Raw genomic sequence first — 71,943 nt, 5'->3', positions numbered from 1 at the left:
TAAGGCCCCCAGTCTTAACTCTGCCCTGTGGTGGCATCATGCAATCGCCATAGGGCTATGAAGAAGGCATTTTAGTGTACAAAGTCTCAGATTAGATTATACCAATTTGTAAAGACACATGAGCTCTCTCCCTCAGGTTGTGACCTGCACAGGGTTGTTTCTTTGACTGATAATTCCCAGAAGTCAATAGATAAATACAGGTGAGTCTCATCTTACGCTGGGGTTACGTTCTGCTGTCAGCGCGTAAAGCCAAAATTGCGTATAATGAAAATTACATTGACTGTAATGGTGGGTGCAATCGCCTGCACTAAGGGACAGTATTTAAATTGTTATTTTTCTCTCTATTTTTGCCGACTGTGCAAAGGTGAGTTTGTGCACGTTAAATGTGCTTAAGATTAGACTCACCTGTAACAGTCTATCAGTTATGAAGTGGCCATTTTGGATGTCTGAGGCATGTCTGTTATTTTGCGCTAGAGGCCAGGTCCTTGGAGAGACGGAGTCTTGGTTTCATTTTAACTTGTCCATGCTCAGAAGCTTCCGGCGTTTGGTTCAAAGTATTTCCATGTTTCCCTGACCTGTTCTTAAAAGTGCTGCTATAGAAAGTGGGGAGAGGCAGGAACTCACGGCAGGATTAGTAGCTGAGTCCCATAGATATTTATAGCTCATGGGAAGGAGGACGGGGATTGGTGGGTGTCTGGGGATTTAATAATAAACACACAAATATCATCGTTCTTAATGAATTTTCATCTTCTAATTCCTGTAACCCACTAATTATCCCTGGCTGCCCATGGCAGTCTGGGGAGGGAGGACTAGTACACTCCTGGGGCCAGTGTGGAACCTAATGCATAAGCATAACACCTCTTCCCTCATCTGTGTCTGTCTTGTCTATTTAGACTGTAAATTCTTCAGGGCATGGGCCATCTACTGTTCTGGGTTTGTACTGTGCCTAGCACAACAGGGGGTCATGGTTCGTTGTCTCTTAGGCACTAGGGTCATTAATATGACTTATAATAATCATAACTCTCCTGCCACTTTGAGCGAAGGAAGCCGGCCTTGGGATGTTACATCTTAAAAATGAGCTGGGGTCAAAACCATGGAATATTCCTTGTGACAAGAATCTCACAAATTCTAAAGGACCTTCCTTGTTTTCTTTGCCTTTCCAGGATTTCCAATTTCCAAACCTGATGTGATCTCGCAGCTGGAATGAGGGGAACAGCCGTTGGTCTCAGACCTCTATGGCTCTGAAAAATAGTGCTCCCGAGAACTGTCTGCACAAGTGAGGAATTGGCTAAACCATCTCAAACTGTCCACAAATACAAGAAAGCTTTGGGATGCCCTATAAAGACTATCCAAGTTGTGAGCTCTCCAAGTTCAGGATTGTTCCCTGCAGATGTGCAATCATTAGGCAGATGTCATTCATGACTTCCCACCTGTCCTGACTGACGGTTGGCAGCAGGTCCCTCCCCAATCTCACTTTCCCCTGAGAGTTCTGGTGAGATGCACACCCAGAACTGATCCCTTCCTCTTTCTCTCCTCTGGGGAAGGGTCTGGGGAATATCAGCTCCTGATGGGTTTGATCTCTCCTGCACATATTTTGGTTCATCCTTTTTCCATTCCTCTCTCTGAGATTTCTTTTCTCTCTGGTGCAGGGAACGAGGAGACACCCCAGCAGGAAAATGCTGAACAAGTAGAACCACGTGGGATGTTATCAGGAAGTGCGAAAGGGAATGTTTCCAGGAGTTCTGCACTCCCAGAAAAAGCAAAAGCCTATGAAACTAAGCACAGGCCATAGGAAAACTTCAGTAGCCACTCAGACCTTATTACATGTGACAGCATGAACTTGAAAGAGACACGCTATACATGCCATGTGTGGGAAAAGCTTCAGTGAGAGCTCAGACCTTCTCACACATCAGAGAATCCACAGAGGAGAGACACCCTACATGTCCTCTGAGTGTGAGAACAGCTTCAATCGGAGCTGATACCTTATCAGACATAGGAGCATCCACGCAGGAGAGAGACCTTACATATGTTCTGAGTGCAGGAAAAGCTTCAGTCGGAGTTCAAGCCTTCTTAGATATCAGAGGACCCACACAGGAGAAAAACGCAACACATGCTCCGAGTGTGGGAAAGGCTTCAATTATAACTCAACCCTCATCACACATCAGAGAATCCACACAGGAGAGAGACACTACATGCGCTCTGAGTGCGGGAAAAGCTTCAATAAGAGCTCAAATCTTATCATACATAGGAGAATCCACACAGGTGAAAAACCTTATGGATGCTCTGAGTGTGGGAAATGCTCCATTCATTGTTCAGCCCTCATCTCACATCAGAGAATCCACACAGGAGAGACATCCTACATGTGCTCTGTGTGTGGGAACAGCTTCAATTGGAACTCAAACCTTATCAAATGTCAGAGAATCCACACAAGCCAGATGCCCTTCACATGCTCTGAGTGTGAAAAATACTTGAGTTATAGCTCAGCCCATACCACACATCAGAGAATTCACACAGGTGACAAACCCTACGGATGCTCTGAGTGTGGGAAATGCTCCACTCATCATTCAGCCCTCATCTCACATCAGCGCTCTACCCTGATTCTTCTGAATGCTTCCCCAGAGGGGCGTGTTCTTCTTTCACTCATGACTGCTGTTCTGTTCCAGCTAGAGTGGCTCTCAACACTCAATTGAAGTGGACAAAAAAAGCAGGCTAGTAGCAGAGTCTGTGTGAGGGAAGATCTCAGCGTTTTAAGGGCCTAAGTGGCTCCTACAATGTCAGTTGATTGCCTCAAGTGTTCTTCTCAAGTGGGTTCGGAAAAGCAGCAGGAAATAGGAAGCTCCCTGAGAAGCTGGTGTGAATCAGACCAGGCTCCTGGGGGTGCCTGAGATGTACATAAGAGGCTCCTACTTCTCTCTCTCCCTGCAACTCCTGCTGCTTTCTGTTATTCCCTCTCACCTTTTCTCCTGCCAGCCTCTTATGTCTCTTGTGCCCTCCTTCCTCCAGCACAGCACTCCACCCTCTCTGTGCATCTCAAGCAGAGAGAATACATATGCACCAGCACCAGACGCAATTTTCTACACTCAGTCCTAGTGGCGCCCCTGCACAGTCTGGCACCTGAGGCGGCCACCTCTGTTCACCTCATAGTGAGGCCAGCCCTGTCCTGTGGACACAGAGAACCTAACTCCCATTGAGGTCAGCCAGGGAGGCTGGATGTGCACATTGCAGGAAATAGACTGTCAGGGCAGCATAATCCACTGAAAAACCGCATCCTGCTAATTGCAGACCAGGCTCTCACTGTGTGGCTCTTTGTCCTGCCTCTGTTGCCTGGAGCCTGAGCAGAGCTTTCTGAGACAGCTGCTGCTGCTGCTTTTGCCAGCCATCGAAGCGTATTTCCCACCGTCGCTCTTCTGGCTGCAGATGCTCGACTGCAGCAGCTCTGCGGAGATCCCAGCGTCGCGCTTTAATGTCCATTCTCCCCGTGCTTGCATGACACTTCATGGACCATTGAGAAGCCTCAGGAAAAACATACCAGTTGTGGACACAGGCACCAGCAACCGATTCATCAAGTGAAAGTCCCCTTCGCAATCCAGGGAGCCTTAGCCTGGGCTGTCTGGAGCACACGGTTTGGCCCATGGTGACTGCAGATACTGCCCCTGCTGCACAGCTGCATGGTGATGCCTGGGACCCCTCTAGCCCATCAGCACTCGGCTCTCCCAGATTCTGCTGGGCAGCTGAGATCTGTGGGAACAGAAACCCTTTGTTAGAGACGGAAAATCTCCTCACAGGAACTCTCTGTCGATGACTGCCAGATGCTTTCCCTGGGAAACCCAAATGTGCAGCCCTTCGGGTTCCCACAGCGGAGATCTCTGCTCATTCACTGGTCACCCGTGGCTGAAGTCTCTGATGGGTAAATGTTGAGGGGGCTCTGCAGACAGTCCCTTTCTCCAGCGCCCATAATGAGAGGAGGTTTGGCCTTGGGATGTGCGGCCAGGGTCTGAGAGTCAGGGCTCCTGGGTTCTGTGACACTGGAAGGGGGTGCACTCTAGTGGGTAGAGCTGGATTGGTTGACACTGAGGCAGCGTAGCTTGTGCTGAAGGACCCTGGTTTAATCCCGCCCAATTCCTGTGGGGTCTACATGCGGCCATGACTTTACTTACCTATCAGTGAAGGTTGTTGAGTCTATTCCTGGACATGTCTTACATCAGCTGCTGGCCATCCCTGAGATGTATGTCCTTCATCCACACAAGGACATGCACATCAAGGTCAATCCAGCAACTCCCATCTGGTCTTCACCTCCTAATAGATGGCAAATCTGAGCCTGACCACAGAAAGCCAGTGTGGTATTCTTCAGGGGAATCTGCTGGAGCTCCTGCTTCACCTTACTTCCCCACACTATAAGGGTTTTCTAAAGATACCACTATTCTCGGATTAACAAAGCAGCCAAGTGGTGGTCACGGTGGGTGGATTTACAGAGCAGACTAGTTTGAAGGGAAGAACAGATGTCTTCCCTGCTCTACGGAGATTCCCATAGGAAAAAGTATCTGATGGTGAGGGTGGGGGCAATGGAAGCCTTGTTTCGGACCCATCATGCATATTCCCAAAAGAGAGTGCGCTGGACGGTGGCAAGTTGTACAGCAGGATACCTACCCATCGAGTACTGCACTCTGCATCAGTACACTTACCAGGAGTGCTTATGCACACAACCGACACAAGGAGCCAAGTGTGCATGCACACAAGCATGTAGTAATTGCAGCAGCTGTGTGCCAATAGGACTTGAGTCAACATACATTTGAGCTGTAGGCATGACCTTAAGCTTACCAGAACCCCAGTTAGCAGATGCTGTAGGTTCTTTGATTGTTTTTAAATAGGATTTCTCTCTCATGTTTTTTATCTGAAGAATAATGTATGCTTGCTTCTAAAGACCCGTGTAGTCACATATGTGTGGCAACTTTTCTGGTATCAGCCTCTCAAGAGGAAGCAAGTAAGTCTGTTTAAGCAGACTGTCTTGGCTAGGGAATACACAATGAAGGCAGGAAACTGTACAACCTGGAAATACCCCAGTCAGAAGGGTAAGAGACACGCATCTCCACCTGAGAGAGGAACAGCTGGGCAACTGGAAGCCTGAAGGCAGGCACTCTTGCTGAGATGCAGGTGCAGTCACCCTGAACTGTGACAGAAAAGTGAAGAGAGAACTCCTGTACTGAGCAGTCTAGGAAGATGGGAGAGTCATCTTTGCTTACTTTTAATTTACAGTTTGGGTGATGGAGTGAGAAAGACCAAAGTGAGGAGATTTTATCGATTTTACCAATGGTTTTTACTGGGAGTACTTTTAATAATTTAATTATAGATGAGAATGAGTCAAATTTTAAGTATTTGAATGAATTTGAGGACCCATATATTGGAGATTCGGCCTTTTAAAATTGTGCACTACAAAATGATTTTAATTATGTTAGGTCGAGTAGGGATGAAGTTGTAAAAAGTAAGGATAATGTGGATATTAGTAAAAGAAATGTCGGGGTGTATTATTTAGAATACCCCGTGGATAAATTTAATTGTCCCATTTGTCCTCAAATTTTGGCGTCCTTTGGAAAATGGGCCACACATATTAATGTGGCTCATCAAAGTAAGGCCATTAGGGTAATATGTAGCAAATGTGGAAAATCTTCTCAGTTCCACAATATAGCTTGCCACTACCCCAAGTGCGTGCCCAGGGAGGTAGATACCCCGAGGAAAAGCCATGCCTGTTCCATCTGTGGGCTTGCTTTCCATACTCAATCGGGCCTTAGCCAGCACTGTAGACATCAACACCCTAATGAGCAGAATGAACAAAGAAAAGAGAGGTTAGGTGTTAAAAAGAAGGTAAAAGAGGGAGTAACTCCTATAAAGGTGTGGACAGAAGCAGAGATTAAACAATTGGTAGAACTGGAGAGGAAATATGAAGGGAAAAGGAATATTAATAAATGCATTGAGCTTGAATTGAAAACTAAAACTAATAAAATTTCAGATAAATGATGGGAATTGGCTAAGAAGCGGTTAGTTGTAGATAGGGAGTTAAGTGAGGAGTTAGAGGTAGGAGGTTTGTTGGAAGGTATTTTAGAATTTCCTCCACCAAGGGAAAGAATTTTACCCTTGAAAGAGCATCCAGAGTTGGATCAGATAGGTCGGATTTGTAAACAAGGAAAGCAAAATAGAGAAGGGAAGGAGATAAGGAGTAGTTTGGATGAGATTGAAGCATTGTTAAAGGAGGATTCGACCAAAGGTCTTGGTTGGGCTAAATTGGAGAGAGTTTGTTTTGCTTTGGTAGAGAGAGAAGGTAAGATTGAGGAAGGACAGGTTGAGTTGAGAAGTAATGTGGGAAGAAAGGTTGAAAAGGGGAGGAAGCAACAATCGAATGCTCTTAGGAGATATGCTACTAAGAAGGCAAGATATAAATTTTATCAATTGTTGTTTGAGAAAGATAGGAAACGATTGGCTAGAATTGTATTAGGGGAGCCAGATAAGGTTATTTGTGGAATTCCCATGGAGGATATTGGGAGGTATTATAGGGATATGTTGAGTGAAGTGGGGCATGGGAGTATGGTAGGATGGCCTTCATCTGCGGAGATTGTGGATAATGATTTATTATTGAGTCCGATCTCCGTAGATGAAGTGAGGAGTGTATTAAAGGAATTTAAAAAGGATAGTGCCCCCAGCCCAGATAAGGTTAGGGTTAGTGATCTCTGGGATATTTTTAATTTAAACTCTCTTATATTCACTAAAATTTTTAATATGTGGTTGGTAGAGGGACAGATCCCTAGTGTGTTTAAAGAGAACAGAACTATATTAATTCCAAAAAACAAAAGATGAGGAAGAATTAAAGAAGGTAACCTCATGGAGACCTTTGACTATTGGTTCTGTGTGGGTGAGAACCTATTCGAAAATCTTAGCTAAACGATTATCGAGTGTAGTGAAAATATGTCCTAGGCAGAAAGGGTTTGTAGCGGCCTCAGGGTATGAGGAAAATATTTCGATTCTTAGCAATTTAATAAAAGGAGCAAAACGAAATGGAGATGAGATGGCGATTGTTTTTGTTGATTTGGCTCAGGCTTTCGATTCGGTAGGGCATGGCCATAAAGTGGCTGGATTGAAAAGGTTCGGAATCCATCAGCATTTTATTGAAATCATTAGGGATCTCTATGAGGATTGTTTTACATGGGTGTGGGCGGGTGATAATTGTACAGAGTCTATTTTAATTAAAAGGGGAGTTAAACAAGGGGATCCTCTGTCCCCTATTTTATTTAATATAGCCTTGGATCCGCTTTTAACAAAATTAGAGAGGGATGTGGATTTTATGTCCAAGGCAATATGGTCACATCATTGGCTTTTGCGGATGATATGGCTGTATTAAGTAGTTCTTATGTTGGGATGCAGAGGAATTTGGGGATTTTAGAGAAATTTTGTAATAGTACTAACCTTCGGATTAATGTGAATATTTTCCACATTAATCCGAAGGTTAGTACTATTACAAAATTTCCACATTTTAACTAAATATAAAACCTATGTGCTTAATCCTAAGGAGAATTGGACGTTAGGGCAGGAGAAGATAGAGTATGTTCAACCAGGGCAGTTTGAAAAAATATCTGGGTGCTAGGATTGATCCATGGATTGGAGTAGGAGGATCAGGGTTGAAAGAGAAGTTGGAAGAATGGAGTGATAGATTGATGGAGGCCCCATTGAAACCTGGTCAGAAATTAACGCTTTTACAAACATATATTTTACCAAAATTATTTTATAACGTGCTTTAAATGGAGCCCTCTTTTAATCTATTAGAAGATTTAGATCTTTTAATTAGAAAGAAAGTTAAGGAGATTTTACATTTGCCGCAGTGTACAACAGATGGTTTGTTTTATTCTAGAAGTAGAGATGGAGGATTAGCTTTGACTAGGTTTAGCATACAGGTTCCTAATATGTTGCTCCGTAAATGGAGGCGGCATGTTGTATCAAAGGATAGTTGGATTAATTTATCGTATTTGTATACAGGGGAAAATTTGATTGATAAGATAATGGAACTTGGTGCTGTTACCTCTCCATCCTAGGAAATGGAGAGAGGAAGAATTTTTACGGTGGTCAAAGATGAGATGTCAGGGGATAGGAATTAAGTATTTTAAGGATGATAGGATTAGTAATTCAATTTTTAGAAGGTCTGATAAGATTAAGCCTGCAGTATACATTGCGGCCTTGCAACTTCAGGCCAATGTTTATCCGATTAGAGAAACCTTGTCAAGAGGTAGAATTGGATTTAATGCATTATGTAGATGGTGTGGAAAAGTTAAGGAAACTGTTCCACATATTAGTGGTCAATGTTATAAAACTAAGGAGATGAGGATAAAAAGACATAATTGGGTAGTGTCAGCTTTATTGGATAAGGTTGGCAAATTAGGTTGGAAGGTGATGGTTGAACCGCACCTGAGGAATAATAAGGGAGAGTTGCGAAAGCCGCATATTGTTTTTGCTAAAGGAGATATCTCTGTGGTGGTCGATGTTACAGTGAGGTGGGAGGATAACGTAGGGAGTTTGGAGCAGGCCCACAAGGAAAAGGTGACTTATTATCTCAAATTGGAGGATAAGATTAAGAACCTAACGGGAGGTAAAAATGTCTACTTTTTGGGGTTTGTGATTGGGGCACATGGCAAGTGGAGTGAGAGAAATGATGATTTAATGAAAATTTTAGGTGTGGACAGAGGGAAAAATTTTAAAGAAAGTATTTGTAGATTGGTTTTATATTCTACTGTAGATATGATGGCTTTATTCAGTGACCGGTAAAGATCCCGGAGTGACCATTCCGTGTATCTTGCCTAATTTTAATATTAGTTATTTGTTTCCATGGTTTTAGCGCTATTTGTGCTTTAACTATCTGTCCTAATTTTAATATTTAAATAAATAAATGCGTATTTTATGGTTGATTTTAGGTCTATTTTTAAATTGTTAATTGCTATATAGCTAATTTTAATTTTTACCAGATATGGATGCGGACTGGCCGCAGAGTAACCAGGAAAGGGCAGGTAGTCACGCCTGTACATGAATAGCCAAATGGCAGAAGTGTCCTGTAGGAAGGAGGAAGTACAAGGGATTTTATCCAATATGTCTGAGAAATACATGGGCAGTAAAATGCTACCCTTCCATTTAAAAAGCAGGGCCAGATGCCTGCTCAGGGAAGTTTTATGGGTAACCCCAGCAGCTGCCAGTCAAACAAGGCTCAACTGCAACTTGAGTGAAGTTTTGGAGTGAGATTTAAGTTCTCTGCACATTGCCCAACAGAACTGTGGCAAACAGGGGCTGCATCAGTTTAAGAGAAGGAAATAACTGGAGAAACCCAAATCCCGAACTTAGGATCTTCCAGCATTATAACAGTTAAATAGTTACTGCATCACATAGGCAAGTGGATACTATTTAGGTGGCATCACTGCGGCTGGGGTTAAATGGAGAAATTGCATTCATGTAGGGGAAGCAGAAGTGGGTGGCAACTTGGGCAGCAGTGATCATAAGATGGTTGAGTTCAGAATCCTGAGGAAAAGGAAGGAAGGAAAGCAGCAGAATACGGACCATGGACTTCAGAAAAGCAGATTTTGACTCCCTCAGGGAACCTATGGGCAGGATCACCTAGAGGGCTAATATGAGAGGCAAAGGAGTCCAGGAGAGCTGGCTGTATTTTAAAGAAGCCTTATTGAGGTTGCAGGAACAAACCATCCTGATGTGCAGAAAGAATAGCAAATATGGCAGGTGACCAGCTTGGCTTAACAGAGAAAACTTCAGTAAGCTTAACACAAAACGGAAGCTTACATGAAGTGGAAACCTGGACAGATGACTTGAGAGTAGTATAAAAATATTGCTCGAGCATGCAGGGATGTAATCAGAAAGGGCAAAGCCCAATTGGAGTTGCAGCTAGCAAGGGATGTGAAGGGTAACAAGAAGGGTTTCTACAGGTATGTTAACAACAAGAAGGTCGGGGAAAGTGCGGGCCCCTTACTGAATGGGGGAGGCAACCTAGTGACTGATGATGTAGAAAAAGCTGAAGTACTCAATACTTTTTTTGCCTCTGTCTTCACAGACAAGGTCAGGTCCTAGACTGCTGCATTGGGCAGCACAGTATGCGGAGGAGGTGAGCAGCCCTCAGTGTTGAAAAAACAGGTTAAGGAGTATTTAGAAAAACTGGACATGCCACAGTATTCTTGCCAGCAAGTTAAAGAAGTATGTATTGGATGAATGGACTATAAGGTGGATAGAAAGCTGGCTAGATCGGGCTCAATCGGTAGCTAGCCATGTCTAGTTGGCAGCTGGCAGCAAGCAGAGGGCCCTGGGGCCGTTTTTGTTCAACATCTTTAATAGTGATCTGGATGATGGGATGGATTGCACCCTCTGCAAGTTCGCAGATAACACTAAGATGGGAGGAGAGGTAGATACGCTGGAGGGTAGGGATAGAGTCCTGAGTGACTTAGACAAATTAAAGGATTGGGCTAAAAGAAATCTGAGGAGGTTCAACAAGGACAAGTGCAAAGTGCTGCACTTAGCACAGAATCATCCCATGCACTTCTACAAGTTGGGGAGTGACAGCAGCAGTTCTGCAGAAAAGGACCTGGGGATTACAGTGGATGAGAAGCTGGATACAAGTCAGCAGTGGGCCCTTGTTGCCAAGAAGGCTAACAGCATATTGGGCTGCATTAGTAGGATCATTGCCAGCAGATCGAGGGAAATGATTGTTTCCTTCTATTTGGCACTGGTGAGGCACATACGGAGTACTGCATCCAGTTTTGGGCTTCCCACTACAGAAAGGATGTGGACAAACTGGGGAGGGTCCAGTGGAAGGCAAAGAAAATGATTAGGGAGCTGGGGACATGATTTATGAGGAGAGGCTGAGGGAACAGGGCTTATTTAGTGTGCAAAAGAGAAGAATGAGGGGGGCTGCTATCAAATCCTTCAGTTACCTGAAGGGAGGATTCCAAAGAGTATGGAGCTTGGCTGTTCTCAGTGGTGGCAGATGACAGAACAAGGAGCAATGGGGTCTCAAGTTGCAGTGGGGGAGGTCTACGTTGGATATTAAGAGAAACTATTTCACTAGGAGGGTGGTGAAGCACTGGAATGGGTTACTTAGGGAGGTGATGAAATCTCCATTATTAGAGGTTTTTAAGGCCTGGCTTAACAAAGTCCTGGCTGGGATGATTTAGTTGAGGTTGATTCTGCTTTGAGCAGGGGATTGGACTAGATGACCTCCTGATGTCTCTTCCAACCCTAATCTTCTATACTCCCATGGAGGGAAGTACACCCACCTAACTGAACCACCCTTTAGATTGGCGTGGTGCCTCTTCAAGCTTCTTATGATCAGATCTGAGGATACTGCATTGTCCCATCTTCTCTGTCCTGTGTGCACCGCGCTGGAGTACCAGGAGTGCAAATGTTCCTGGCCCTTCTGCAGGGAGATTCAAGAGAAGGCCGTTGCTTACCTATGCAAGGATGAAGTACATTCCAGCTTCCCATAGCTACAATTTTTTAAAATACCAAAAAGAAGACATGATGTCTGCACATTTTTTAAAACTATATATTAAAAGTGAACCACTGTTACTTAAAAGAAAAGAATCCATAGAATGCAATGAACTTGATCTACCACTTCTTGATCTCAGAGTATTCCTGGCTTATGTGTATACAGGCGAGTCTCATCTTACACAGGGGTTCCATTCCGCGGTTAGTGCGGAAAGTGAAAACCGCGTACAGTCAAAATTACATTGAGTTGAATGGTGGCCAGAATCACCCGCACTACAGGTACAATATTAAAATGGTTATTTTTCCTCTTTTTTGTTTTTGCCGACCATGGAAAGCTGAAATTGTGCATGTTTAATGTGCATGAGATGTGACAGACCTGTAGTCCCTTTTTGAAAGTAACAAAACTGCTCAGATGATTAGTAGTATCAGAGGGGTGAGCCATGTTAGTCTGGATCTGTAAAAGCAACAAGGGGTCCTGCTGCACATCTGTTAGTCTACAAGGTACCACAGGACTCTTTGTTGCTTTTGCAGATGATTAATGTCCACCAGAGGCATTTGCAGATTGGCAAAGAACATAAAGCCCATTCTCAAATTAAAAGATTGCTGCTTCTGAGCAACCAGGCAAAATATTCAGGATTTATAAATGTGCATTAAGTTATTTAACATTTTGTAATGATCATAGAGACGTTTTGCGTAGCAGGTAAAAAGTGAAAACATTAAAAAAAAATGTAAGTAGCACAGACATTTTAAAGCATTTTGAATCCAACAGAATGTACAAAATCATATAAAGACACTGTCTGTAAACGTTCATCGCTAAAGTAATTGACATTAACACGACTGATTGTGTACTGAAAGAAAAACAGCTGTTTCCTTCTTGTGTAAGATGAGGCTACTGCAAGCTGTAATGACCATACCCAGAACTGAACTATTTCATCACTCACTTGTGCTGTTGGTGAGAGCCCATGATGGTGTGATGGACCTTTTTATCAGCATGATTTGGCTAGGACTGAACTACTTATGAATGGCAATATCTTCTTCACATATTGTGGAGATAAGTTGTAGCCAGAGAGCTCTTGGTTCTTCTGTTCCTAAAGAAGGCTAAGATATGTTGTGTGGGACGCTTGTGTGTTAGGTTAATTAAAGATGTTTACACCTACCATAGAGCTCCCTATTTTTGTGTGCATCTTATTTTCTGCCTCTACCACCACACTACAGACATTATCCTAGTGGAAAATAAAATGAGATACTTGGTTACCAAATTAATTGAAGTTGGCCAGATGTGGAAATCTGATTTTCAACTATCCAGAGAGCTCAGATGTGACAGGGCTGAAGTTCCAAAAATAATGCACTAGTTGTATTCTTCCACTAAGGCAGTTACTACAGTACTAATGAATGAGAAAATACCTATGACTAGACCTGACTGGAAGAATTTCAACAAAACGCTTTTGTTGGAATTTGCTGGTTTATCAAAAGCAAAATGTTTCACGGAACCATGTCAATTTCAGCAAAATTCCACCAGAAACCAGACAGGTTTCTGACGGAACCCCGGCAGGCAGGCAGGTTTTTGATGGAAACCTACCTGGTTTCCTGTCAGCTCACCAAGTGGGTGAGCGGATTGGGAGCTGGGAGCATGGGAGCCCTAGGGTCTCTGGCTTTGAGGAAGTTCATCATGGAGACTGCCCTGAACCTGGGACTCCCAGTAGAGCTGGAGACGAGAATGGTGATTCAGTTTCACAGAGAATTTAGAAATTTGTGGTTTTCTTTTTGAATTGGAATAAAGCCAGACTTTAAAATCTTAAAATCCTACATGAAATGGTATTATCATTCTCCACCCAGCTCTCCCTCCTATCCCGTATTGCCAAATTTTGCAATTTTCTCATGAATCTTGCAATTTTTTGTGGGGGGCGGGGGTTTGAAGCCTCATGTGATTACATGAGACTCTCAGAAATGAAGTTTCTCACCTTCCTGATTGCAGTGAAAAAAACCTGAAAATGTGATGTAACAGCACAGAAACCAATGAATAAAAGCAGCCCAAAATATATGGGATTAAAAAAAATCTCATGATTTTAGGCCAAACTCATGATTTGTTTGGGTGGGGGGGGTCTGATTTTTGACAGCTTGGGTTTGGCAATACCGCATACAAACATAATTCAGCTCAAGTGACTGATAAGTCTCCAATTTAGCACTGGATAAACAAAACGACAGCATGAAGTTAGGAACTGTTTTCTGTTCTATTCTGTGCAGTAAAACCTGTCACTGACTTACGCAAAACATAAGCCTTTAAAACTGGTTATACGAGTCAGGATTCACACAGCTCACCTACGTATAAAACAGGTTTTGACCCTAGGGTTGAGGGGAAATTCTCTCTTTAGAGAAGAAGGAAAAGGGAAATCTTAACTCCTTAGCCAGCCTACTTGCCTCAGCCACAGAATGCAGGAAGAGCCAGGGAGGAGCCTTCTATTGCCCTTACACATGAAAGGTTGACTGGATCTGCACATTTCTTTAATATTCTGTAATGTGTAGAACTGTAGCCTATAGTGATTTCATCTTAAACCTTAGTTACTATTAGTTATCACAAAACAACAGCACAATTTATAGTCTCTGCTAGTCCCCCCCTTACAGCCAGTGGTGGCTCCAGGCACCAGCGCAGCAAGCGCATGCCTGGGGCGGCAAGCCGTGGGGCTGGCCCTGCCGGTCCCTGCAAGGGTGGTAGGCAGGCTGCCTTTGGCGGCACCCCTGCGGTAGGTCCACCAGTCCCACAGATTAGGCGGCAATTTGGCACTGGGTACGCCAAAGCTGTGGACCAGACAGACCTCCCGAAGGCAAAGGCGACAAAACACCACAACAAGATTTGCTGCATTGCTCATCTCTCCCTGGTAGATTGTGTTGTACTGTGAAGTACATGACCTACTTTGTTTACTTCACTTTACCTGCTCATGTCACAATAGGATAAATGGGCTATTGTCAGAACTCTGATTCATGCTGGCCTGGCTTGCATGGTAAAGATGAAAGTGCTTCTTCAAGGCTCCCTGGCAATTCAATATGGGCCACCTGAGCAGCTCTGCAGAGCACTGCTTCAGGCCACTAGCTCAGCCCCGTTTTCTTCTTAACCCCTGGTTCATAAGGTGACAGAAATAATACTTAGTGACACTGAAAATACATGGCCTATAACTATGCTAACTGCTGTTCACGTTCTGCCCAGGGATTGATTGAATTAATGGAATGTAAAGGCCCACTCTGAACCTTTGCTGAAAACTCCACCCAATTTTTTAAAGTTCAGGTTTAACTTCTTATTTAAAAAACTATTTTATTTTACCCTCTCAGTGTCCTGGTTTCAGCCCACGTGGAAGATGATGATATTCGGGAAAGATGCAAGAAATCGGCTGTTATCACTCCTTCCCCAAGCATACCATGAATCTTATAAGGAAGCCTGCTCTCTTGATTTGTCCAGTCTAATTTCTGTAGCAAAAGAGATGGACGTAAGTTTTCATTCCAAAGTGAGAACATAAGAACAGCCAAAGGTCCATCTAGCCCAGTATCCTGTCTTCCAATAGTGGCCAGTGCCAGGTGCTTCAGAGGGAATGAACAGAGCAGGGAATCATCTAGTGATCCATCCCGTGAGGCCCATTCCCAGCTTCTGGCAAACAGGCCAGGGACGCCAACCCTGCCCATCCTGGCTAATGGCCCTTTATGGACCTGTCATCCATGAACTTATCTAGTTCTTTCTTGAACCCAGTTATAGTCTTGGCCTTCACAACATCCTCTGGCAAAGAGTTCCACAGGTTGACTGTTGTGTGAAGAAATACTTCCTTTGGTTTGTTTTAAATCTGCTGCCTATTAATTTCATTTGGTGACCCTCTAGCTCTTGTGTTATGAGAAGGAGTAAATTCCACACATTTCATGATTTTATAGACTTCTAAAATATCCTCCCCGCCTTAGTGACCTCTTTTCCAAGCTGAAAAGTCTCTGTTTTATTAACCTCTCCAGATACAGAAGCTATTCCATACCCCCATGTCAAACCCTACAGAGATTTATACAATGGGGCAGAAAGAGAAGCTGGGTGGGAGGGAGCAGAATCTAGTGTATTTAGCTGGCATAAGGACACCAGGAATCAATTAGGGTGAGGTGAGCCAGGTAAAGGGCCAACATCTCAATGGCTTAGTTGAGAGCAAAAAGGGCTAATTTCCCAAGGCTGCTCAGAAGGTTGGGGCCAAGAAAGAGGCAGAGGCAGGTGAAAAGGGTCTTGGGGAATTTTCTCCTGATTTAGTGCCCACTGCTAGCCATAAACAACACACGGCTGCCAGTGACTGGAAATCAATTCCATCCAGGCTCCCCCATTTCTCATTTCTACCTTCTTGTTCAGAGTGATACATATTGGTTCAAAGGTGGACTCCCCAGCAGTCACATTAATGGGATCACCAGTTTGAAGGATCCTTTAGAATCTCGTTTGGGCCTCAGGATGGTCCTAGGAGTGAAGACCAGACATGCACATTAGCTTAGTTCAATGCTGCCCCACCAATCAATCTTATTCAGAAAACAAACTTATGGATCCTAGTATTTTACCTGCCCTTGCTGTGAACACCAACTCTAGAGAAAGCAGCATGGGCACTAGAAGGCACGTCACAAAGCAACTGTTTCTTCAAGGTGACGAGGGATCAAAGATCAGCTTAAACAAACCTGCTCTACTAACATTAGCTTAAGAGTAACAAGGTTCATGAACTACTTCTGCTGGTGAGAGAAAAGAGCAGTTCCGTGTAGCTCAAAAGCTTGTCTCTCCACCACCAGCAGTTGGTCTAATACAAGATGTTACCTCAGTTACCCTGAGAGCCAATACAGCTACACTCCTGCATACACCTTAAGAGTAAGCAGTTGCACCGTGTAGCAATGCGGCGCCTCCCGCTAGTCTCTTTTGGGAATTAGCTCTCCAGCCATTTGAGCACCCTCTGTAGTTCTGTATCCCGCTGCCTCTTTGCCCTCCACGTCCTGCCTAGACCCGGTGCCCTGTTATCTGGAGAGCTTCCCCCTGGCAATAACCCCTCAGTCTTAGGGTCTCCCCTCACCGGGGAACCCCCACCCATTGTCCCCTCTTGCCTCAGTATACAGCTAGTGTCAGTCATTGTCTAGCCCCCACGCCCTGGGGCACACTGCAGTATCAGCCACTCAGCACTGGCAAGGTTGAGTTTGGACCTGCTGCCTTGGCCTACCCCTGGGCTGCCCTCTGCAACCCCCAGGACCTGTTGGCCTTATGCTAGGCCGCAGACTGGGGCTTTCCAGGCTGGAGATCCCCAGCTCCTCAGCCTTTCCTCAGTCCTGCTCCACTCAAGTACCCTGTCTCTAGCTCCCCGCTGCTAGGCCCTTCTCCCTCTACAAACAGACAGACTGCGGAGTTCCTGGCTCACTGCCTCTTATATAGGGCCAACTGAGGCCTGATTGGCACATGGCCCAGCTGCAGCTGCTTCCCCAATCAGCCTAGTAGCTGCTTTCCCTGCCACAGCCATCTCCCAGGGCTGTTTGAAGCCCTTCAGGGCACGAGTGCGGTGACCACCCTGCTACACATAGGAATGGGAAAAAGAGAATCATTTCTCTGAAATATTACCTCCTCTTTGCATGAAATGGTACAGTCCAACCATTTGTCAATGGCTACAGTGAATAGTTTTCGAAAAAAGTTACAAAGAATCCTGTGGCACCTTATAGACTAACAGACATTTTGGAGCATGAGCTTTCGTAGGTGAATACCCACTTCTTCAGATGCATGAGGTGGAAATTTCCAGGGGCAGGTATATATATGCTAGCAAGCAAGCTAGAGATAACGAGGTCAGTTCAACCAGGGAGGATGAGGCCCTGTTCTAGCAGTTGAGGTGTGAAAACCAGGAGAGGAGAAACTGGTTCTGTAGTTGGCAAGCCATTCAAAGTCTTTGTTCAATCCTGAGCTGATGGTGTCAAATTTGCAGATGAACTGAAGCTCAGCAGTTTCTCTTTGAAGTCTGGTCCTGAAGTCCTCGATGCCAACTCTGCCCACATATCTACACCAGCGACACCATCACAGGACCTAACCAGATCAGCCACACCATCACTGGTTCATTCACCTGCACGTCCACCAATGTAATATACGCCATCATATGCCAGCAATGCCCCTCTGCTATGTACATCGGCCAAACTGGACAGTCTCTACGGAAAAGGATAAATGGATACAAATCAGACATTAGGAATGGCAATATACAAAAACCTGTAGGAGAGCACTTCAACCTCCCTGGCTACACTATGGCAGACCTTAAGGTGGCCATCCTGCAGCAAAAAAACTTCAGGACCAGACTTCAAAGAGAAACTGCTGAGCTTCAGTTCATCTGCAAATTTGACACCATCAGCTCAGGATTGAACAAAGACTGTGAATGGCTTGCCAACTAAAGAACCAGTTTCTCCTCTCTTGGTTTTCACACTTCAACTGCTAGAACAGGGCCTCATCCTCCCTGATTGAACTGACCTCGTTATCTCTAGCTTGCTTGCTAGCATATATATACCTGCCCCTGGAAATTTCCACCTCATGCATCTGAAGAAGTGGGTACTCACCCACGAAAGCTCATGCTCCAAAACATCTGTTAGTCTATAAGGTGCCACAGGACTCTTTGCTGCTTTTACAGATCCAGACTAACACGGCTACCTCTCTGATAAAAAAAAAGTTAATACTGACATGACACATAATAAAAATATTTGCTCGTCTCTTTTAAGGCAGAGGCTAAATTTGTTAGTCTCGCTCTTATCCCTACGTACATCAGGATCCTGTGAACAGCAGCAAAGTAGGTAGTTAAAAATCAAAGCTGCTGACATTATGTACTTCCCTCCTCCCCCTTTTCACTCCCTGCCCATGATGTTCGAAATTCTTTGTATCAACTCAATCTAAAATCAGCTCATTTTGCTTTCTAGGTTACCAGGGTGGGAGGTTTGGAGCAAAGGCCTCCCAGAACCAGACTGCTAGTCAAACTCAGTTGCAAAAAAGGCAGATAAGGCTACTATTTGGAATCAGAAATGATCAGGATGGTCTGTGCGGACGTTAAAACCACCTAAGTTCCTCTTCGGATGTTTTTAAAAAGCGATGAATAAATGGAGTGTAGTACGTTTTTTGTACAGTTTGGACCAGAGGCACAAGTTCATGTCAGCTACCAGGCAGAAGGGGCTGCCATTACCTATCCTCTGAGAAGCATCTGCCAGGTTGCAGCAAGTTAGCCCAAAAGGCTGGAGACCAGTAGGAAGACTCCCACATTCATATACTTTCATCCTGCAGGCTGGCAAAGCAGATGGAGCTACTAACATGGCAAGATGCACCAGGGCGATTATACTCAGTGACATTTACAATCGTTTCTAACACAGGGATAGACCTTATGTTGCCAAGCTGGGTGCACAGGCACCATTAGTTTGTGGAGGCCCACGTTCGTCTTTCTGAATTAGATTATATGGAAGTTATCGGGTAGATGTTGGATGCATCCAGCGCCAAGGTCTGAGCGCCAAACGCAGTAGTACTCACCAGCAGATACATGTTGTTGCATCACAGTGACAGCCTGTGGTACAGCCTCACTTCTGCTTTCTGTAGCCACACTGCCTGTTTCCACATCGGCCGTGTCAGGAACGCTTTTAAGAGAAGAGAGTTCAAGGTAATAACAGTCCCGCTGCTGCTGGCCTGTACCCAGAAAGCCACAGCAGTCAGAGGCTCCTTAGCAGTGCTAGGACTGGACACCAAATTGCATACATTGTCATGCCCCTCACCTCACTGCCACTCTAGCCCCAAAAAGGGAGGCAAGTGATCATGTGACCCACTGAGCCATCTCCTGGGGTAGATGTTCATTCCCAATATTGCTGTTTTAGCACCATCACAATAACTTTCATCACCTTGCCAGGTCAAATTCAAGCTTGAGACCCCCATTACACATGCCAGCAACAGCCAGTCTCATTCACAGGTCTCAGTGTATGAAACTAGAGTTTCTCCCACATAAAGCTAATGCACAGCCCAGTTCAGAAGTAAAAGGTTTTTGTGGCACAGTTTGAAATTCTAAGTGTGAAGTACAATCAGCCACTTTCATCCTTGCAATGGAGGTTCTGAAACGGCTCAGTTTTTAAATGAGCTTTGAGCCCAGCAGTTCAGAATTACAAACTCCCTTTGATGCCAAGCAGCGGATGCCCCCACCCTTCAGATCAGCTGAGGAGCCTGCATGGGGCTTGCATATATGTCAGCATATAGATTTTACACCAGTGTATCTGTAAAATAGATTTGAGGGAGAAGGCAGTCAGCCCCCATAGGGCTTTGGGGAAATGCAAGCTTAGAATGGCTCATTGGTTCTTACTGACTTAAGTGTTTAGCACATGCAAACCCTGTCCACACTGACTCTCCCTCAAAAATCTTAGTGGAGAGCAGGAGCCTGAACAAGGTGTCACTACAGGAACCAGGAAGGAAGGGGAAATTCCCACAAAGTTCAATGCATCTCTCTACCTCCCAAATTCCATTCCTTAGCTGTGTGCATGTCTTTCATTGGTTACCCATCACTGCTCGTGGAGAAAGCTGCATGGTACCAGTGTCATCAAGATTTTTGCCTTTTTATCATCTCCCACTCATCTTCCATTCAGTCCCCTATTCCCATTCTCTGGGTAGTGCTTAGTGTTCCAAACCCATCTTCTCCCCACAGGGTCAGCAGCCCTGTACACACAGAAGCCCACCACTCAGCTTCTTTTGCATCACACCACTGCTGGGACCATCTGCAGGGGAACTTTGTGATCCTAGCCAGTTTCTCTCTGGAACAGCCGTATGCATGAGCAGAGCAGTTCAGAGAGTTACAAGTGTGTTTTATGCGTAGGAAGTACAGCTACCCTGGAGCACTTCCTACTTCTGCCGCTATCTAAAGGTTTCAGGTGGCTGGCAGACAAACCATCCAGCCAAAGTACGACTGGCCACAGCTAAATGCCCTCTGGTGCTACTGGGGTAAGTGGCTTTTGCTTCAGAAAGCCAATGCAAACCCCCGGTTCAGCTGTGTTTCATTCTGCATGTGCCAGGCAGCATCATGCCACATGGAAGTGGTCCCCTCAGTCAGAACTAGTAACCCAAGTCAGAGGCAGAGAAAGGGACCTGGATCATACCCCTGACGGGCTTTTCTTGAATCCTTGGGCTGCTTTTATCTGCACCCACTCTGCATCTTCCATCTCCCCTCCAGACTCCCCAGATTCAGACAGTTCTGGGATCTGTGCACGGGGTTTTGCAGTTGTCTCATGGCAAATCTTTGGCTACAGATGGAAATGAGATGGTTTGAGACCACCTAAGGAATGTGTCAGACTTGGGACTACTCCTGAGTCCCAGCAGCATATCACACCCAGCTCACTTGAACAGCCAAAGTACTGCAGGACCAGGGAGCTGCCAAGTCATCAGGTTGGCAGGGATTCTTAATCGTTCAAAGAAGCAGCTGGTTTAGCTTGTTATCTTGAAACAGTTTGCAGAACCTTGCACTGCTCTGTGCTACACAGCTATGGAGGGAGATATTTGGGGATGGGGCAGGGGGTATCTAGGTGTAGAAGGGGGCTGGGAGCTATTTGGGGACAGAGAGTAGAAGGGGGTGGAAGGCATTTGCAGACGGGGGACTGGGGGTGTTTGGGGTGGAGCGTAGAAGAGGGGGGTTGGGAGGCATTTTGGGGGTTGGGTAGAGGGGGTGGAGGTATTTGCGGACAGGGGGTAGAAGGGAGAGGGAGGCATTTGCAGACGGGGAATGGGGGTGTTTGGGGGTGGGGTGTAAAAGGGGGAGGTGGGAAGCATCTGGGGAGGGGGCAGGGGCTATTTGGGAGGGCGGCCTGTAAACGGGGGAGGCATTGGGGGGCGGGGCCAGATGAGGTGGTGGGAGATACGGTGTGCGTGTGTGAGAGAGAGAGTTTACAGATGGTGCAGTATAAGATGGTATAATTCTGGATTTATATTACAGCAGGTCTGCAAGGTTGGGGAGCTGGAAAATTGGCTGTTGTCTTCTCTCTTTCCTTGAGTGGCTTAGGTAAAGCACTCAGGTAGCTTAGTTGGCTGTATGGTGCCACCTGCTGTTGTGTTGGGTGATAACAGGGCCTGGAGAGGCTGGCTGAATCTCCAGCAAAGCAGCGTGAGATGGGCAAGCCCAGCTTGAGGTTTAGCGGGCACAGCAGTTCCCAGAAGCCCCCCAGACTGCACTTCGGGGTGACAACCATCATACCCTACTTTACACAAGTCTCAGCAGGTTTGTCACATCCGGTACCCTCCCTTTCTCCACCCTAGATAGTTCCTGCCTCCCACCAGCTCCAGCAGCTCCTACCCTCCTATGCATTTACTGCTCCTTTCCCTCCAAGCAGAACTCACCACCAGCTCCCTGGTAATCCCTTAACTGAGCCAGCTCCATTGAAGCCACTTCCTTCCCCCTGGGAGGATGGGTTGATCTGGGGCAAAATGTGGATGTTATCCTGTAGCCTCCAGGACAAGAAGGGCAAGGTGAGAGAATTCAGACAGGGCTTTTGTCCATTCCACAAGCTGAGGAGCAGCCAGGGATAATTAGTGGGTTACAGGAATTAGAAGGTGAAAATTCATTAAGAACGATGATAGTTGTGTATTTATTATTAAATCCCCAGACACCCACCAAACGCCGTCCTCCTTCCCATGAGCTATAAATATGTACAGGACTCAGCTACTGATCCTGCTGTGAGTTCCTGACCCTACCCACTTTCTATAGCAGCACTTTTAAGAACAAGTCAGGGAAACATGGAAATACTTTGAACCAAATGCCGGAAGCTTCTGAGCATGGACAAGTTAAAATGAAACCAAGATTCCGTCTCTCCAAGGACCTGGCCTCTAGTGCAAAATAACAGACACACCTCAGACATCCAAAATGGCCACTTATAACTGATAGACTGTTACAGGCGAGTCTCATCTTAGGCGCATTTAACATGCGCAAAGTCAGCTTTGCACAGTCGGCAAAAATAAAGAGAGAGAAAAATAACAGTTTAAATACTGTCCCTTAGTGCAGGCAATTGCGCCCACCATTACACTCAATGTAATTTTGATTATACGGGATTTTTGCTTTACGCGCTGACAGCGGAACATAATCCCAGCGTAAGATGAGACTTGCCTGTATTTATCTATTGACTTCTGGGAATTATCAATCAAAGAAACAACCCAGTGCAGGTCACACCCTGAGGGAGAGAGCTCATGTGTCTTTACAAATTGGTATATTCTAATCTGGGACTTTAAACTCTAAAATGCCTTATTCGTAGCCCTATGGCGATTCCATGGTGCCACCACAGGACAGAGTTAAGGCTGGGGGGCCTTAGCTGTGAACTTCCATCCCCTGGTATATTGCGATTGCTGTTAAGTGGGTTTGGCAATATTCATTTTGTTGATTTCTTTTTTTAAATTTCAACAGAGGGTATATTTATTTTAAGGGTTTTTTTCAATGTTTACAGTTTCAGTGTTCAGAGCTGTGGGAAGTTATAGGGGTGGTCAGACAACAATTATTTAATAACAGTAAATGAGATTCCCAAAGCCAAATTTTTATAACTGTTCAAACACAAATTGTCAATGTCACATGCAAAATATACAGTGTAAATATCCTTAAATCAAACTCGACTTTCTCCAGAAGCATTTCTGTATTTTACCAATAGAAATAGGTTTTTGCGTGTATGTGTGTGTGTGCGTGTGTGTGTGTGTACAGTGAAATCTACATTTACTGCAATTTATTAATAAAAAGCCAATCCTTTCAAGCATACTTTTAAGTAACTAAATACTTGAATTCTTTCACTTCCTGGACTGTAATGCATCCTTTGAGGATAATTCCACCCTCCCTGTGGTGTATTTTACTCTCAGTACTGTAACCCTATCGTGATGTAGCTCCTGTCTGGGAGCTCTGCTGAGGCCAGTGGCATTCTGATCAGAAGGTGACACTGACACATGAGCAGAGAGCCATGGGTCAGGGTGGTGGATGAGGTAACATGCAGGCTACAGGGTTGAAAACGGCCCTACAGAGTCTGTGGAGCAAACTCATGCTCAGCCTCTCCTCTCTCCCACCTCCCAGAGTCAGTAACTCTGATAATCGTTCCCTGAAATCTAAACAGCCCCAGTATGTGAGACAGTGATTAACACAGGTGCCTTAGGGGCTGCACCTCCAATCCCTGCCTGGACGAGGGAGATGAAGAACTGCAGTAGAAACGGGTTAGGCTGGGAGAGGGCACAGCTGATGTGGGACCGGGAGCTGAGTTGACCAAGAGGCCAGAACTCATGGGGGATTGGGACAAGAAGTGAACAGGACTGGGTAGAGGCACTTCTGGTGAATATCTCCGTTTACCATCCTGCCATGTATTTAATTTAGAAACTTTTCATTTATATTTAAACACACTGGAGCTAAGCTGTGTTGATACATTTCCACTTATAGCTTTAATTAGCTGATTAATGAAATGCTTCTGCAACACGAAGCAGTCAGTAATTGGTGTGCTTTCATGAATTAACATGACTGTGTGCTGTGTATCACTTTAAAAACAAGATGGCATGAGCAAGTGTCAAAATGTCAGGCATTAAGAAATGGAAATTAAGTGTCAGTTCATTTCTCACGTGTTTAATCTCATAATTTAAATTTCAGTTTTGAATCAGTATTAATACCATGTGGTTTAAATAGCATCAGAGTCTATTTGTATAATTGTTTGCAAGATTTCACTGGATATTGTGAACTAGCCATCTTAGCCTTTTCTTTTGAGATTCCTAAATTCAACCCAGCGCACCACTCCTGAAAGACTGCAAGCCCTTGGCTGTGACATGGTCCCTAGGGAGCAAACACTTGACAAGCCATTTCACCCTAAAATCGTTTTTGCCTCTCTGACATTGCTTTATGCACCCCACCAAAAAATGTTGTAGGTAGCCAGGTAATTACAGCAGACCTTCACTAGGTATCATTCTCCCAGCTATGTGCCAAAATTCAAATGGTTCTGTTTGTTTTATCTTTCATTCAGCTTTGCAATTCTTAGATCCCATTTAAAAAACTGGAGCTGAAATAACCAAAGAAGTTAAGAAAAGGATGACATTGGGCACAGGTGGAGGTAAAACAATAAAGGGAAAGAACTGACTATGGGAAAAGGAACATCCCAAACTATCAGAACCGCGGACCCCCAGTGTGATGCACCCGTGAAATAGGTTAATGCAGCCCTAGGATGCATCAGGCGAGATAGTTCAAGTATACCCAGGGAAGGGTTAGTACTGCTATACAAGGCACTGATGAGACCTCATCTGAAATACCATGGACCATTCTGGTTTCCCACATTTAAGAAGGATGAATTCAAAGTGGAAGAGGTGAAGAGAAGAGCTACTAGGAAGATCGGAGGAATGGAAAATCTGTTATATGAGAGGAGACTCAAAGAGCTTGGCTTGTTTAGCCTAAGCAAAAGAAGGCTTAGGGGAGAACCCCTGGTCTTCTCTGAAATATCCCCAGAATTATATTCCATTTCCAGATTGGTTAGAAAGTCAAAAAGGGAAAGGAGGGCAGCTAAGGCCTTGGGAACTCAAATACTGACTCAAAGCCAGAGAGTTGCTCTCATAGGTAGGTTCTTATCCCTCCAACCTTTCCAGTTTCGTGTGCAACACAGAGCAGGGAGCCGTCACAGCAATGCTGATGGCTTGTCACGTGTCCACTCTCTGGCACCCCAAGCTGCCCAACCCCTTGGCGTTGAGCAGGGGGCAGGGATATGTGACAGACCCAGACCAGTGGGGTACAGGAGTCTGGTAGAGAGCAAATATACTCGTCACTGGATGAATAATTTTCTGTTCCCTGAGTGACCAGGGCAGGGGCTGCACTAGAGTAATCAGAAACCTGCTAGACAGAACCTATTAAGGCAGACAGGCTGATCAGATCACCTGCAGCCAATCAAGGCAGGCTAATCAGGGCACCTGGGTTTAAAAAGTAGCTCACTCCTGCCAGGGAGGAGCAAGAGGAGAGGAAGTGTGTGTGAGGAGCTGGAAGCAAGAGGCACAAGAAGCTGAGAGTGAGAGGCTGTGCTGCTGGAGGAGGACTAAGGAGTACAAGTGCTATCAGACACCAGGAGGAAGGTCCTGTGGTGAGGAGAAAGAAGGTGTTTGGAGGAGGCCTTGGGGAAGTAGCCCAGGGAGTTATAGCTGTCATGCAGCTGTTACAGGAGGCACTATAGACAGCTGTAATCCACAGGGCTCTGGGCTGGAACCCGGAGTAGAGGGCAGGCCTGGGTTCCCCCCAAACCTCCCAACTCTTGATCAGACACAGGAGGAGTTGACCCAAACTGTGGAGAAGATCACTGAGGTGAGCAAATCTGCCAATAAGCACAAGACCCACCAGAGTAGAGAAGGAACTTTGTCACAAAATAGACAGCAGAATCATAACCAGCAACCCATAACCTGGTCTTAGGCACCTTATAAGACCCCCCTTTACATAAGATTTGGTGCCATTATAGGACCTTGCTTGCAACCATCCTTCTTAACCATCATGGAGGTGAATGCCTGGCTGCGAAGATGGTGTCACCAGGAGGGCTTTGGCTTCCTCGATCACGGGATGCTATTCGAGGAAGGACTGCTAGGCGGAGATGGTGTTCACCTTTCGAGGAGGGGAAAGGCCTTATTTGCGCACAGACTGACTAACCTAGTAAGGAGGGCTTTAAATTAGGTTAGACGGGGACAAGTGAGCAAACCCCACAGGTGAGTGGGGAACAAGACCTGGGAGATGGGTCGGAAACAGGAGGGAGCGTGGGCTATAATGGCAGAGAGAAAGGAGGGTCAGGGCAAAGCTGGGAGGCAGGGTCAAACCAGTATCTTAGATGCCTACATACAAATGCAAGAAGTATGGGTAATAAGCAGGAAGAACTGGAAGTGCTAATAAATAAATACAACTATGACATTGTTGGCATTACTGAAACTTGGTGGGATAATACACATGACTGGAATGTGGGTGTGGATGGGTATAGTTTGCTCAGGAAGGATAGACAGGGGAAAAAGGGAGGAGGTGTTGCCTTATATATTAAAAATGTACACACTTGGACTGAGTTGGAGATGGACATAGGAGATGGAAGTGTTGAGAGTCTTTGGGTTAGGCTAAAAGGGGTAAAAAACACTGGTGATGTCGTGCTGGGTGTCTACTACAGGCCACCTAATCAGGTGGAAGAGGTGGATGAGGCTTTTTTCAAACAACTAACAAAATCATCCAAAGCCCAAGATTTGGTAGTGATGAGGGACTTCAACTATCCAGATATATGTTGGGAAAATAACACCGCGGGGCACAGACTATCCAATAAGTTCCTGGACTGCATTGCAGACAACTTTTTATTTCAGAAAGTTGAAAAAGCTACTGGGGGGAAGCTGTTCTAGACTTGATTTTAACCAATAGGGAGGAACTTGTTGAGAATTTGAAAGTAGAAGGAAGCTTGGGTGAAAGTGATCATGAAATCATAGAATTTGCAATTCTAAGGAAGGGTAGAAGGGAGTACAGCAACATAGAGACAATAGATTTCAGGAAGGTGGATTTTGGTAAGCTCAGGGAGCTGATAGGTAAGGTCCCATGGGAATCAAGACTGAGGGGAAAAACAACTGAGGAGGGTTGGCAGTTTTTCAAAGGGACACTATTAAGGGCCCAAAAGCAAGCTATTCCGATGGTTAGGAAAGATAGAAAATGTGGCAAAAGACCACCATGGCTTAACCACGAGATCTTGCATGACCTACAAAATAAAAAGGCGTCATATAAAAAATGGAAACTAGGTCAGATTACAAAGGACGGATATAGGCAAATAACACAGGAATGCAGAGGCAAGATTAGAAAGGCAAAGGCACAAAATGAGCTCAAACTAGCTCTGGGAATAAAGGGAAACAAGAAGACTTTTTATCAATACATTAGAAGCAAGAGGAAGACCAAGGACAGGGTAGGCCCACTGCTCAGTGAGGAGGGGGAAACATTAACGGGAGGCTTAGAAATGGCAGAGATGCTTAATGACTTCTTTGTTTTGGTCTTCACTGAGAAGTCTGAATGAATGTCTAATATAGTGAATGCTTACGGGAAGAGGGTAGGTTTAGAAGAGAAAATAAAAAAAGAGCAAGTAAAAAAACACTTAGAAAAGTTAGATGCCTGCAAGTCACCAGGGCCTGATGAAATGTATCCTACAATACTCAAGGAGTTAATAGAGGAGGTATCTGAGCCTCTAGCTATTATCTCTGGGAAATCATGGGAGATGGGGGAGATTCCAGAAGACTGGAAAAGGGCAAATATAGTGCCCATCTATAAAAAGGGAAATAAAAACAACCCAGGAAACTACAGACCAGTTAGTTTAACTTCTGTGCCAGGGAACATAATGGAGCAAGTAATTAAAGAAACCATCTGCAAACACTTGGAAGGTGGTAAGGTGATAGGGAATAGCCAGCATGGATTTGTAAAGAACAAATCGTGTCAAACTAATCTGATAGCATTCTTTGATAGGATAACGAGCCTTGTGGATAAGGGAGAAGCGGTGGATGTGATATACCTAGACTTTAGTAAAGCATTTGATACGGTCTCGCATGATATTCTTATAGATAAACTAGGAAAGTACAATTTAGATGGGGCTACTATAAGGTGGGTGCATAACTGGCTGGATAACAGTACTCAGACAGTAGTTATTAATGGCTCCCAATCCTGCTGGAAAGGTATAACAAGTGGGGTTCCGCAGGGGTCTGTTCTGGGACCTGCTCTGTTCAATATCTTCATCAACGATTTATACGTTGGTATAGAAAGTACGCTTATTAAGTTTGCGGACGATACCAAACTGAGAGGGATTGCAATTGCTTTGGAGGACAGGGTCAAAATGATCTGGACTAATTGGAGAAATGGTCTGAGGTAAACAGAATGAAGTTCAATAAAGATAAATGCAAAGTGCTCCACTTAGGAAGGAACAATCAGTTTCACACATACAGAATGGAAAGAGACTGTCTATGGCAGAAAGAGATCTAGGGGTCATAGTGGACCACAAGCTTAATATGAGTCAACAGTGTGATACTGTTGCAAAAAAATCAAACATGATTCTGGGATGCATTAACAGGTGTGTTGTAAACAAGAGACGAGAAATCATTCTTCCGCTTTACTCTGCGCTGGTTAGGCCTCAACTGCAGTATTGTGTCCAGTTCTGGGTACCGCATTTCAAGACAGATGTGGAGAAATTGGAGAGGGTCCAGAGAAGAGCAACAAGAATGATTAGAGGTCTTGACAACATGACCTATGAAGGAAGGCTGAAGGAATTGGGTTTATTTAGTTTGGAAAAGAGAAGACTGAGAGGGGACATGATAGCAGTTTTCAGGTATCTAAAAAGGTGTCATCAGGAGGAGGGAGAAAACTTGTTCACCTTAGCCTCCAATGATAGAACAAGAAGCAATGGGCTTAAAGGGAGATTTAGGTTGGACATTAGGAAAAAGTTCCTAACTGTCAGGGTAGTAAAACACTGGAATAGATTGCCTAGGGAAGTTGTGGAATCTCCATCTCTGGAGATATTTAAGGGTAGGTAAGATAAATGTCTTTTAGGGATGGTCTAGACAGTATTTGGTCCTGCCATGAGGGCAGGGGACTGGACTCGATGACCTCTCGAGGTCCCTTCCAGTCCTAGAGTCTATGAGTCTATGGTCTCAGATTATATCAATAACGTCACAGCCTGTCTGCTTTAATTGTTTCCAGAAAGCTCTTATTGTTCTTGAACTTTCCCTGTTACGTCACTCAGGGAAAGGGGACCTACTTCACCTGGGGCTAATATATCTGCCTCCTGTCACCCTCCTGTAGCCATCTGGCCTGACCCTGTCACAATATGTATAAAAACACAACATACAGAAAAAAGCCCCACCCCAACATAATGTCAGGCAATTCAGAAAAACAACAACAGAATCCAAAAAATGACACTCCACAGCATAAAATTACACCATACAAAGGAGAAGAAAGCAACACAATGTAAACTAACACATCCTAGGACAAAAGTACACAATGCAAAAGAGCACAACTCAAACCAACACAACAGACACCAAACAAGCTGAGGCAAAATGATGCACCATAAAACTCTGCAGCACCGCATGGGGCGATCCCAGTTCCAAACAGCACCATGCGAAACAGCTCAGCACAGAACACAACAGCAGGAAAGAGAATGATTTCAGTGTAGGCCTGGAAGGGATCTTGGGAGGGCATGTACTCCAGCCTCCTGTGCTGAGGCAGGACCAAGTATCCCTAGACATTCCCAGACTGGTGTATCTCTACCCTGGACTTAGAAACCTCTAATGAAGGAAATTCCACAGCCTCCCTTGCAAGCCAATGCAAGGCAAACACAGGCCAAAACAACGCTATACACACATATGCTGGGCTGGGGGTTAAGGGGAGAGGCAAGAATTCAAACAAGCTGGGTTCAGTTCCCAGTTTTATCCCAAATTCTCCATGCAAACTTGAGCAAATTACTTCAGCTCTCAGAGCTTCAGTTTCCCCATCTGTAAAATGGGGAGTCACCTCCCACCATTGGCCTGTTTAGCCTTTGAGCTTTTTGTGGCAAGGCCTCTCTGTCCCTGTGGGCATGTCAACACTGCAGTCAGACCCCGGCGGCTGGCCCGTGCCTGCTGACTTGGGCTCACATGGCTCAGGCTGCAGGGCTGTTTAATTGTGGTGTAGCTGTTCCGACTGGGGGTGCAGCTCAAGGTTTGGCACCCTCCCACCTGGCAGGGTCCTACAGCCTGGCTCCAGCCCAAGCCCAGACATCTACACTGCAATTAACCAGCCCCTTCGCCTGAGCCCTGAGAGCCTGAGGCAGCTGCCATGGGCCAGCTGGGGGGGTTTAATGGCAGTGCAGACATACCTGGGGTGTCTGTGCAGCACCTGTCACAATGGGGACCCTGATCTTGGTCAGAGTCTGGGCAGAGCCCTGCACAACAGGGGCCTGGTCTCAGTTGGAGGCTCTGCAACTCCCGGCATTACAGGATTCCTGATTTTGTTTGGGGTCCCTACAGCATCTGGCAAAATGTGGGGCCAGGATGTCTGTCAGAGTCTGTGCAGTACTCAGTACAGTGGTAGGGCGTGACCTGTGCCAGGCCCAACGGGGACACAGATCTTAGTCGGAGTTTCTGAGGTGCCCAGCACAATGGAGGCAGCAATCTGGGCTGCAGTCGTGCGCTGCCCCGCACAAGGGAGCCATGATCTCGGTCTGGGTCTCAGTCTGACCTGGCACAATGAAGGCTCAGATCTCACTCGGGGTCTCCACAGTGCCCGGCGGAACGGGGCCCAGGTCTCACTCGGAGTCTCCGCGGCCCCCGGCAGAACGAGGCCCCGATCTCACTGGTGGTCTCCGTGGTGCCCGGCGGAAAGGAGCCCAGATCTCACTCGGGGTCTGCGCCGCGCCCGGCGGAACGGGGCCCATGTCATGCTCGAGGTCTCCGCGGCACCCGGCGGAATGGGGCCCAGATCTTGCTCGTGGTCTCCGCAGCGCCCGGCGGAACGGGGCCCAGGTCTCACTCGGGATCTGCTCAGCACCCAGCAGAATGGGGTCCAGACCTTGCTCGGGGTCTGCTCAGCACCCAGCAGAATGGGGCCCAGACGTTGCTCGGGGTCTCTGCAGCTCCAGGAACAACAAGGTCCCTGATTTTGTTTGCTGTGCCTGCAGCGCCTGGCACAATGGGAGCCTGGTTTCCGTTCATGTTGATGCACAGCCTGGCACAACAGTGGCCCAGGCTCAGTCAGGGTCACTGCAGTACCCGCCACAACAAGGTCCTTACTCTTTGTAGGGGTCTGTGCAGTCCCTGGCAGAATGAGTGCCCCAAACTCGGTCAGGGTTTGTGCAGTGCCCGGCACACTGGGGGACCTGATCTCAGGCAAGGCCTGGGCCACGCTCAGGATGATAAGAGCCCTGATCTCAGTCACACACCTGGAGAGAAAAGCAGGAAGCCTTTCAAGAATTTGATATCAGAATTTCAGAACTGAGGAGAAAATGGGGCACAAACTAAATATTTGCCAATATAAGAGAGAAGCACCAACATTTGGGGAGATTTTCTATCACCATTCAACAGTTCAAGGGAAAAGAGGGGAAATATGAGGGGATTATACAGCTATATTCAAACACCAACAGAATGGGGTGGATTCTCCTTGCCGCACATCCACTGGTGGGCAGGGAGCTAGGATGATGTGGCTTTCTCAGCGGAAAGGAGGGGGCTGGAGTCAGGTCACTGGCAGTAGGGAGGGGCTGGCAGTGGGGTCTAGGAATGTGACTAGCAGGTGGTGGGGAGGGAGCAGGGGGGGCTGCTGGGTGTGGGGAGGGGAAGTAGCTGGCGCTGGGAAACCTGGGGCTGCCTAGTTTCCATAGGGAATGCTTGCCCCTCCCTTTCCAGGCCCTGTTGCCAGCAGAGAGAGGTCCCCCTCCCCAGCCCAGCTCAGCGTATCCCTGTCTCATGGCTCCCCCAGCCTCTGCCCAGTTCACAAATCACCAGGGGAACGATTTCCCAACTAAACAAGGACAAATCACTGCACGGAAAAGGGGGGGCAGCGAGGAGGAACACCCCAAACCTGAGATTTGAACTGGCCATTGGCAAAGTGGAGGGAAATGGGGCACAATTGGGGAGGAGAACAGACACCTTCTCAGGCATTTGAGAGGAAAGAGAAGATCACTCTGGATGGGGACCCCATGGGAGGGGGCAACAGTAAATCCAAGGGGATCTCTGCGCCCCCCCTTCTCTCACCGCTCCATGCGGGTCACCAGCTCTTCCATCCACATGTTTGCCCAGGTCTCCACCCTCCCCGGGACTTCCCCGCCCAGTCTCACTGTTCCGTCCCCCCCGACAGCTCCCGCCCAGCCATACGCTGGGACCCCAGTAAGGCTGGTACCCCGCCTCGGTACATTCCCGCCTGGTCTCACTGCCCCCACCCAGCAGCCCCCGCCTAGCCACACGCCTGGACCCCAGTCAGGCCAGTCCCCCCTCGGGGCCCCAGAGCAGAGCCTGGCCAGGCCCAGGGCTCTGGGCTCCGGCTGGGGTGGCAGCTCCGAGCACCCTGTGGCTCAGCCCCAGGAAGCAGATCCTGGTGCTGCAAGATGCCAGGCCCCCCCACCCCTGAACGCTGGGGCAGAGTCACAGCCCAGCTCCCAGGGCTCGCGCCGGTACCTGGAAGCTGCAGCTCAGCAGTGGATAGGGAACACAGGGCAGCCCCAGGGCTGCTCCAGAGGGAGTAGGGCCCGTGCCGGGCACGGGGGAGGGTGGTTAATGGGTCTACCCATCCCAGACCCCGTGGTTCAGCCCCATCCCCCCCCAGAGAGACTCCCAGGGAGCACCTCTCAGAACCCCTGCTTATCCCCTCCCCCAGCACAGACCCCCATCCAGTGCCTCTCAGTCCCCCCTGCTTATCCCCTCCCCCCACAGAGACCCCCCCAGCCAGTGCCTCTCAGAACCCCAGCTCATCCCCTACCCCGCAGAGACCCCCATCCAGCGCCTCGCTATCCCCCCAGCTTATCCCTTCCCCCACAGAGACTCCCCCAGCCAGCGCCCCTCAGAACCCCCATTCATCCCTTCCCCTACACAGCCCCCCAGCCAGCGCCTCTCAGTCCCCCCTGCTCATCCCCTCCCCTGAGACCCCCCAGCCAGCACCTCAGACCCCCCACTCATCCCCTCCCCCCACAGAGACCACCCCCAGCCAGCGCCTCTCAGACCCCCCACTCATCTCCTCCCACTAGCAGAGACCCCCCCAGCCAGCTCCCCTCCCCCCACTCATCCCCTTGTGCCGCAGAGACCCCCCAGCTAGTGCCTCTCAGACTCCCCCCACTCATCCCCTCTCCACACAGAGACCCCTCCAGCCAGTGCCCCTCAGAGCCCCCCCGCTCATCCCCTCCCCCCGCAGAGACCCCCAGCCAGCGCCTCGAAGAACCCCTGCTCATCCTCTCCCCCGCAGAGACCCCCCAGCCAGTGCCTCTCAGTCCCCCCCGCAAATCCCCTCCCCCCAAAGAGACCACCTCCAATCAGCACCTCTCAGACCCTCCTCTCATCCCCTCCCCCCACAGAGACCCCCCCCAGCCAGTCCCTCTCAGTCCCCCCCGCTCATCCCCTCCCCCCACAGAGACCACCCCCAGCCAGCGCCTCTCAGACCCCCCCGCTCATCCCCTCCCCCCACAGAGACCACCCCCAGCCAGCGCCTCTCAGACCCCCCACTCATCCCCTCCCCCCACAGAGACCACCCCCAGCCAGCGCCTCTCAGACCCCCCACTCATCCCCTCCCCCCACAGAGACCACCCCCAGCCAGCGCCTCTCAGACCCCCCACTCATCCTCTCTCTCCACAGAGCCCCCCCAGCCAGTGCCTCTCCGAACCCCCGCTCATCCCCTCCCCGCAGCAGAGACCCCCCAGCCAGCTCCCCTTCCCCCGCTCATCCCCTCCCTCCCACAGAGACCCCTCCATCCAGCGCCCCTCCCCCAGCTCATCCCCTCCTGCTGCAGAGACCTCCCCCAGCCAGTGCCCCTCAGATCCCCCGCCGCTCATCGCCTCCCCCCACAGAGACCCCTCAGCCGGGGACCCTACCTCCCCGCTCATCCCCTCCCCCCGCAGAGACCTCCCATCTCACACACTGTCTTAGGCAAGATGGAGGGTGGGGCACAAAAGGGAACTCGGGAGGGGGTGTTTGAGCAGCTCGGGGCCCCCCCTTTACCCGCTCGCGCTCCAGGCCACGCCACGTGCTGCTCAAGAGCCGCCTCGCGAACGCCTCAGGGCCACGTCACGCCCCCTGGAAGCTCCGCCCCTCCCAACGCAGCCAATAGGAAGAGGAGACAGAGTCCAGACCAATCGGAGCGCAAGAAGAAACCTCCTCCCCCTCCCCGTGTTTGAGTGCGAGAGTAGGGGCTGCCTGCAATGAGCAGACCCCCCCGCGGGTGCAGCAGGGGTCAGACCCCCCCAGAATGCAGTGGGAGGGGTTGCAGACACACAGGAGCTGGTGGCACTTTGCACAGCCACTGCTGTGATGAGTTGGCGAGTCTCAGCCTTGAGGGCCAGGTGCTCCTGCTGTCACCCACCTCCCAGCCCCCCAGCTTGTCTAGGGGGCGCCTCCCTCTACCCTCCCCCACCTTTCTTAGAACCACGTTGTGCCCCGGAGGCCTGGGGGCCATGGAGCCGGTGGCAGTGGTTGTGTAGGGGGCCATGCTAACAAACTAATCCCTTGCACCAGACTCACTCGATCCTTCTGGAGGACTTTATTCTGGTGAGGGGGACCCTGATTTCCAGCCTTCCCTGGGGGAACCTCCCCAAATAGGATCTCAGCTGCGGAGCCCAAAGACCCACCCTCTCACCACCAACGGGCTGGGAGTGAGGTAAATGCCCCTGAGGCAGTCACATCCCACCCCCCGCCGGCTACATGCTGGGAATCCAGGCTGGGAGGCACGGGGCTCTGCCGGCTTGGGGGATTCCGTGCAGCCTGGTGGCATTCACAAGGAGAACCGAGATGGCCTGACACCCCAACCCCTGTGAGAGCTGCCACTTGTGCCTACCCCCCATGCCTAGTGCCTCTTGAGCAGCCCTCCCTACGGTTTCCCCAATCCCTCCACCCAGCTGTCTCCCCTCCCTCCTAGCTCCCGCCCCTGTGACATCCCCCCCTCTACACTTTCTCCCTGCACCTTGCCCCATTCCCTCCCTGAGTCCCAGCTTCACCCTCTGTCATCTCTCCAATCCCACTTCTCCTCATCATAGCCCTTACCCCCCTCTAGTGCCCCACCCCCTACTCCCTGTGGTGGGTTTAAGAGGCCCCCACTCCCCAGCCGCTCTGCTCACCAGAATTTGAAGCTGCTGGCGTTGAAGGTGGTCCTGGGCTGGGCCAGCTGCCTGGGCAGATCCTGGTGAAAGAGAGGAGCGGACAAGGCTGAGAGGCCCCTCCCTTGTTCCAGGGGGGAAAGGGGGTCCCACCATTTGGCCCACTGTCACCCTCCCACATACAGAGGAGACATCAGCTCCCAGCAGGCTATACTCCAACTCCAGCCCGCAGGGATGAGACCAAAATCCAACAGTGTACCCCACCCTGCCACCGCCATGAGCAGTCAAGCTGGGGAATCAGCCCCCTTCTCCTCTTCAAAGGCTGCAGAACTCCCTGCTCCCTGCAACACCAGCCTCCTCGCCATGTACTCCGGGCTGGGGTCGGATAAGGGTGGATTTATTCCTTCCATTCCTCAGAACTAGCTCAGCCCCGGTCTACCCATACTTTATCCAGGGTCTGGAGTAATTGGCTGTTTACCCAGGGCTACCAAGGAGCCACCAGGGGAAGGGACTAGATTCTCCAAGGCTCTGCATGCATTCACACTGGTACCCGTCTCACACATTGGGGAAACTGCCGCACCAGGGAGGGCAATATGAGCTGTGCGAGGTCAGATTTGGAGTCTGTGAGACAGCCAGGAATAGAACCCAGGAACCCTGGCTCCATGGGCAGCTTGGGACTCCTCCATTTGGGGATGCTGGGCTCTCCCGGACTGCAACCCTGCCCCAAGGCTCCCTCCTGCTCAGCCTCCTCCTGCCAAAGCCCCACCCACACTCCCCCTTCAGCCCTGCCCACACTCCACCCTCAGACCCTCTGGTTCCACTTCCCTGAGTCCCCCCCACCGGCTGCCTCTCACGTCTCCTCCCCCAAAGCCCTACCACTTACACCTCTTTGCCCTCTACCCCAAGGCCCCCCCGCCTGCCTACCGTTTGCACCCCCAGCACCTCGGCCCAAGGCCCCCATGTGGGCGGATGGGAACTTGGGAAAGGGCGAAGTGAGGATTGGGCCTTGAGGGGAAGAGGATGAGCAGTAGCAGGGCTTCTGGGTGGAGCACAGGCCAGGTGACTCCCCTGACCCCTTATACACACCGCCCATGCCTGGCTTCCAGCCTCCCCTGCTCTAACCATTAGACCCAGCGGTGCTGGAACAATTTTTATAGTGGGAGGTGCTGAGAGCCAGTGAACAAAACTGTAAACCTTGTACAAGATGGAAACCACTTCAAGCCAGTGGGTGCACCACAACTGGCCCTCACTCTCTTCCCAGAGCTAGCAGGGGGACCCAGATACCCTGGCTCCCAAACCCCACTCTAAGCACTAGACACCACTGCCCTCCCAGAGCTGGGGATAAGAACCAGGAGTCCTGGCTCCCAGCCCGGCTGTGGGTGGAGCAGGACGTACTGGCCATGGGCTCAACTGGGCATCGCTTACCATCAGGCTGGAGGGGATGAGTCATGGACGGCACATACCATGGGCTGGGGCAGGCTGTGTCTCCCAAAACAGCCCAGTTTAGCCCTGCCCTTGCTCTGCCCAGAAGGCCCCCTCCTGCTCGCCCTACCCCCTTTGCCCCAGCCAAGGCTGGCTGGCTGCTCCTCCCCAGGGCAGCGTGCTGGGGCTGGGACTAGGGTGGCTATGGCCAGCCTGTGGCTGGGACTTGAGGTGGCTGGGGGGCACCTGGGGATGCCCACCAAGTGCTTGCAGAGGAAGGGATTGGGGGGCTGTGCGCTGCCTGCTCGGCCCTTGGGAGCTGGAGGGGCCATGCACTATCTGACCACCCAGCGTTTAGGGGCTGGGGTCACGGGTGGAGTTGGGGGGCATGTGTCCCCCACCGAGCATGCTGGGGGAAACCACAAGGGGGCGCTCTGGGCTCCAGTGGGGGAAGGGGCCAGGAGGGGCAGGGCCGGCTGGGGGGATTGGATGCTCCATAAAGCAAGCCAATGGATCAGATCAATGGGCTCACCTAACCTGGTATCGTCCCCCTCCCCCCGCCCTGAACATCAGATTAATGGACTCATCTAGCCTGGTATCCTGCCCCACAACATCATATCAATGGGCCCATCTAAGCTGCATTTCTCCCATTTAGGGCAGGAGCAGGGTAACTACCCTGCTACGGGGGTGTTGGGTTGGAGCTGGGTCTTTGGGATGTATCGCATGTTAGGTACAGAACTGGGTATTTAGGGACAGTCTTAATTTTCGGGGGATGGGGGTCTGTTCAGCTGTGGCACTTGTGGAGCACTGGGAGTTGGGGGTGGAGTAGTTGAGGGAATGGATTGATGTTGACTTTTAAGGCAGTGGGTAGGAGCTGGGGCTTGGGCTGCACTCCTGCCATTTCACCAGAGGGTCTTGTGTTTTTGTCTGAAAACCTGATCTTCCTTTCATCTTTCCCTTTCAGATCTTGCTCACTCAGCTTGTACACCTGGAAAAAAAATCTGAGTCCCAGGAATTCCACTTGGGTGTCTGCAGGGCAAGGTGGGCCCTGAAATCCAGCAGCTGGGAGGCCACTTGCAGTGGTTCGTAGCCCCCCTCCCCTGCCTTCTTCTAGGAGGCACCAAGAGAGCACCTGACACTGCTGCAACTGGAGAGCAAAGCCACCCCAGCCAAGCAGGAATAGCAAGGTGAGGAGTTGGTGATAGATGCCTAGAGCCCCTGCCACTCATGTTCTCCCTGTCATAGCAGAAACAGACAGAAGCCGAGAGGCAGAAGATCATCTGGGAGTGGGAAGAGCTGCCTGGTTTTGTGGCAGGATTGGGGCCGGAGAAGTTCCTAGCCTGGAAGAGCTAGCCGGAGCCAGAGCCACTGTCAAGAGAAGGAATGAGGGCGACTCCAAACTCTCCTGGGAGATTTCCCTGTCCAACGAGAGGGATGGAGAGAAGGGGCAGTAGCCACTGACCCAATCCCTGAAGGTCAGACTGTTTTATTGCCATGATAATATGCAGCATTTCTTTGGGAGCTTCTCAGCCCTAGTCCCCAAAGCATTTCACAAGGTGGGCTCAGTGGCATTATCCCTATGTTACAAAGAGGGAAAGCAAAGTTACTGTCACTCACTCAACATAACAGTCCTTCTTGTCCAGTCAGGCAGCCAGATTGGACTCCATGGGGAAGGAATGTCCTCTGTTCCTCATGATACTTTGGTGCCAAGTGGTAAAGGACATTTGTTTCCAGTCTAATCCTGGCATCCCTTGTGGCTGAAAGCAATGCTACTGAAGCAGGGAGTGGTGTTCTATGAACAATCTGATATAGGCCATAGCTCTCCATAGCTTTCTTCTCTGGGGTGAAAACCAATAGCTGGGTGTCTGCTATTTTGATCAGAGTTCTTGCCAAATCCTTCACTGTGCTGAAAATACTCTTCCCTGGAGTAGAATCATGTAGCAAACCACCCAAAATCTCAGCAGTGCTAGGCAGGAATAGCGTCTGCAAACATGGCCAGTTTATTCCTTTAAACTGGTGGCACAGGTGTCAGTTAGGAACCAGGCACAAGCCTAGGTCACAGTCTCCGTTAGCTACCTGAGATGGGGGTTCTAAGCAAAAATAGTTCTTTATTTTCCTGCAGCTCTCTCAGCTTCAACACTGGTTGTATTTCACACACTTTTGCAGTTCCTGCTGAGGGGTGACTTTGACCTCACCAAAACCGCACTTTTTTTTCCCTCCACGTTGCCATAGTTAGAGACAGCACTTCCCGAACGACCGGATTGGCTCGGAGATGACTTCAGGAGTAACGTCCTGTAGAGCTGAGACATACCAGGGTACAATCCAGACTAATGAGCAGCTCTATTACCCCTGCCCTGAAATCTTGGGTGCTTTACAATGCCTTGCTGAAGTAGTTTCCACCTGGGCCACTCCCAAAGAGCCTTCCAGCAGGCAAGCCACACCCTGAGTCTCTGTGTGTAACTGCAGCCCGCCAGCCACATTGGGGTTACACTATGTCTCTCCTCAGCCCTGGTTCTACTACACGGTGATCCCCCAATACACTCCTAGTCCCAGATTTCCCAGAAATGCAGCTCCTGGACAGTACAGAATCTCTGAAGGCCAATAAACCTTTAGGAGAATAATATGTAAGATAATTTCAAATAGTTATTCAGAAACATCACTTTAAACACACTGGCTTAGAAAGAGTTACAGAGATTTTATATGCATACAGGCATAACATAAACAAGGCATAACAATCATAATTGGCAAGAAGAAAAATAAAGATAAAATGCTTACTAACACATACTTAAGAAATTATCTTTGTTTCAAAGCAAATTTTGCTAAATACATGCTTCAGTAGTCTTACTGACCCAACTTTTTAGGGCGGGATCTCTCCATCAAAGTTAAACAGTTGTGTCATTTTGTCTTCTCGGGTGTGGAGAATGCAATGGATAGGAAGAGATGTGTTTTGCTGGTGTCTGCCCCTTCTGTCCCTGGGAGAACCTGGTGACTAATAATTGTTAGCAGTGGGAAGAAAAGCTTAAATGTGATGCCCCAAATTCGTCTGGGCTACAGAACAGTGACTGAGGTCATGTCAGGTCTTGAGGAAATCTGCTAAATTAACCTGCCTGCTATATAGGGGCTATTTTCTTTAATTTTAATAATAGTTATAATTGTCCATCAAGACAGCTAATATAAGTTAGCTAACTCCATGGAACAGCCTAGTGGAATCAAGACCCAGATAGATTTAAAGTCCTCCCCCTATCGCTCCTCAGCTGCAGAGAGAAGGGTCACTACACACCCAACTTACATGCATCTTCACCACCTATACCCAGACACCCCCACTAAGCCTCACCCTGCATGCTCAAACTCCATCCCACTGAACCTCAACCCCTTCATCTGGAGCCCACTTGCCCCCAGATCCCAACCCCTGCACCCAGAACACTCCCACTGAGCTCCCTGCTCTCAACCCCCCTGCACCACCGAGTCCCCATTTCCACACTCCCATCCCACTGACCCCCAACTAACTGCACCCATATCCCCACCAAGCCCCACTCTCCCAACACCCAAACCCCTTGCTGAGACCCCCCACACCCAGTCCCCTCCACTGAGCCCAAACTAGTTTTATCTGGAAGCACTTGCAGAGTCCCATTACCCTTCCACCTGGAATCCCCCCCCCAACAAGTCTCTGTGTATCCAGATCCCCCTCACATCTACACCCCCACTGAGCTGCTGCCACCCAGATTGTCCCACACAGAATCCTCTCACCCCACACCTGGATCCCCCACACTGAGCCCTCCACACTTGGTTCCTCCTGGTTGAGCCTGCCTGCCCCACACCTGGTGGGCCCCAGGGTGTTTCTGGGGCAGACCTTGTGCTGTGTCAGGGTTCGGTGCAGCCTCACCACTGATTCTGTGTCCCAGGGGTGGAGGGTGGAGAGGCTGCAGGGTGATATCCCACCCGTGTAAAGCCAGTGGTTGGTGCTCTCTACTGCCAGGCTGGAGCCTCCCCTGTGTGGATTCTCTGATGGCTAAGAAGCTGCGAGGGCCTACTGAACTTTTCCCCACACTCAACACACATCTTATTTCTCTCTCTCGTGGGGATTCTCGGCTGGGTCCTGGTTTCCTTGAGGCCTCTGTGAGTTCCCCTACAACTAACAGATTTTCCACCTTTCTGTGTTGGCTGGTTTCCATGCTGATTCTCTGGCCTCTCTTGACTCTCACAGGCTTTTCCCTGCTCACATTTCCTGGACACACCCGCTTTCTGTCTCTGCAATCAAGTCCCATGTGATTTGACTTGCTCATCATCTTCCTGCTGAGGCTTCTGCTCCAAGGTCTCACTCACCCTCCCATCACCCGAGGCGATAGAGAAAAAAAAGTCAGAAACAGAAATGGAAAAGGGGAGAACAAATGAAAAGAACAGCTGGAGATGAAGACTAATGAAGGACTGAATTTCCCTAAACTCTTCCTCAAAGGGAAGAGAGGAAGGGATCAAGTCTACATCCAGTCCCCTCTAAACACTCAGGGCGAAGGAAGTTCGGGGAGGAGGCTACTGCCAGGAGACAGTCAGGATAGGTAGGAAGCCAAGAGCAATATTTGCCCTGAGGATATGACACTTGCTGCAGACAAGCCTGAACCTAGAGAGCTCACAAGGTCTTTGTTGGGAATCCCAGCTGTTTTCTCTGGCACTGAGTTCATTTCATGATTACTCACTCCTATCGAAGTGATATAACACCTATCACCCTCCCATCTCTCACCCAGCAAATATGTTTCTAATCACTTCATTATGACTCTGTTGGTAGCAATCTTGCAGGAAATGACAGGTGCAAAGAGATCACAACAGGACTTGAGACAGTGGGGGCATATGCCTTTAACAGTGACTTTGAAAAAGTGAGATTTAAAAATTGGGTGGAGAGTTAAGAGTTTAAAAAAATCACTGTGGTGCTTGTGCACGGTATAATTTAGAAGTCAAGATTCCTTATTATTAGCACGAGTTTTGGGTTAGACTTGTTGGCATCTCATGGAAATTACTGCATGTTATTCAGCTTACCCCTGTCATATTTTTATGCCTTTTTACCTGCATGACAGCAGGATTTTAATTAAGAGCTCCTGCTTCTATTCATATTGCTTACTTCTCGCTGGAGGTTTTAAGACCAGATCCTCAGCTCATCAATCAATCAGAGTAGCTCCAGTGTGAGAGTCTGGATCCCTTACAATCCTGTTGTGTACAAATGTCCTTAGTAATAGCAAAACAGGAAAGAAGGGAATGCTGGAAATACCACAGGCAGATCCCTCTATGAAGTTGGATGGTGTTCAGAGTTGTCCATGAGATGGCTATTGAGGAATGCAGTGCCAGTATACTTGAGCTAATAGTGATAATAGGAGATATACCAATCTCCTAGAACTGGAAGGAGCCTTAAAAGGTCACTGAGTCCAGCCCGCTGCCTTCACTAGCAGGACCAATTTTTGCCCCAGATCCCTAAGTGGCCCCCTTTAGGACTAAACTCCCAACCCTGAGTTTAGCAGGCCAATACTCAAACCACTGAGCTATCCTTCCCCCCCCGCTACAGTTCCCAGTTTACCACTGTGTCTGAGAAGAGATGATAATGAGTAAGACGCAAGAGGTATTTATTTTAATATCAGTCAGTAGATCTTCTTCAGGTGCCTGTTCACGTCCATTCCACATTAGGTGTAAGCACGCTGCATGCACGAGCGTCAGAAACTTTTTCCATTGCAGCTCTCGGCGGGGGACCCCCGAGTGGCGCCCCTGAGCCGTGCAGATATTCTCCTGCTGGCCTGACCCCTTCCAGTTCCTTCTTCCATGGCAGCATTGGAACAATCTCTTGCTCTCTTACGAGACGCAATCCCTTAGCCTTAGTGTTACAGAGCTGTTATCAGTTTGTTAGCAATCGCTCGTTGTGGACGCTTAGTAGATTAGGTGGTTGGAGGTTTCCAGCACACACCCCGGGCCACGGGGCATGTTGCAGGCCCACGGGTTTAAGGCTTGTGCCACGCGCCACAAGCCTCTGCTGGTTAGTTACCTCCAGGACTCCTGTCTACGTTGCCTGGGAGAAGCACACCAAACAGAGCGGTGTAAGATTTGCAAGATGTTCAAGCCAAGAACAAAGAAAGAAAGAGAGAGAGAGAGACTTTTGTTTGAAGCAGTTGTTGATGGAGGCCATGCTGCAGCTACGAGGCCCGGAGCACCCAACATCGGCTCCAGCTTCCTCGGTGCAGAGTGCCCCAGATTCATCAAGAGAGCCGGTGCCGGCCAAGCACCGGAAGTTGTCAGACTCAGAACGCCAAAGTAGGCCCCGGCATGGCTCATCCTCCCCGGTGCAACCCAAGACACAGCCAAATAAAAGGCACGGATGTTCCCCGCAAAGGAGACCAGCACCATCAAAGGCCCCGAGCACCAGGAAGAGCGGGATGGATGCTGTACTGGTGCTGTCACTGGTGGTGCTGGCGCAACTTGTCCCACTGAGTCCAGCTGTAGGTGAACTCAGTGCAGACGACAGGCTCGAGAGAGTAATAGATTAACCCTCCATGCCTGACACCTTTGAGGAGGGGAAGGATCTCATCAGTCCTGGCGTTGGTCCCAGTCAAGCTTCAAGTCCGTGGACTCCCATTTACCCCTGACTCAGAGGGAAGTCTCGGTACCGGAGGTGAGTCAACATGCAGAATTCGTGGAAGGGGCACGCCACTTCCTGGAGCCCCCCAGAGGCCGGCACCAGGAGAAGAGGGGCTGGCCGTTGCCGGGGGCTCACCGAGGACGCCAGTCCCGGTCCCAGTCTCGGGAGCCGGAACATAGAGACCCAGAGTCTGGAGAGTTGTGCAGGAGTCTTTCAGAGCATGTAGCTTTGTATCTGTTTGTTCCGCAAACAGAGCTTTGCCATCAAATGGGAGATCCTGAATGGCAGCCTGCTCCTCGCTGGATACTGCATCCGAAACTGCCTGCAGGGTTGCCCTGGCAGCCGCTGTACCCTCTTCCACCAGCGCTTTGAACTCCTTCCTGTCGCACTCCTGGAGGGAGTCCTCGAACTTGGGCAGGGAACCCAACAGATAGAATCCATACCAGCCTAGGAGAGCCACCTGTACCTGGAAACTTGAGGGCAAATACAATTTTTCTTCCAAAAGAGTCCAGCCTCCATGAATCTTTATTTTTGGGGGTAGGGGCTGGCTGTCCCTGCCGCTCCCTGTGGTTGAACAACTCGACCACCAGGGAGTTAGGAGCAAGGTGAGTGTATAAGTATCCATGCCCCTTGGCAGGTACAAAATACTTGCATTCTGGGCCGGGGCAACCATTTACGCGAACTAGGCGGTTGCCTAGGGCACTGAGATTTGGGGGTGCCAAAAAGCGCCCACCAATTTTTTTTTAAATATTTGACTGGCCACTGTCGCTGGGACAGAGAGGGAGTCTGAGCTGCCCGCGGCAACCAGCAGCCCAGGGGGTCCCCCGGGTCAGGGCACCGCCGCGGCAGCCGGCAGCCCAGGGTGTCCCCCGGGTCAGCGCACCGCTGTGGCAGCCAGCAGCCCAGGGGGTTCCCCGGGTCAGTGCGCACCGCCACGGCAGCCCGCAGCCCAGGGTGTCACCCTGGGTCAGGGCGCTGCCGCGGCAGCCAGCAGCCCAGGGGGTCCCCCGGGTCAGGGCACCGCCGCGGCAGACCGCAGCCCAGGGGATCCCCCGGGTCAGCGCGCCGCCGCGGCAGCCAGCAGCCCAGGGGATCCCCTGGCCCAGGGAAATGCCAGGCTGCCGGCTGCCGTGGTGGCGCACTGACCCTGGGTCAGTGCGCACCGCTGCGGCAGCCGGCAGGCCAGGGGCCCCCTGGGTCAGGGCGCCACCGCGGCAGCCGGCATCTCAGGGGGTCCCCCAGGTCAGGGCGCTGCCGCAGCAGCCGGCAGCCCAGGGGATCCCCTGGCCCAGGGAAATCCCGGGCTGCCGGCTGCTGCGGAGGCGCACTGACCCTTGGTCAGTGCGCACTGCTGTGGCAGCCGGCAGGCCAGGGGCCCCCCGGGTCAGGGTGCCGCCGCGGCAGCCGGCAGCCCAGGCAGTCCCCTGGGTCAGGGCGCCGCTGCGACTGCCCAGAGGTTCAGGCTGCCGGCGGCGCGCTGACCCAGAGGAATCCCTGGGCTGCTAGCAGAGGCTCAGAAATCAGAATCCCTCTCCCTCCCAGAGCAGTGGCTCCAGCCTATGCAATTTTTCTCATGGGGGGGGCGGCGGCTGGGCAGAGCTGCGCAGCTCTGCTTAGCGCATGTGGTAGGAGCCCTGCTACTGCGCGACACAAGGGCTTCTGGAGGAAAGCGGGGCCTGCCCCCTGGCTCAGCCTCCACATCAGCCCCAGCGATGGGCAGGAGAAGAAAAGAGCCTCAGCGGTGGTCTGGTGGAGTGGAGGAAGAAAGAAGACCCTGACGCTCATGTGCTGGGCAAGGTAAGCAAGTGCTTCCCCACAGTTCAGCCTCAGGCACCTGTGCTCCTGCCCCATTGGTCCTTGGCTGGTCCCTGCTCCTGCTCCCCTTGTATGTGAGCGGCTCAAGAGAACAGCAGCCTGCAGAACTGAGCTGCCCCAGTGCCCCCAGGCATCCCCCTTGACCCCATCCCCCCCACAGCCCTGACCCCCAGCTCCGAGCCCAGCCCCTTAGAGCTGGACACCACCCTGACCCCATCTCCCCACATCCCTGAGCCCAGCCCCTGTGAGCTGGGCACCCCTGAACCCAGAGCCCAGCTCCCCACCCAGCCCTGGGCAACAACAGCACCACCCCCAGGCAGCGACAGCCCATTGGTACCAACCATCACAATCACCCATCATCTGCCCATTATGTAATTGCAAATGTATACATACCATTACAGCTTTTAATGTTTTTAAATAATGTATTTAGTGTATTTTCAAATTATTACAAGTTAATTTTTGAATGTATTTCACTAGTTATTTTTTACATTTCCTAATACATGTTACTATAGTATTGCAAATGTTTTATGGAAGGGGCTCCCAATTTTGCTTTGCCCAAGGCCTCCTGAATCCTCTGGGCAGCCCTGTCTGAGTTTTAAGCCCTGCTGCTGTGTTTTGCCTGCAACAGGCAGGCTTAAGCCTGTGAGTGACCCCCATAGCAGCTGCCTGAAGAAGTGCTTGGGGGAATCATGCAGAAGGAGCATGATATTTATTTGAGTTCTCTCCTCATGGAGGCTGTGCTCCACTTGGGGCAGGACAGCAGTCTCAGCAGGACTCTAGGCCCAGCACCTTCCCTCAGTTTGTGGACTTGTACTGCACCCATCACCGGCCTCTGTCTGGCACCGTTGCCCCACACCAGTGCCCAAGAAGCAGTCAAAAAACTTGGATGGACTGGTTAGGTTAGTTGTCGTGCTGTTGCTTGGCCAGTGTAGAGACCACTGAATGCATAATATTCCTGTGATGTTCTGTCCTGAGCTCAATTGGCATGTTATGAAGTAGTGCCTGTGAGGGACAGGTGTCTGTTTATGTCATCCAGCCATCATGTCTTAGGTCTTCTGTGGGGGGAGCTTTTCCATCCTGCTTTCATTGGATCAAAGTCAAAGATTATTTTCACAGGGAAGTTAGTAGGCATTTAGAGCAGATGAACATACCACCACAGAGAGCACTTGGCAACCATTTGAGTGTGTGTGACCTATTTAGTTAGAAAATGGAATTTTTCATTCAAATTGAGTTTGTACCATTTGATGTTTTTAATCATTTGGAGGTGCATGGCTAGTTAGGCAGAATGGGTTCTGCAGCACTCCCAGTCAGATTTTGATATGAAGGAAGGACGTATACGTGACTAAAAAAGGTGTATTTCTGATTACAATCAACATTGCTTAATTTTAAGGGAAAGTCATCTTGATCTCTTAATCAATATTTACGTCAAACAGTTGATGAAATTCAAATACTTAATTATAGTAAGTGACATGCATTCTCTATCCTTTACTTTTAATAGTGAACAAGAAAAAAGACTGATAGGAATGAAATTTCATTTTTTTTCATTTACAGTTGATGCAGCCTCATGGCAGATTAAAAAAAAAGGTCTGAGGCACAATTTCATGACCGGGTATTGTGTATAATGTATGTGATTTTTTTTTGGGGGGGGGGTGCAAGATGGAAGTTTCGCCTAGGGCGCAAAATACCCTTGCACCGGCCCTGCTTGCATTCCAGTCTCTTAGAGATGGGGACCAGTGAGGCCTGTGTTTGCCACAGGGCATTTGAAATTTTTGCCACCCCTTCATGGAGAGGCAAGGCCACCCTTCCCGGTGCCGAGGAGGACAGCACATTAAACAGGGAGTCCGAGGGCTCCTCCATCTCCTCTGCTTGGAGGTGGAGGCTTGATGCCAGCCTTTTTAAGAGTTCTTGGTGGGTCCTAAAGTCCTCCTGGGGGAGGGAGGCAGAATCGTAATCGCCTCATCCAGGGAGGGCGATGAGGCCAGCACGGTACTTTGTGTGTCCACCGTCACTGGAGGGTCCACCATGTGGTAGGTCTCCGGGCATGGTGCTGAGGATGTACATCTCACCGACTCTTTCCCCTGAGGTCTGGAGAGGGAGGCCGATGGTCTTTCTGAGGCTCCAGCCACCGAGTGAGCCCCTACCAGGGGCTGTCTTGGGGGACACAGTGCCCACTGGTACCATTGGGCTGGCCATGGGGCCTGGTGCCACTGGCCCAACCTATTGATGGATGACTACAAAGGGAGGTTGGGCTGACGTACGACCTGCCGCTGTCCCCGGACTGGGAGGAGCGGCAGCGCCAGGAGCGATGCTGACCACGGGACCGCGATCCTGACGTGGAGGACCGGTACTATCTAACAGGTGCTCCATGATTGGCTCTGGCAGGTGGACCCGCGATGGCAAGACACTGGTGATCGACGCTCAGGCCTGCGGAGATGGTGCTGTGGCAGGGTCCTGGAGCAGGACACTGAACGGGAATGACATTGAAATCTGTGCCATGACTGGCTGCGATAACCCCTCTGAGATGAGGACCTTTGGCAATGTCTGCCTTGGTCACGATGGTGTTCGCTCCTCGAGGCGGAGCAGTGCCCAGAGTCTCGGTCAGACAGAACCCAATCAGACAGCCTGGTAGGCGTTGAGGGGAATTCACGAGGACTTTGTCCTGAACAGTCACTGGGAGTCGAACGGCGTCGGGAACATTCTCTCGACTGAGACCGGTACCGAGCCGGAAGCAACTGCAGAGATCCCAGGGGCGACTTGCCTCTAAAGCACTGGCCCGACATCAGCGGTTCTCCTGGTACCGGCATGGACATAACATCCTGGGCTGCCTGTGGGGCCTCCGGCATGGAGGACATCCGAGGAGGCCTGCTCCGAATGGGCTGGGCTACTCTGCTCGACTTGAGTCGGAGGCCTAGAGGATCGAGGACTGCCCAAGGACTGCCCGAGGACTAGCCTCTGTCCCGGGTTTACTCCGGTGCGGGGGCGAAGGTGGCCTCTTCCTAGCCTTCTTGGTGTGCCCTGTGGATGGGGAGCGGTGCCAACTAGTCAATGGCGCTGAAGGGTCACCATGCACCGACATCGCGGTGCCTGGCGGCGACTCGGAGCGGCGCGCCGGAGCCAGGGTCAGCGCCGACTCCATCAGGATAGCCCGGAGCCTAAGGTCCCTTTCTCTCTTGGTCCGAGGCTTAAACGACTTGCAAATCTTGCAGCGATCGCTTAGATGGCTTTCCTCCAAACAGTGCAGACAGTCCGTTTGCAGATCACTTAGTGGCACAAATCGCCTACAAGTGTCACATGACTTGAAACCCAGGACACGGGGCATGCCCCGGCCCGGGCACTCTAGCTAAAGTAAAGTAACTAACTAACAACAGGTACATACATTGAACGAACAAGCAGTTCTCGGGACGAGCTACAGCAAAGCTGGAGTAGGGCAGTTCCGAAGCACCTTCACCGGCTGCAAGAAGGAACTGAGGGTGGGGGGAACTTGCAGTGCCCCTTATACCGCACCATGGAGGCGCCACTCCAGGGGTTGCTGGGGTGCTCCCTTACAGGTACTGCTAGGGGAAGAACTTCCAGCACCGGTGCACGTGGCAAGCACGCACACCTATTGAGGAATACACCTGAACAATCACTCAAAGAAGAACCAGGAACATATACACAAAATTATATATTAAAAGAGAGTGACTAGACTTCAAGTTTGGGGTGTCTAAGTTTCAAGTAATAAGATTGAACTGTTGATTTTCAAAGCTGGTAGGGGACTTGGACACTCAAAATGATTAAGAGCTGGCAAACCACAGCCATGCCTCTTTGGGATGCCACCTTACTGTTCTGAGCTACTAAAGATTTGAGATCTAAATATTAACATGAGTTCTTGCACCAAAGCAGCTACCTCCACAGCGTCAGTCCAAAGACTGGACAAGTTGAGCAGAGAAGGAACTGACAGTAGCAACTCTCTTTAGAGCTAGAGTTGATCAAATCTAAATCTCTGCTCATCTTCATTAAAAGAGCCATAAAAGGTGCCACAACATTAATCTTCCTTTTTCAAGCAGAATAATCCTATAATCTAAGCAAGATGTTGCAGAGGTACTGAAGTGATGTACTAGTTTATCCTGCTAGGAGTCTGAGTAATTATATTCTTCAAGAGTTTTCCATAAATCAACAAAACAGATACAAATTTAAAAAAATTAACTCACTTCTGTGGTTTAGAATTTAAAGTTAAGTTTTCCTAATCCGAGTAGGGGATTTAAGACAATCACTGCCTCATTATTTTAAAATCTCAGCTTTAAAAACCTCAAAATAAGTCTTGACCATTAAAACTGGTAAGGCTTAGTTAGAGCCTCCTACCTACCAAAGGACCTAGAAGTTTTCAAATAATTCTGGACAAGGAAAATGTATCTAGTTTAACTGTAAACAACTCTAAACTTTCTGTGTACATACTGAATTAATGCTAGAACATGTTCTCTAATACCCGCTTACACCATGCCTATCCTTATAGAATTTGAGAAACTTTTCAAAGTGCACTTTCCATTCTTTGTACTATATGGCACTGAGGTGATGGGGGGAAAGAGGGGAAGGATAACATTGCAAAAATTCACTCAATTGAAAAAAAGAAGTTAAGCTCCTTTGTCCAAATAGGGATCGGTAGCATAGCATGTCGTATCGGTGGGAAGTCTACTTTCAGCAATTACTAACCTTCAATTAACAGCAGCTAAATTCAGAGCAAAAGAAATGAAGGTATTTAAAAAACCCCTAATGGTGGAAAGCACATCCCTAGGATGAAGCGGGTCCCTATGGGGGTGCTATTTCCCTGAGATTAGGGGGTCACTGGGGGGTCGAAGCGAAGCCCTCACTTGGCAGAGCGCGGCCGCTGGGCCCCCAGAACTGGGTCCAGCTGCAAGCGCTGGGCGTGAGCCAGGGCTGAGTGAGCTGCTTTGTTCTGCAGCCACCAGCTGGGGTTGAAGTCGCCCAGGGACAGATCTTGGCCTTCCAGGTAGATGAGATCTACTGCGGGGGAGGAGAAGAAGGATAGTGACCAGGAGGGGAGAGATCCCCACCCCCACCCCCACCCCCACCCAAGCCCCCAGGACCTGCCCCCTTCCCGTTCCAGCATTAACTCTGAACCCTACTGATGGCAGAGCCCAGGGGAGTCGGAGCTCAGAGAGCTGGAGGAGGGGCTGACCCTCCCAATACCTTCATGAACAGCCCCCCCCCAACCCTCTGGCAACACATCCCCCACCCACCCACAGCCCCCACAAACAAGCCCCAAGCCCCCATCTCAGCCCCCAGTACCCCATTACCGACAAAGCTGGGGGGGCGCCCGGCGAAATCGGACCATTTCTGGGTCAGCACCTGGCGGAGGGACTCCACGCTGTTCAGCACCAGCACGTCTGGAGGCACACGCGGGAGGGTTAATGAGGGGACCCAGGAGGGGAGGGAACCCCGCCCAGGACAGAGCAGGGAGGGGGTAAGCCCAGGGGTGAAGGGGGGAAGGAAGGAGGCCCAGTGGGGGAGGAGCTAGGCACAGGGGGGAAGGAAGGGGACCCCTGGGATGAAGCAGGGGGGTCTCGGCCCCGCTCACCCTTGGCCCTGAAGCAGAGCCGGTAGATTGGCCCATAGCACCGGGCAAGCTCCAGCAGGTTCAGGGGCAGCTCGGGGTGCAGCATGTGGGGAAGCCCCCCCACCAGGGGCAGGGACCAGGGGCCAGGCAGGGCGCTCAAGCGGCCCCCTCGCGAGCCCCCCACTCACCCCCCAGCACGGCCAGGGCCAGCAGCACCAGCAGCAGGAGCAGGGCGGCCATCAGCATCGCTGGGGCGTGGGGGCACCGGCGGGATATAAAGCCCCTGAGTCCTTCGTCACGGGGCCTTGGAGAGACAGGTGTGACACAGGGTGCCCCTCACTCCCAACCCGCAGCCCCCTGCTCCACCAGTGCCCCTCACTCCCGACCTGCAACCCCCCCCAGTGCCACCGGTGCCCCTCAGTCGCGACACGCAGCCCCCCCCAGTGCCACCAGTGCCCCTCACTCCTGACCCGCAGCCCCCTGCTCTTCCAGTGCCCCTCGCTCCTGACCCGCAGCCCCCGGCTTGGCCAGTGCCCCTCACTCCCAACCTGCAGCCCCCGCCCAGCGCCACTGGTGCCCCTCACTCCCGACCCGCAGCCCCCTGCTCTTCCAGTGCCCCTCGCTCCTGACCCGCAGCCCCCGGCTTGGCCGGTGCCCCTCACTCCCAACCCGCAGCCCCCTGCTCCACCAGTGCCCCTCACTCGCAACCCGCAACCCCCTCCAGTGCCACCGGTGCCCCTCAGTCACGACCCGCAGCCCCCCCCAGTGCCACCAGTGCCCCTCACTCCTGACCTGCAGCCCCTGGCTTGGCCGGTGCCCCTCACTCCCAACCTGCAGCCCCCCCCCAGCGCCACTGGTGCCCCTCACTCCCGACCCGCAGCGCCCTGCTCCGCTGGTGTCCCTCGCTCCCGACCAGCAGCCCCAACCCCAGCGCCACTGGTGTCCCTCACTCCTGACCCGCAGCCCCCTCCAGCGCCACTGGTGCCCCTCGCTCCCGACCCACAGCCCTCCCCAGTGCCACCAGTGCCCCTCACTCCCGACCCGCAGCCCCTGGCTCCTCCAGTGCCCCTCGCTCCCGACCCACAGCCCCCGGCTCAGCTGGTGCCCCTCACTCCCGACCTGCAGCCCCTACCCCAGCATCACTGGTGCCCCTCACTCCCGACCCGCAGCCCCCGGCTCTGACGGTGTCCCTCGCTCCCGACCTGCAGCCCTCAGCTCCGCCAGTGCCCCTCACTCCCGACCCACACTCCCCTTCCCAGCACCACCGGTGCCCCTCACTCCCGAGCTGCAGCCCCCTTGGTCCCGCCCATTCTGTCTGCCAGCGCCCCTCACTCCCAACCCGCAGCCCCCAGTCCGGCCAGTGCCCCTCATTCCCAACCAGCAGCCCCCTGAATTCCCCCCCATGAGATCTGCTGGTGCCCTTCACTCCTGACCTGCAGCCCTCCCAGTGCCACCGGTGCCCCTCACTCCTGACCCGCAGCCCCCTGCTCCGCCGGTGCCCCTCACTCCCAAGCTGCAACCCCCTTGGTCAGGCCCCTTCTCTCTGCCAGCGCCCCTCACTCCCAACCCGCAGCCCCCAGCCTGGCCAGTGCCCCTCATTCCCGACCAGCAGCAGCCTGGGTTCCCCCGCATGAGTCTGCTGGTGCCCCTCATTTCTGACCCGCAGCCCCATGCTCCGCCAGTGCCCATCACCAGGGCCGGCTTTAGGAAGTGTGGGGCCCAATTTGAACAGTTTCGACGGGGCCCCAGCAGGGATGACCAAAAAAAGAAAAACCATGTAAAAGAACACGTGGGGCTTGTACTCACTGGGTGGTGCTCCGAGTCTTCGGCGGGTCACTTCGGTGCCGGGTCCTTCACTCACTCCAGGTCTGTCGAAGACCCGGAGCGAGTGAAGGACCTGCCACTGAATTGCCACTGAAGATCCAGACCGCCACCAGGTTGTTAGGCGCGGGGCCCGATTCAAGGGAATTGGTGGAATAGGCCTAAAGCCGGCCTTGCCCCTCACAGCTGATCTTCAGCCCCCCACTAGCCCAGCCTTGGGGCTCAGATTAACTTCTGGGTAATTATTTTGGTTTCATTAACCTGAGGTCAGAGCCCTGCAGTGCATCCGGGGGTCCCTGGCACTTTTCTGCAGGGGGCATTGGATGGGCAGAAACCAGCCTCTGGGAATCTCTCACTGCTCTGTCGGTGACTGATTGGCATCCGCTTGCCGTGCTCTGATGGCCGGCATGGCCGGGGTTCGAACCGGAGTCTCAGGGCATTTACACAGCGCGAGCAACACCTGATTTATTCTGGATAGGCTCACGCCTAGGACCTGGTCCCTGCCATGGCTGAGTGGCAGCTGGGGGCTCACTGTGGCAGGATTGAAAGGATAAACACGCAAGAAGCAATCCGGGGGGAAGTACTGGGGGGAAGGATGGGATTAAACAAACACACACCCCCAGCCTGGGGTCCCTCTTCACAGCCCATCAACACCTGTTCAGTGTCACCATTCAGCAGCCCCCTGCCCCACCCCAGAGCCAGCCGCGTCCTGGCACCAGGCGATGGGGAGCCATGTAACCAGCCCCCCAACCCCAGTCTTGCAGAGTATAACGTGAGCTAATGGCTGTAAATTGAAGCCAGACAAATTCAGACTGAAAAGAAGGCATCAGTTTTTGACTGAGGGTAATTAACCATTCAAACTATTTACCAATGGTTGTAGTGGAGTATCCATCACTGAACATTTTAAAATCAAGATTGGATGTTTTTCTAAAAAAATATGCTCTAGAGATTATTTTGGGGAAGTTCTATGGGTTATGTTACACTGGGGGTCTGATTAGATGATCACAATTGTCTCTTCTGGCCTACAGGTCATTGACTGACTGGGCAATGGAGAGGGAAGACATCCTCCCTCTCCCAGGCGCTAGAGAGGGCCTACCATGCTGTTACCTTCCCCTGCTAGATTATTATTATTATTATTTGTATAGTGATGGATTCTGGAGACCCCAGTCAGGAGAGAGGCCCCATTGTGCTAGTAGTTATACAAACACATAGCTTGACACTCTTCCCCCACGAGGTAAGAATCTATTATGCAAGAAGCAAGGATAACAAAAGAACATGGGCTCAGGAGAGGGTTAACAAAATAAGACCACGCAGTTACATAGGTGAGCTATGTGTGCAGTTTGATGGGTTTGTATCATTTCCAAGTTTTTGGTTTTATTAATAATGAAATAAACTCAGCTAGCTCTAATTGCCCTCTAGTGTAACCATTACTAGTTGGTCAGTGTTTGATAGGAATCTCAGTGGAGGCGGAGAAAAAGGCCTATCAGGTTGCCTACTGACAGTGCCAGGAGAAAGAAGGTACAGCAGGCTCTCCCTGCAATTGTCAGAGGGGGTAGCAGGCTGCTATAGCTCACCACCAAGAAAGCAAGATCACATAGGAGGAGCCATTGCCTCTTGGGGAAAGGAGTTTTGTGGGGAGGAGGGTTGCAGGACCTTCCAAGGATGGGATTGTTCAAAGGATTACCCAAGCTACAAAAAATAAAGCTGGATTCAGGCCCTTTCTTGAAGTTTTCCCCCTCACTCTCTGTGAGGTTTGTTCAACTTTCTACACCGAGAATCCTACTTTATATGCAAAGTTCATGAGGATGGTGACTGAAGGTTGTTGCTCCCTTAGTGTAACTAGCAGAAGTTAATCAGTCCTGAATAGAGAAATGAATCCTTTCTAGAGCTGTGGCAGCAAAGAGTGGGGGGTTGACTCTGAATCTGAAAATAAAAATAAACTTTGCTCCAGAGATTTCAGAAAGCCCATCCTTTTTTCTTAGAAGCATAGAATCACAGAAGATTATGGTTGGAGGAGACCTCAGGAGGTCATCTCGTCCAACCCCCTGTTCAAAGCAGGAACATCCTCAACTAAATCTTCTCATCATCTTATACTTGTGTTTTGAATGTGAGCTCTTGTATCTATGGTGAAAATTTTGAAAAATATTTTTTTTTTGCAAAAAGTGCCTGGTTTCCATGGATTTTTTTTATTTTTGTTGTCAAAAAAAGAATACCTGAACCCCAAAATATTTCAGTTTGAATATGCTACCATGGTACCTCATGGGAGTGGTAGTTTGGTTTCCTCATGTCTCCATTCTCCTCTATGGGCTGTGCTCCTCAGCTGAACTATATCTTCCATTCTGCACCATAGCCAGGGACTCAGGTTATATATTGCCTCTGCTCAACAAGAGGAGAGACTGTGGTGCATTATGAGAGATATAGTCCAGTCCTGAAGCCTAACCTATTCAGATGGAAGCAGGAGGTACCACCACAGCATTTCTGAATCAAAATACTTTGATTTCCCCCCACACCTTGAATAGGAGACATTTCCACAAAAATCATTTCCATTTTCTATCTAGGCCTAATATTCATGTAAAAAATGGCTAAACAATAAAGTAGACATGCAACAGCTTCTGCTACTGCAAGGACAGGTATCAAGTGACTAGTGTAACTAGGGTGACCAGGTGTCCGGAACACCTGGTTGAAAAGGGATCCTGGCGGCTCCAGTCAGCACCAATGACTGGTCCGTTGACTGTCCGGTTGACTGTCCGGTTGCAGGCTCCCTGCTAGCATCTATGCTATGTGGCTCCCAGGAAGCAGCCGGCATGTCCCCGCTCCAGCTCCTAGGCATAGAGTCAGCTAGAGGGCTCTGCACGCTGCCCCACCCCAAGCGCCACCCCCAGAGCTCCCATTGGCTGGGAACTGCAGCCAATGGGAGCTGTGGGAGCAGCACCTGTGGATGGGGCAGTGTGCAGAGCTGCCTGGCCCTGCCTCCATGTAGGAGCCAGAGGAGTGACATGAAAAGCGCCATCTGGAGCCTGCACCTCTGAGTCCCCTGGCACCCCAACCCCCTGCCCTCGCCCTGGAGCTGGGAGGGTTGGGTGGAGATTGGTATACTGGGGGGTGGTTAGTGGCGGGGTATCTGGAGGGGGAAGTCAGGGAGAAGGGTGGATTGAGTGGGGGGTAGTATACTGGGGGAGTGGTTAGGGGCGGGGATCTCTGGAGGGGGCAGTCAGGGAGCAGGGTGGGTTGGATGAGGGAGTGGTATACTGGGGGGTGGTTAGGGGCAGGGATCTCTGGAGTGGGCAGTCAGGGAGCAGGGTGCGTTGGGTGGGGGGGGTGGTTAGGGGCGGGGATCTCTGGAGGGGACAGTCAGGGAGCAGGGTGAGTTGGATGGGTGGTTAGGGGCAGGGATCTCTGGAGGGAGCAGTCAGGGGGTTGGGTGGGGGCATAGTAACTCGGGGGTGGTTAGGGGTGGGGATCTCTGGAGTGGGCAATCAGGGAGCAGGGTGGGTTGGATGGGGAGGTGATATACTGGGGGGTGGTTAGGGGCGGGGATCTCTGGAGGGGGCAGTCAGGGAGCAGGGTGGGTTAAAAGGGGAATGGTATACTGGGGGGTGGCTAGGGGAGGGGATCTCTGGAGGGGGCAGTCAGGGAGCAGGGGGGTTAGATGGGGGGTGGTATACTAGGGGGTGGTTAGGGGTGGGGATCTCTGGAGGGGGCAGTCAGGGAGCAGGGTGGGTTAAAAGGGGGGTGGTATACTGGGGGGTGGCTAGGGGCAGGGATCTCTGGAGGGGGTAGTCAGGGAGCAGGGTGGGGGTGGTATACTAGGGGGTGGTTAGGGGCGGGCATCTCTGGAGGGGGCAGTCAGGGAGCAGGGGGGTTGGATGTAGGGTGGTATACTGGGGGGTGGTTAGGGACGGGGATCTCTGGAGGGGGCAGTCAGGGAGCAGGGAGGGTTGGGTGGGGGTTGGTATACTGGGGGGTGGTTGGGGTAGGGATCTCTGGAGGGAGCAGTCAGGGAGCAGGGTGGGTTGGATGAGGGGGTAGTATACTGGGGGGTAGTTAGGGGTGGGGATCTCTGGAGGGGGCAGTCAGAGAGCAGGGTGGATTGGATGTGGGGTGGTATACTGGGGGGTGGTTAGAGGCAGGAATCTCTGGAGAGGGCAGTCAAGGAACAGGGTGAGTTGGATGAGGGGGTGGTATACTAGGGTGTGGTTTGGGGTGGGGATCTCAGAAGGGGGCAGTCAGGGAGCAGGGTGGGTTGGATGGGGGGTTGGTATACTGGGGGGTGGTTAGGGGTGGGGATGTCTGGAGGGGGCAATCAGGGAGCAGTGGGGTTAGATGGGGCATATGAGTCCCGGGGTCTGTTTGGGGGATGGATAGGGGTCAGGGTAGTCAGGGGACAGGGAGCAAAGAGGGTCCTGAGGGAGCAGTTAGGGTGTGGGGGGGTCTCTAGAGAATGTGGCCAGGCAACAAGGAGCTGGGGGGGGTTGGATGAGTCGGTAGTTCTGGGGGGACTGTCAGGGGGCAGGGAGCGATTAGATAGGCACGGGAGTCCAGGGGGGTCTGTCTGGGTGTGGATAAGGGTTGGGGCAGTCAGGGGACAGGTAGGGGGTAGCATTCTAGGGGGAGGGAGTCAGGAGATAAGGGGCAGGGAGGCTTAGATAGGGGATGGGGTCCAAGGAGGGGTTAGTCGGGACAAGGAGTGGGAGTGTTGGGAGTTCTGGGAGGGTGCAGTCACCCAGCCCTCTACCCTGAGCCCTGTACCACCCAGCCCTCTGTTGACCCCCCCCATGATCCCAGCCCTGACTGGCACCCCCACACATACCCAGCCCCCCTACCCTGACACCTGCACCCCCCTCACATGCCCCCAGCCCTCTACCCTGACTTTTGCACCCCTCACATCCCCAGCCCCACCCAGTATACAAGGGCTGTTCATCTCAGACATCTGACAGTTATCATGAGAATGTGTGATAATAAAGATTAAAAACAGAGGGACACTTGAAAGAGGCTCATTGGGAGGGGTGTTCAGAGACAGGATTCAGAACCAGGATTTTAGCCAAAATGCCATCTGGTCCAGGTTAGCACAGCCACTAATTGGGCCCAGAGCCAAAGGGCCAGATTCCGATACCTGATTGCTTACACTGTATGCATTTTCCTATTGATTTCAAAATGGACTATTTGCAGATTAAGGTACTGCTAATTATGAGCAAAGCTACTCTGATCTGGTCCAATGTGGATAAAGAAAGGCATTATGCAGGTATTTTGGTACAAAATCAGTCCCTTCTGAATGTCTTGAGATGGATCTTAGACTAAGATGAGAGAAATTCAATAAAGTATTCAGCAGTCTGCAGGTGGCATACAGCTGGTTAACAGATAGGAAGAACAGAAGAATTCATAGGCTCTTCATGGGAAGAAAGAGTTTTCAGGGAGCAGTTAACAGTGGAACTCAGTTTGGGAACAGCCTGTCTTCTGAGCTTGCAACCTCTATTTTTGAAGAAATCTGACAGAAGAGTGAAACCAAAACCAGGTACACTCCATGTACTATCTTAGCTTTTTGGATACCAGGATGCCATTGATGAGCGTCATCCTGTGTATTCACACAATTAACAGAATGCAAATTAAATCTAGGTCTTTTAAACAACTTAAATCTAGGTCTTTTGAACAACTTCAAAAGGTTAGTAATAATTAAGCATAAAAGGTAAAACTAGAAGGATGAATTTGAGACTGATTAGGAACTTGATCCTGGAAACAGACCTTTGAAATGCAAGGCTAAAGTCAGTTCCTATTGAGTGAGGTAACTGTGGCCTAAGATGTTATGGCAGTAAAAAGGTTCTTCTGAAATAAAGAGCATGAAGAATCAATAATTCATAAAGAAGAATCAATTTGACTAATTTCACTTCTGTTCGCAAAATACACAGAGAAGATGGCAATGTTCTCCGTGTCATTCCTTATTCAACAGCACATTTTGCAAGTTTCCTTTGCTCCCTGGCTAGCTACTTGAAATTAAAGCTGAGTTGCTTAGATGCAATTGGCTATGGAAGTCACCTGGCACGTGTCTGATCGCTGATTGAAGAAGTGTTGCATTTGTCCTCAGGTGTCTGGTGCAAATGCTTGTAAAAAGCAAGTTTAAAATGAGCTTTTCGTGAGCACAAGATTCGAATTTGCTCTTTTGTCTGCTGTGGTATCTGAGTGCCTCAGTCTTGAATATATTTCTCCTCACTGTGAGGCAGGGCAGTGCTATTATCCCCATTTTACAGATCAGCTGCTGAGGCACAGAGAGCTTAAGTGACTTGCCCAAGGCCACATGTGAAGACTGTGGCACAGCAAGGAATTAGACACAGGTCTCCCAAGTCCTAAGTTGTGCCCTAGTCATAGGCAGCAACTTTCCCTGGCACCAGTGGGTGTTTGCGTCCCCCTGCCCCGACTCCACCCTTTCCCCGTCCCTGCCCTGTCCCCATTCCAACCCCTTCCCCAAAGTCTCCACCCCAACTCTGCCTTCTCCCTGCCCCATTGAACCCCTTTCCCAAAATCCCTGCCCCGGGCCTGCCTCTTCCCCGAACGCGCCACGTTTCTTCTCCTCCCCACTCCCTCCCAGCCGTGTGAAACAGCTGTTTTGCAGCACAAGCGCTGGGAGCTAGGAGGGAAAAGCGGGCATGTGGCATGCTCAGGGGAGAAGGCGGAGGCGAGATGAGGTGTGGGGGCAGGGCGGGGAGCTGCCGGTGAGTGCTGCGCACCCACCAATTTTTCCCCATGGGTGCTCCAACCCCAGAGCACCCCCGGAGTCAGCACCTATGGCCCTAGCCACTGCATTAGCCTTCCTCACTGTGAGCCTCCAAGCCAGTCTAACCTGAGAGCAAATTCAAAAGGGGTGCAGACATGGCCAAAGCACATTTGTTTAAAAAATTCAAATGTTTCTTTGTGGGAAAATTCTCAGGAACCTGCCCTGCTCTAGTGAACGTCAGGCCAGAAGGCCCTGCTGGCTGTGATGTCCGACTCCTGCACTGTGATCCTGTTCTCCAGTGTATCTCTTGTTAGCCCCCTGCACATGCTAAATGGGTGGAAAAGTGACTGGACCTTTTTTGTTTGCTTGTTTTTCTGACTCATGCAACACTGCTGTGCTGTCTCCAACACACTTCCATTTCAGCCTACCATGTCCAGTGCCCTAGGCCCCACAACTCCCCCAGCCAGCCAGCTGCTGGACTGCACTGGTGCCAGGCACCAGCTCTGGGGTGCAACTTTGACAAGTCAGCAGCTTATGTAGAAAAGAGATGACATTTGTTCCAGGCAAATGTTGAGGCAACTCCTCTAGGCACTGGCACTTGGGAGTTAAGTATCAGAGGGGTAGCCATGTTAGGCTGGATCTGTAGAAAGCGAAAGAGTCCTGTGTCACCTTATAGGCTAACATGTATTGGAGCATAAGCTTTCGTGGGTGAATACCCACTCTGTCAGACTCCTGACGAAGTGAGTATTTGCCCAGGAAAGCTCATGCTCCAATACATGTTAGTCTATAAGGTGCCACAGGACTCTTCTGTCACTTGGGGGTTGGAACTTGATATCCTCTGAGCCCTACCCCTCTCCAAATGGCTGCATTCTGCAGCAGACAGAATGCACCAGCCAGCAGTGCTGCAGCTCTTTTACCACTTCCAGCTCCAACCTGACTGGCACCCTAAATCAGCTCCACCGAGGCTGCCAGCAGCCTAAGTGATCTTGCATTCCATGCCACGTCTTGAGCCCGGCATGCTTAGTGGGTAAGCCTACTTCTTTCTTGCCTGTCTGCTGGCACACTGCTATATTTGACATCATAGGACCTGTGTAACACTTGTTTCTGAGACCCTTAGGATCAGCTTAATTTCCCTGCTGCATGAACATCCTGCCCCAGGTTTGCAAAATGGACAGAAACTCTAGCAGCTTTACACAGCTCTCTTCAGCATCTATCCTCAGGTACAAATCTGACTGAGCGCAGAGGAAGAGCATGTGATAGCATTTCTAATACGGCAGCAGCACAGTAGAAAATTTTTTCAATTCTCTCTCAGGTATTTCTATGGCCCACATTGCTGTAATATCTGAATGCCTCACAATCTTTCATTTATTTAGCCTTGCAGGACTGCTGTGACGGACAGAAGTGTTGTTATCCCCATTCTACGGATGTGGAACTGTGGCACAGTGAGGATAAGTGACTTGCCCAAGTCTTCACAGAAAGTCTGTGGCAGAGCTAAAACTGAGTCTCCGGTATCCCAGTTAACCACTGGACCATGATACCCTTTCCATCCACACAAATGCACAGGGAAATAAAGAGATTACACACATTATTATTTTGCAAAGTTTTATTCACCAATCAGAATGACAAATATATTTCATGTGTTCTGATAGAGTTTGTATTCTTGCCAGGTTCTCAAGGGGAAGATGGTGGCTTATGGGTGTGAACAGACAGGGTGTCAATCTGGAGGTTTGAGACTGATGAACATAATCCTCCAAGTGAACACATAGGAGCTGCTTTCCTGAAAATCTCTGCAAGCCAATCCGCAGGCTTTAGCATGTGATTAATAGATTCCCAGGCCAGAAGGAACCATTGTGATCATCTAGTCTGACCTCCTGTGTAGCACAGGCCGATAGAACTTCCCCAAAATAATTCCTAGAGCAGATCTCTTAGAAAAACATTCACCCTGGATTGAAAAATTGCCAGTGACGGAGAACCCACCAGGCCTCCTTTATTGTTCCAATGATTAATTACTCACTCTTAAAATTTTCTAGTCTGAATTTGTCCATGCTAAGCAGCTGTTTTGGAAACACTGAATATAAAAATCAACTCTCTCACACACAGACATACTCACCCACCAAGTGCACATGGCTTGTGAGGTCATTAGAGGCAATAACAAAAGTTCAAGAATTACCAGACACAAGAACAGCTTCTAAAATCCTATAAACTCCAGTCATTTGCACTTCACCAAAAAACCAAATCAATCCAACCCTACTGGTGAAAGAACATGCATGCCAAATTCTGCTACATTTGGTGAATTTTGGCACAGGGCATATTTTTAGGGCCTCTGTATACAGACATTTACAAGAGACACAGCAATACACCTGTACTTCATGACTCACTCTGGGACAGCGACCTACTCTGCAATGAAATCTCTGAACTGCTCATTTTTGCCTGGGTGGCATGAAAGGCAGCCAGCCATTTCTGTACATTCACTTACCGCGTGTCTTTCACTAGGAGTTTCCGGATAAAGGCTTTTGCCAGATCACTGGTGTGACTGAAGAATTCCTCATCAAATTCGTAATTCACCACTGTGATGTTGGCGAGAGTTTCCTGCTTTGTTTCTCCAAGGAAAGGGGATGTGCCGCTGAGCCTGAATAGGCCAGACAGGAGGATCATGTTTTGAGTGGGGAAAAATAAAGTTACTTTGACGTGATTCCAAGATTGTGAAATGACAATATTGGAATGAGGGTCTCTCTTTCGGGGCAGTCAAGAAGATTTGGAAAGAAAAGGCCCAAATCTTGGTCACTGCCTTACCCTTGTCCACCAGGGCCGTGAACTCCTGCTGGGAACCCTGGGGGAGGTTGTCCTTAAACTTCCCTACTGCTGCCCAGGAGTTGAAGTTATGCCTGTTGAGGATGGTCTGTTGGTTAGCAATTCTCAACTGGAGGCCGCCTGACGAATACATCTTCCTGACGAACAGGCCCAGGTGTTTCGCTTTCTGGCTTAGGGGCCAGGGCTTGCTGCCCATGGCGCTCTCTCTCGTTCACCGCTGAGACTAGCAGGGAACATGGGCTTGGGTGGCAGAACGCATAACCCTTTGATGGGGCGAAGTACTTGCACTCCACACCTTTGGTTGTTGGTGTGCTGGAGGCCGAGGTCTGCCATATAGTCTTATAGTTCGACTGAATGGTCTTAATGAGCGGGAGCACTATTCTGGATGGACCTTCTGGGCTCAGAATGTCCACCATGGGGTCCTCTTGCTCATCCGTCCCCTCAGCCTGTAACCCCAAGTTATGGGAAGCCTTATGCACCAGCTCTTGGTGGGATCTGTGGCCTATTGGCGGAGGGCCTGATACCACTGTGCCCGCCACCGCTTCACCTGGGGATGCCAAGGAGGTCAGTAGCTGCTCAGCTTCTTCCTGCTGGTCTCGCTGGTTCCCCTTCCCTAAGGGAGGGTCTTCCGACTCGGGACAGGGCAGACAACCTTGGGGTGGCACGGGACTCGGTGCCAGTCTCTCCGGTCTCTTGCACGATGAACATGCAGGTGGTGTGGACACTGTAGTTTCTCACATGGGAGTGCGTCGGTGCAGGGACTGGGACCACTGCACTGAGTAACTGGCCCTGGAGGGAGCCCCTTGCTGTTGGTGATAGGCCCAAAAGGTCCAAAAGGGCCAGTGTCCTGGCAGCCCCTATTAGGGGTGCCAACCAGCCTGGGGTTCCCTACTGTCCAGTGCGGGTAACTGTATCAGTCCGAGTTGTTGCTGGACTCCAGTGATGCAGAATGCGAGGGCCATGATTGGCTTCTGGCTGATCAGAAGTGGGATGGGTACCGATGCTCTCGGTACCTGGACTGGAACCGGGATTGGTACCGGTGCTCCCGAGACTAGGACCAGGACCGGTGTCCTCAGTGAGCCCCCAGCAACGGCCGGCCCCTCTTCTCTTGGTGCTGGCTTCTGGAGGGCTCCAGAAAGCGGCGTGCCCCTTCCACGAATTCTGCATGTTGACTCACCTCCGGTACCGAGACTTCCCTCTGAGTCAGGGGTAAATGGGAGTCCATGGACTTGGAGCTTGACCGGGACCAGTGCCAGGAGTGATGAGGTCCTTCCCTGCCTCAAAGGTGTCAGGCATGGAGGGTTCATCTATTACTCCCTCTAGCCTGACATCCACACTGAGTTCACCTAGAGCTGGACTCAGTGGGATAAGTTGCGCCAGCACCACCAGTGACAGCACCAGTACTGCGTCCATCTCACTCTTCCAGGTGCTTGGGGCCTTTGATGGTGCTGGTCTCCTTTGCGGGGAACGTCTGCGCCCTTTCTTTGGCTCTGTCTTGGGTTGCACAGGGAGGATGAGGCATGCCGGGGCCTACTTTGGCGCTCTGAGCCCGACAGCTTCCAGTGCTTGGCCAGCACCGGCTCTCTTGATGAATCTGGGGCACTCTGCCCCAAGGAAGCTGGAGCCAATGTTGGGTGCTCCAGGCCTCGTAGTTGCAGCATGGCCTCCATCAACAACTGCTTCAAACAAAAGTCTCTCTCTTTCTTTGTTCTTGGCTTGAACGCCTGGTAAATCTTACACTGCTCCGTTTGGTGTGCTTCCCCCAGGCAACGTAGACAGGTGGCGCGTGGCACAAGCCTTATACCTGTGGACCTGCAACATACCCCGGGGCCCGGGGTGGGTGCTGGAAACCTCTAAGCACCTAATCTACTAAGCGTCCACAACGAGCGATTGCTAAGGAACCGATAACAGCTCTGTAACACTAAGGCTAAGGGATTGTGTCTTGTAAGAGAGCAAGAGACTGTTCCAATGCCGCCATGGAAGAAGAAACTGGAAGGGGTCAGGCCAGTGGGAGAATATCTGCACGGCTCAGTGGCGCCACTCAGAGGGCCCCCCTGCTGGGAGCTGCAAGGGAAAAAGTTTCTGATGCCCGTGCATGCAGCATGCTTACACCTAATGTGGAATGGACGTGAACAGGCACTTGAAGAAGAACTAGTGATTGGTATTATAATAAATACCTCTTGCTTCTTACTCATTATCATCTCTTCTCAGACATGTGGTAAACTGGGAATTGTAGGGGGGAAAGGATAGCTCAGTGGTTTGAGTATTGGCCTGCTAAACTCAGGGTTGTAAGTTCAGCCCTTGAGGGGGCCACTTAGGGATCTGGGGCAAAAATTGGTCCTGCTAGTGAAGGCAGGGGGCTGGACTCAACGCCTCTTCCAGTTGCAGGAGATTGGTATATCTCCTATTATCATTATTATGCTATTAGCTCAAGTATACTGGCATTGCATTCCTCAATAGCCACCTCATGGACAACTCTGAACACCATCCAACTTCATAGAGGGATCTGCCCGTGGTATTTACAGCATTCCCTTCTCTCCTGTTTTGCTATTTCTAAGGACATTTGTTGTCATGGTACAATTCCCCACTCTAAACCTTAGCATCCAAAAGATGGGGTACCAGCATGAATTCCTCTAAGCTCAATTACCAGCTTAGAACCTGTAGTGCTGCCACCAACCAGGAATTTCAGTGCCTGGTACACTCTGGTCCCCCCAAAACCTTGCCCGGGGTCCCCCAAGACCCAGACCCTCTGGATCTTAACACAAGGAAAGTAAACCCTTTCCCTCACCGTTGCCTCTCCCAGACTTCCCCTCCCTGGGTTACCCTGGAAGATCACTGTGATTCAAACTCCTTGAATCATAAAACAGAGAGGACAATTCACCTTTTTCCCTCCTTCTCTTTCCCTCTCCCAGACTCTTCCTGAGAGAAAGTAATCCTGGCACAGAGAGAAATCAGCCTCTCTCTCCCTCTTCCCTCCTTACTCCCCACCAATTCCCTGGTGAATCCAGACCCAGTCCCCTGGGATCTCACCAGAATAAAAAAAACAATCAGGTTCTTAAACAAGAAACTTTTAATTAAAGAGAGAAAAACAGTAAAAATTAGCTTTGTAAATTTAAAAGGGAATAGGTACAGGGTCTTTCAGCTATAGACACTGGGAATACCCTCCCAGTCTAAGTATACAAGTACAAATTAAAATCTTTTCAGCAAAATACCAATTTGAACTCATTTTAGCCAAATACACATTTGAACTCCTTCCAACCAAATACACATTTGCAAATAAAGAAAACAAACATAAGCCTAACTCGCTTTATCTATCTAGTACTCACTATTCTGAATCTGTAAGAACCTGTATCAGGGTGATTGGAGAGAAACCTGGTTGCACGTCTGGTCCCTCTGCACCCCCAGAGTGAACAACAACCAAATTCTAACAGCACACACAGAAACTTCCCTCCCTCAAGATTTGAAAGTATCCTGTCCTCTGATTGATCCTCTGGTCAGGTGACAGCCAGGCCTACTGAACTTGTTAACCCTTTATAGTCAAAGAGATATAAAGTACTTCTGTGCTATTACCTTTTCTTATCTGTTTATGACATTTGTACACAACAGGATTGTAATGGATCCAGACCCTCACACTGGAGCTACTCTGATTGATGAGCTGAGGATCTGGTCTTAAAACCTCCAGCGAGAAGTAAGCAATATGAAGAGAAGCAGGAGCTCTTAATTAATATCCTGCTGTCATGCAGGTAAAAAGGAATAAAAATATGACAGGGGTGAGCTGCATAACATGCAGTATTTTCCATGAGATGCCAACAAGTCTTTACCAAAACTCATGCTAATAATAAAGAATCTTGGCTTCTAAATTATAACATGCACAAGCACCACACTGATATTTAAACTCTTAACTCTCCACCCGATTTGTAAATCTCACGTTTTCAAAGTCACTGTTAAAGGCATATGCCCCCACTGTGTCAAGTCCTGTTGTGATCTCCTTGCACCTGTCATTTCCTGCAAGATTGCTACCGACAGTCATAATGAAGTGATTAGAAACGTATTTGCTGGATGAGAAACGAGAGGGTGCTAGGTGTTATATCACTTGGATAGGAGTGAGTAATCATGAAATGAACTGAGCATCAGAAGGAAACAGCTGGAATTCCCAACCAAGACCTTGTGAGCTCTCTTGGTTCAGGCTTGTCTGCAGCAAGTGTCATATCCTCAGGGCAAATATTGCTCTTGGCTTCCTACCTATCCTGACTGTCTCCTGGCAGTAGCTTCCTCCTCGAACTTCCTTCTCCCTGAGTGTTTAGAGGGGACTGGATGTAGACTTGATCCCTTCCTCTCTTCCCTTTGAGAAAGAGTTTAGGGAAATTCAGTCCTTCATTAGTCTTCATCTCCAGCTGTTCTTTTCATTTCTTCTCCGCTTTTCCATTTCTGTTTCTGACTTTTTTTTCTCTGTCACCACGGGTGATGGGAGGGTGAGTGAGACCTTGGAGCAGAAGCCTCAGCAGGAAGATGATGAGCAAGTCAAATCACATGGGACTTGATTGCAGAGACAGAAAGGGGGTGTGTCCAGGAAATGTGAGCAGGGAAAAGCCTTTGAGAGTCAAGAGAGGCCAGAGAATGAGGAGGGAAACCAGCCAACAGAGAAAGTTGGAAAATCTGTTAATTGTAGGGGAACTCACAGAGGCCTCAAGGAAACCAGGACCCAGCCGAGAATCCCCACGAGAGAGAGAAATAAAATGTGTGTTGAGTGTGGGGAAAAGTTCAGTAGGCCCTCGCAGCTTCTTAGCCATCAGAGAATCCACACAGGGGAGGCTGCAGCCTGGCAGTGGAGAGCACAAACCACTGGCTTTCCACAGATGGGAGATCACCCTGCAGCCTCTCCACTCTCCACCCCTGGGACACGGAATCAGTGGTGAGGCTGCACCCAACCCTGACACAGCACAAGGTCTGCCCCAGAAACACCCTGGGGCCCACCAAGTGTGGGGCAGGCAGGCTCAACCAGGAGGAACCAAGTGTGGAGGGCTCAGTGTGGGGGATCCAGGTGTGTGGTGAGAGGATTCTGTGTGGGACAATCTAGGTGGCAGCAGCTCAGTGGGGGGTGTAGATGTGGGGGGGGATCTGGATGCACAGAGACTTGGGGGGGATTCCAGGTGCAAGGGCAATGGGACTCTGCAAGAGCTTCCAGATGAAAGTGATTGGGGCTCAGTGCAGGGGTCTGGGTGTGGGGAGTCTCAGCAGGGGGGTCTGGGTGCTGGGGGAGTGGGGCTTGGTGGGGGTATGGATGCATTTAGTTAGGGGTCAGTGGGATGGGGGTGTGGATGTGGGGACTTGGTGGTGTGTGTGGGGGGGTGAGATCAGGGAGCTCAGTAGGAGTGTTCTGGGTGCAGGGGTTGGTATGTGGGGGCAGGAGGGGTCCAGATGAAGGGGTTGAGGTTCAGTGGGATGGAGTTTGGGCATGGAGGGCCAGGGGGGTTCTGGGTGTGCAGGGTGATGCTTGGTGGAGTTGTCTGGGTATAGGAGGTCCAGATGCATGTAAGTTGGGTTTGCAGTGACCCCTCTCCCTACAGCTAAGGAGTGATGGGGGGAGGAGGTTAAATCTATTTGGGTCTTGATTCCACTAGGCTGTTCCATGGAGTTAGCTAACTTGTATTAGCTGTCTTGTTGGAAAATTATAACTATTTTTAAATTAAAGAAAATAGCCCCTTTATAGCGGGTAGGTTAATTTAGCAGATTTCCTCAAGACCTGACATGACCTTGGTCACTGTTCTGTAGCCCAAACGAATTTGGGGCATCACATTTAAGCTTTTCTTCCCACTGCTAAGCAATTGTTAGTCACCAGGTTCACCCAGGGACAGAAGGGGCAGACAGCAGCAAAACACATTTCTTCCTGCCCATTGCATTCTCCACATCCGAGAAGACAAAATGACATAACTGTTTAACTTTGATGGAGAGGTCCTGCCCTAGGGAGTTGGGTCAGTAAGACTACTGAAGCATGTGTTTAGAAAAATTTGCTTTGAAACTAAGATAATTTCTGAAGTATGTGTTAGTAAGCATTTTCTCTCTCTTTTTCTTGTCGCCAATTATGATTGTTATGCCTTGTTTATGTTATGCCTGTATGCATATAAAATCTCTGTAACTCTTTCTAAGCCAGAGTGTTTAAACTGATGTTTCTGAATAACTATTTGAAATAATCTTACATATTATTCTCCTAAAGGTTTATTGGCCTTCAGAGATTCTGTACTGTCCAGGAACTGCATTGCTGGGAAATCTGGGACTGGGGGTGTATTGGGGGGCACTGTGTAGTAGAACATGGAGTCCAATCTAGCTGCCTGACTGGACAACAAGGACTGTCACGCTGAGTGAGTGACAGTAACTTTGCTTTCCCCCTTTGTAACATAGGGATAATGCCACTGAGCCCACCTTGTGAAATGCTTTGGAGACTAGGGCTGAGAAGCTCCCATACAAATGCTGCATATTATCATGGCAATAAAACAATCTGACCTTCAGGGATTGGGTCAGTGGCTACTGCCCCTTCTCTCCACCCCTCTCGGTGGACAGGGAAATCTCCCAGGAGAGTTTGGAGTCACCATCATTCCTTCTCTTGGCAGTGGCTCTGGCTCCAGCTAGCTCTTCCAGCAGGAACTTCTCCGGCCCCAATCCCGCCACGAAGCCAGGCAGCTCTTCCCACTCCCACATGATCTTCTGCCGCTTGGCTTCTGTCTCTTTCTGCCATGATAGGGAGAACCTGAGTGGCAGGAGCTCCAGGCATCTATCACCAACTCCTCGCCTTGCCGTTCCTCCTCGGCCTGGGCGGCTTCACTCTCCTGTTGCAGCAGTGTTAGGTGCTCTCCTGGTGCCTCCTAGAAGAAGGCAGGGGAGGGGGGCTACAAACCACTGCAAGTGGCCTCCCAGCTGCTGGATTTCAGGGCCCACCTTTCCCTGCAGACACCCAAGTGGAATTCCTGGGACTCCGATTTTTTTCCCAGGTATACAAGCTGAGTGAGCAAGATCTGAAAGGGAAAGGTGAAAGGAGGAGCAGGTTTTCAGACAAAAACACAAGACCCTCTGGTGAAATGCCAGGAGCGCAGCCCAAACCCCAGCTCCTACCCACTGCCTTAAAAGTCAACATCAATCCATTCCCTCAACCACTCCACTCCCAATTCCCAGTGCTGCACAAGTGCCACAGCTGATCAGACCCCCACCACGAAAGTAAGACTGTCCCCAAATACCCAGTTCTGTACCTAACATGCGATACATCCCAAAGACCCAGCTCCAACCCTGCACCCTTGTAGCAGGGTAGTTTCACTGCTCCTGCCCTAAATGGGGGAAATGTAGCTTAGATGGGCCCATTGATATGATGCTCGGGGGGGAGGATACCAGGTTAGAGGAGCTCATTGATCTGATCCATTGGCTTGCTTTATGGAGCATCCAATCCCCCCAGCCAGCCCTGCCCCTCCTGGCCCCTTCCCACACTGGAGCCCAGAGCTCCCCCCTGTGGCTTCCCTCAGCATGCTTGGTGGGGGACACATGCCCCCCAACTCCACCTGTGACCCCCAGCCCCTAAACGCTGGATGGGCAGACAGTGCATGGCCCCTCCAGCTCCCAAGGGCCGGACAGGCAGTGCACACCCACCAAGCCGTTCCTCTGCAAGCACTTGGTGGGCAACCCCAGGTGCCCCCCAGCCACCTCAAGTCCCAGCCACAGGCTGGCCATGGCCACCCTAGTCCTAGCCCCAGCATGCTGTCCTGGGCAGGAGCAGTCAGCCAGTCTGGGCTGGGGCCAAGGGGGAAGGGTGAGCAGGAGGGGGCCTTCTGGGCAGAGCATGGGCAGGGCTACACTGGGCTGTTTGGGGAGACACATCCTTCCCCAGCCCATGCCATCCATGACGCGTCCCCTCCAACCTGATGGTAAGCGATACCCAGTTGAGCCCATGGCCAGTACATCCTGCTCCACCCACAGCTGGGCTGGGAGCCAGGATTCCTGGCTCTTATCCCCAGCTCTGGGAGGGCAGTGGTGTCTAGTGGTTAGAGTGGGGGTTGGGAGCCAGGGTATCTGGGTATCTGGGTCCCCCTGCTAGCTCTGGGAAGAGAGTGAGGGCCAGTCGTGGTGCACCCACTAGCTTGAAGTGGTTTCCATCCTGTACAAGGTTTACAGTTTTGCTCAGTGGCTCTCAGCACCTCCCACTATAAAAATTGTTCCAGCGATGCTGGGTCTAATGGTTAGAGCAGGGGAGGCTGGGAGCCAGGCATGGGCAGTGGGTATAAGGGGCCAGGGGAGGCACCTTGCCTGTGCTCCACCTGGAGGCCCTGCTCCTGCTCCTCCTCGTCCCCTCAAGGCCCAATCCTCACTTCGCCTTTTCCCAGGTTCCCATCCACGCACATGGGGGCCTTAGGGGGAGGGGCTGGGGTGCAAACGGTAGGCGGGCGGGGGGGCCTTGGGGTAGGGGGCAAAGAGGTGCAAGTGGTGGGGCCTTGGGGGAAGAGACGTGAGAGGCGGCCGGGGGGGAGGGGCTCAGGAAAGTGGAACAAGAGGGTCTGAGGGTAGAGTGTGGGCGGGGCTGAAGGGGGAGTATGGGTGGGGCTTTGGCAGGAGGAGGCTGAGCGGAAGCGAACCTTGGTGCAGGGTCGCAGTCCGGGAGCGCCCAGCTACCCCAAATGGAGGGTTCCTGGGTTCTATTCCTGGCTATCTCACAGACTCCAAATCTGACCTGGCGCAGCCCATATCACCCTCCTTGGTGCCTCAGTTTTCCCATGTGTGAGAAGGGTACCAGTGTGAATGGATGCAGAGCCTTGGAGAATCTAGTCCCTTCTCCTGGTGGCTCCTTGGTAGCTGTGGGTAAACAGCCAACTGCTCCAGACCCTGGGTCATGTATGGGGAGACAGGGCCTGAGGGCTAGTTCTGAGGAATGGAAAGAATAAATCCACCCTTATCTGACCCCAACAAGGGGTACATGACGAGGAGGCTGGTGTTGCAGGGAGCAGGGAGTTCTGCAGCCTTTGAAGAGGAGAAGGGGACAGATTCCCCAGCTTGACTGCTGATGGCGGTGGCAGGTTGGGGGCACTGGTGGATATTGGTCTCATCCCTGTGGGCTGGAGTTGGAGCATGGCCTGCTGGGAGCTGATGTCTCCTCTGTATGTGGGAGGGTGACAGTGGGCGAAATGGTGGGACCCCCTGTCCCCCTGGAACAAGGGAGGCGTCTCTCAGCCTTGTCCGCTCCTCTCTTTCACCAGGATCTGCCCAGGTAGTTGGCCCAGCCCAGGCCCACCTTCAATGCCAGCAGCTTCAAATTCTGGGGAGTGGGGGCCTCTCAAGCCCACCCCGGGGAGCAGGAGGTGAGGCACTAGAGGGGGGCAAGGGCTGTGATGGGGCGAGGTGGGGTTGGAGAGATGTCAGAGGGTGAAGCTGGGACTCAGGGAGGGAATGGGGCAAGCTGCAGGGAGAAAGTGTAGAGAGGGGGGACGTCACAGGAGCGGGAGCTGGCGGGGAGGGGAAACCATAGGGAGAGCTGCTCAAGAGGCAGTAGGCATGGGGGGTAGGCATGGGCGGGAGCTCGTACAGGGATTGGGGTGTCAGGCCATCTCGGTTCTCTTTGTGAATGCCACCAGGCTGCAGGGAACCCCATGGCCGGCAGAGCCCCCTGCCTCCCAGCCTGGATTCCCAGCATGTAGCCGGCGGGGGGTGGGAGGATGTGACTGCCTCAGGGGCATTTACCTCACTCCCAGCCCCTGCTGGTGGTGAGAGGGAGGGTATTGGGGCTCCGCAGCAGAAAGCCCATTCGGGGAGGTTCCTCTAGGGAAGGATGGAAATCAGGATCCCCCTCACCAGAATAAAGTCCTCAGGAAGGATCGAGTGAGTCTGGTGCGAGGGGTTAGTTTGTTAGCATGGCCCCCTACACAACCACTGCCACCGGCTCTGCGGCCCCCAGGCCACAATGTGGTTCTCAGA

The sequence above is a fragment of the Gopherus flavomarginatus genome, chromosome 13 (genome assembly GCF_025201925.1).
Source record: "Gopherus flavomarginatus isolate rGopFla2 chromosome 13, rGopFla2.mat.asm, whole genome shotgun sequence".
Classification (NCBI taxonomy): domain Eukaryota; kingdom Metazoa; phylum Chordata; order Testudines; family Testudinidae; genus Gopherus; species Gopherus flavomarginatus.
This window is presented reverse-complemented; position numbering follows the sequence as displayed.